The 70,228-nt window shown below is 53.1% G+C and overlaps 1 protein-coding gene across 1 annotated transcript; it reads left to right on the forward strand.

The window, feature by feature from the left end:
- The first annotated feature begins 41,574 nt into the window (after positions 1-41,574).
- LOC135577681 (cilia- and flagella-associated protein 52-like) lies at positions 41,575-58,342 on the forward strand. The gene is made up of 13 exons (XM_065047804.1): positions 41,575-41,693; positions 42,425-42,561; positions 43,084-43,212; positions 44,121-44,220; positions 44,676-44,792; positions 51,214-51,314; positions 52,264-52,434; positions 53,999-54,147; positions 54,814-54,959; positions 56,139-56,290; positions 56,914-57,016; positions 57,179-57,290; positions 57,953-58,342. The coding sequence occupies exons 1-13, from the start codon at positions 41,652-41,654 to the stop codon at positions 58,126-58,128; spliced, it is 1,635 nt and encodes a 544-aa protein (XP_064903876.1). The 5' UTR covers positions 41,575-41,651; the 3' UTR covers positions 58,129-58,342.
- Positions 58,343-70,228: the final 11,886 nt, after the last annotated feature.

Below are 70,228 nucleotides of genomic sequence, written 5' to 3' on the forward strand. Positions count from 1 at the left end.
CAACTTTCCAGCAGACTGTGCGGACGTTTGCCCTTCCCAGTGCTCTCAGGTTTCTCCTCCACTTGCTCTTTGGTCATTCAGTGGCCTCTCAGCTGTCTGGTTTCCGCTTTGAGCTTCAGGGAGTTACAAACTTGCCCCATTCTTCAGAGCTCTAATTGACATGGCAGTCAACATGTTCATTGTGTTTATTTCTAGCCTCTCCTATCTCTCTGTCTAAACCAGTTCTTGTGTGGGTGTCCCTTGTGGATGCTGGACCTCATCAGATCCAGCTTACACACACAGCTGAGGAAAGTGTTTTGCTGTTTATTAAACTGATGTAGGAAAAGTGATGCAATCTGTGGTGGCCAATGAGGGAACCGGCAGACTGGGGGTGGGGGTGAGGAGCCAGGTTGTCCATACAGTGTCCAGCCTCAAGGACTGTTCTCCTGCCTGTCCAGATGTCTTCAGTAGACCCTCGGGATCAATGTCCAGTGTAGAATGCTGCTGTCACTTCTTCTATACACTGAAAAATGATAGAAAACACCCTGGAAAGAAAAACCCTCCTTTATGAAATCTTCTTTGAAACCTTCATCAGCAAGTGTCCCATTGAAACCTCTCCAGTTAGTTCTGCAAGTCTGGAAGATTTGAATAATATTACGGAAAGAAACATCGCTCGTTAGGGCTTTCTCTGTTTTAATGAGTCCCGTGGCGTATTTGGTGCTGAGTCCGTGAACCTCAGATACCAAGGACAGACTGAAGAATCTGCTCAAGAAGTCCAAGTCAGAACAAACTCCAAAGTACCTTGAAGCATTAATGGGCCCCACTGAGGGCTGTTACTGACAAAGCCTCCCCAGGGACTCGTTAGAGCAGATAATTGGAGGCAGTGATTGCATCAGGCAAAGGCAAAGTGCAGCAGCTCTGATGCTGAGAAAGCCCTTGGTTTGTCTGATGAAGGACAATGGCCAAGCCTTGAGCCCCTGCCCCTGGGAAGGGAGATCCTGTCCCTCACAGGTGGCTCAGGTTCTTCCTGGGGATGTGGGGAGTGTGATGCCAAGTGAAGGACAATGGTGTCATACCTCCCTGTCTCCCTGGGGGGGTGCAAGGAGGCAAAGAAGCCCCATTGCCATGACGACTGTGTCTTTTCTTAGGCCTCATTGGCAGAGGCATCAGCCATAACCAAGGGGACAAAGACCTTGGCTCTTTCAGGGACATCCAGCCTCACCCTTGGTCATGTCCACCACAGTCCATCCTACACTGTCCCAGGCCTGTCATTGTTTCCCCACCTTGTTCTCAGCCCAGTGTGTCCCCACCTGTGCTGCTGTCTCTCCATCCGCACCAGCTGTTCCTGGAAACACAAAGCCATGGCTGATCCAGAGTCCCTCTGAATGACCACAGCACTGCGCTCAGAATGACATTTCTTTATCCTGAGCTCCACTCTGGACCTCCAGAGCTGCAGTTTCTGATGGTTTTCCTTTCTCATGCTGTTTCCCACTACCCAAAAAAAAAAAAAAAAAAAAAAAAGTGCCATGCTCTTGGAAAGTGATTTTCAAGATTTCTGAAGCTACTACTGCTCTTTCTTGTCATGGTTTTACCATAACCACCAACTAAGACCTTGAGACTTACTCACATCCTGCTCCCAGTCCCCAAGTGCGATGAGGGAGAGAATTGAAAGGGAAGGGAGAAACTTGTGGGTTTTTAGAAAAAAATAATAAGACAATAAATATAATAAAAATAATATGCTACTACTACTAATATGCTTATACTAAAATACACAAATATATGATAAAATATATGATACTCAGTGCAATGTCACATATAACTCCAGTTGTGCTGAACAGACAGCCCAAAAGAAGAGATCACCCTGGTCCTGAACAGCTGCTCCCAGCAGGAGAAAGTACAAGTGCCAAAGGCAGACCCAAAGGGAGACCCAAAGGCCAACTGAAAAACAGCAAAACATCGTAAAACTGAACTAACATTGAACTCCCGATACAATGGAACTTCTGAACAGAGCTAACCAGTGTAGCCAGAAAACCAAAACTAACTGGCTGGAAAAGGCATCTCCAGCTTTATACTGAGCATGACACTAATGGTAGGGAATAAAGGTGCTGTCCTGTCTGTGCCCTCTCCTGACAATTTGATCCTGCAGCTGGACTCCAAAGAAGTCCTTGGTTTCACTGACAATAGTCCAGGTTAATTAAATATCAATAGATAAATTAAATTAAGAAAATATACTCAGTGCAATGCCCCATGTAACTCCAGTCACACGGAGCAGCCAGTCCTGCAGAAGGGAGCACCTTGGTCCTGAACAGCCCATCCCAGCAAGAGAGAGCAAAAAGGCAACAGGCAGAAAGGCCCAAAGGCCAACGGCAAAATGGCAGAACGGCAAAAGGCCAAACGGACATCAAACTCCTGACAGAATGAAACTTCTGAATGGAACTGACCAAACCAGCTGGAAAACCCAAAGTAACGAATGTAACAAACCCTAAAAGCCGGCTCCAGCTTTAGACTGAGCATGGCGCTAATCATAGGGAATATTTCATTGATCAGCATGCATGTCAACCCAGGTGCTGTCCTGTCTGTGTCCCCTCCTGCCAATCTGCATCCACAGCTGGATGGCCAAAGGAGTCCTTGGTTTCCCTGACAACAGCCAAGATCTCAGTGAGTTCTGACATTCCTTTCATAGCAAATGGCAAACACTGTAAAGCTGCTAAAAGACAAAATGAACTCTATTCCAGGGAAGAAACAGCGTTATCTCATTATTCTCATAGTAAATCTAAACAAAATACTGTACTGGCTGTGAAGGAGAGAGGTTCAAAATGGATGAAGAAAATTAACTCAATTTCATTAAAACCAGCACGTTTCCTCAGGCTCCCCTTCACCAGGCTAAAGAAGTTTGGGTCTCTCAACATCTCCACACATGACCCAGACTTTCTCTGGCCACACGACAGCTCCTCCCGTTCCTCCAGAATGGGGAACCTCACACTGGGACACACGGCTCCAGATGTGACCACACCTGTGCTGAGTCACGATGGGCAATAACTGCCCTTGTCTGGGTGGCCACGCTCCTCCCAGTGCAGCCCAATGTGCTCATGGGCATGTTCCTGTTTAGCACCACTGAGAACTGGCTGAACATCCAGGCTCAGAGGGTTGTGAGCAGTGGCACAAAGCCCAGCAGAAGGTACCATGAGGAGCACTGAAGGACACCATATCCCACCCAACATCTTCTCCTACAGGTGTCTCTTGGGTCCCTGGAACCACCTCAGTGACAAGGGGGAGAGCACTGCCTGTATGGGTGAAGGAGCTGGGGTCTGGAATGAGGGTCCAGGGGCAGTTTCTCCTGGTTGTTCATGCAGTAACAAGCTGGGCTAGGGGGGGATGGTGTCCAATTTCCTGCATGCTGCCTTTTCTGGTGGAGATCTCAGAGGCTGCCAGCCCTTTAGAAGACCCAGGACAGGCCTTGCCCTTCTTCTGGTCACAACTGGACCCCACTTCTCCAGCTTGGTCCCAGCTCAAGAGCCTTGTCTAGGGGTGACTTTTGGGGTAAGGTTGACAAGAGTTTGTCTTAAGGACATGTGATGAGCACCAGGACTGAAGTACCAGAGCATAGGGACCGTCACTTTTCTCTCTCTGCTGCTCCTGGCCCCATCCTGTGCTCCCCACAGTGCCCCAACCTGGCACTGATGCTTTGCAGAGCAGGTTGGCTGCAGGACCATGGGGTGACTGCACACTGGTTGTGCTGCTCAGTGAGGGACACAGATGCAACTGGCTGGGCTGCTCTGTCACTGAGCTCTTTCCTGGGGCTCTAAAGCTCTGGAATGGGTCCAGAGCATTTCTTGGGACTCAGTGGGTTTTCCGCTCATTTCGGTTCAGCAATGCCTTCCTTGTCCTTCAGGTTCCCAGAAACTGGTGCACAAAGATGCCGGTTATCCCCTTCCCAGGGGCAGAGGTAGGCTGACCAGCCCTTAATTCTTCAAATCCTCCTTCAGGCCCTTCTTGAAGATGGGCTTGACATCTTCCTTCCCCATGGACCTCAGAATTTCTCTGATTTTGCTGTCACTTTTGAAAGTACAATCCAGAATCACGGGCAATGGTGATGTAGCAGACAGGAGCACTTGCAATGAGTCGTCCCAGCAGCTGAGATGAATCTCACTGGGCCACTGGGGATTGTTCCTGGAGTCACACACAGAAGTGCCAGAGGTCCATCAGAGCCAGTCTCAGGAATTCTTATGCACCCAGGGATGCTCAGAGACAGAGTCTTTCCCTTTTACACAGAAGCAGGAGTCACAGTGTCTGTCTGGCCTCCTGTTGCCACTCCCAAACGATGGGAGACACCTCAGCCCTGTGGTGGGTCATCCTGCTCTGCACCCATCTGAGATGTCCCACATCATGAGGAATGGACACAGGGACCTCAGTTCAAGGAAGAAGATCCCAGTGGGTAGTTTCCCATGGGCTGTTACTCCCATCGTGAAGTGACCTTGAGACACTGTCTGTCCCACAGACCTTCATGGAACCCCCAGGAATAGCTGATGTTGTTAGTGTTCACCTGGGTTCATCTCATCTCACATCCATGATGTGCGTGCTCACATCTCATCAGAACAATGCAGACATGGACTTCTGACCTACTCATTCCGTGTCCCTCCGTGGAGGGAAGAGCAACCTATGTGAGTGGGGGAGAGAGGCCAGAGCTAGAAATGGTGGTTGTGAGGGGCCAGTCCATGACGATGCCCTGGGGCAGCTTCCCTGGGGTGTCCAGTGCACAGGGGCACAGCCCAGCCCCTGCTCTGCTGGTCCTGCAGGTCTCTGGCAGGAGCCTGGCTGTGAGAGGACACTGCTGTGTGCCAGCCCTGCACACACACACTGTTCAGCTGTACTCTGGTGGTTTCATCTGTGACCATTTTCTTGCTCATATGTTTGAGAGAAGGTTAGGAAGAAGAGCCAAACCATCATGCACTGCCCATAGGAGATCACCTTTCTATCTGGAAAGGCTGTTGTGAGGCCAGCTCTGTCACAGCAGTGCCCATTGCCTGTCCCTGCCTGTGCTCACAGCACTGACACACAGCAGGACGGTGACCAAGCTGCCAGAGCACTCAGGCCTTGCACCAGCACCAGGGATGAGAAGGAGAGTGTGGGAGTGGAACCAGAACAGCTCTGGAAGAACAAGCACTGCTGCTCCCTTCCAGCTCTTCTCCCCTCCTCCCATGCACACAGGAACTGTCCCTGCAGCTCCAATCAGGCCTTTGTGAAAGGATCCCATGAAAAGTCACTACAGGGCTCTTTATTTTCTTTAAATACACAAAGAGCATGGCCAGTGATTATGAAAGAAAAGCAGAAAACCGATTTGAAAGGGGATGGCAGCATTATCACAATTTAAAAAACACCACCAAGAAAATATAGAGATGACAGGCTGGGCCTATAATTAGTTTCATTAAAATTCCGATATAGAAGCAGATGGGCAGTTTGTTGCTTCATAACAGACTAAGATCAGACTTTCCACAGGGCATCTTTGAGCTGCTGGTTATTGTGTTGTTTTTTTCTTTTCTGCAGATATTCTATCTTCAAAAACGTGTCAAGGGGAAAGACTCATTGGATCATAGAGTCAGTCAGGTTTGAAGAGAGCCCTGAACATCTGGTTTCACTCTCCTTCCCAAAGCAGGGTGACCAGGTGAGGTTGTTCAAGGTTCCACTCAGCTTTGAATCATCTCCATCACAGCACAGAAGGGAGAATAAAGACCTTCAGCAGTTTTGGCCCAAATGCTGGTCACTGGGGGATGACACGCTAACTGCACAGAGGACACTGCATCGCAGATGATATTTGGGCTTGATGTTTCAGTGAACTTCCCACCAAGCACCCACTTCTTCAGCCCAAACACCATCAATCGGGATATAAGGACACCACTGGAGACCATGTCCAAGGCCTGGCACAATTGCATACACACAACGTGCCTGTCTTTCCCCTGCCCATTTTGGTTCACAAGTCTCTTTCTTGTCCTTCAAGTGCCTGCAGATGGCTGCAGGAGGACTTGTCCCATCACCTTCCCAGGGACAGAGACAAGCTGAGCAGCCTGTGATTCTCCCCATTCTCCTTCCTGCCTTTCTTGAAGATGGGTTTGACGGATGGCAGGACGTCCTCGATTGCACTGTCATTTTGAAAACACAATCCAGAATCACAGGGCAACGGAGGTGAATCTCACTGGGTCAGTGGGGTTTGTTCCCAGAGTCACACACAGAAATGTCAGGGTTGTGCCAGGTGTCCATAACTGAGTTGGCTTTGTGGACTCTCATCTGAGGCAGAATCATAGAATCACAGAATACTCTGATAGGAAGAGAGCCTTGGGATCATTGAGTCCAACCATAGCCCAGCTCTTGCACTAAACCATGTCCCTGAGAACCTCGTCTAAACACCTTTAAACCCCTCCAGGGGTGGTGACTCCCCCACTGCCCTGGGCAGCCTGTTCCAATGCCTGACAACCCTTTCCGGGAAATACTTTTTTCCTAATATCCAATCTAAACCTCCCCTGGTGCAAATTGCGGCCAATTCCTCCTGTCCTATCACTTGCTACTTGGGAGAAGAGACCAAGACCTGCCATATTGCAACCTCCTGTCAGGCAGTTGTGGACAGTGAGAAGGTCTCCTCTCAACCTCCTGTTCTCCAGGCTGAACAGCCCCAGCTCCCTCAACCGCTCCTCATCACACTTGTGCTCCAGCAACTCAGCAGCTTTGTCACCTCCTCTGCACTCTCTCTAGTACCTCAATGTCCTTCTTGAGATGAGGGGCCCCAAACTGAACACAGGATTCAAGGTGCAGCTTCACCAGTGCCGAGCACAGTGGCACAATCACTTCTCTAGTCCTGCTGGCCACACTATTCCTGATACGAGCCAGGATGCTGGTGGAAACATTCTGGCTCATATTCAGCCAGCTATTGCTCAACACCCGCACATCCCTTAACACCCGGCAGCTTTACAGCCACTCCTCCCTGAGCCTCTAGTGCTGCCTGGGGTTGTACTGTGCTGTAGGACCCAGCACGTGGCTTTGTTAAACCTCAGACAATAGGCCTCAGCCCATGATCCAGCATGTGCAGATCCTTAGGCATGGCCATCCTCATGTCCCATGTCATGAGGAATGGACATGGGGACCTCAGTTCAAGGCAGCACATACTAGTGCTGCATTCAGGCCTTCATGGAACATGCAGGAATAGCTGATGGTATTTGTACTGAGTCGGGTTCATCTTATGTACATGATATGCATGCTCATATCTCATCCATACAGTGGAAACCTTGGCTTCTGACTTACTCATTCAGTGTCCTTGTGTTGAGGGATGAACAACCTCTCTCAGCTGGGGTGAAGGGCCAGTGCAGGAAAACGTGTTTTTGAGGGGCTGGTCTGTGGTGACTGTCCTGGGCCATTTTCCCCAGGTTGTCCCATGAACATGGGCACACACCAGCCCCTGCTCTGCTGGTGCTTCAGGGCTCTCCCAGGAGGCCTGGCTGGGAGAGGACACTGCTGTGTGCCAGCCCTGCACACTCACACACTTCAGCCGTTCACTGGTATTTTCTTCTCTGGGGCATTTGCCAGTTCAGCCCTCCCACCCCCTCCTGAATTGTGCCACCCCCCTGCCCTCTCCCCAGCCGAGCCCAGCAGAGCAGCCACACTGGAACTGGTACTGGTCCCACAGCAGTGGGGACCAGTGAGAATGAAGGACAGTGAGAATGTTCATCCAGCCAGCAAGCTGAGTGGGTCTCCAGCACAGGCAGCTTGCAGACCCAGGTCCAGACTGGCTCCCCAGGACAGCATGAGACATTTGGCCTAGGAGATCCTCAGGAAGGTCCTGCTGCCACAGTGCCAGGGCCACCTGCCCCAAGCTGCCACCTGCAGCAAAGGGTTTCTCTTTCCATGTCTTTCCTGCACACATACAGTGCCCCACTCTTTTCCTGGAACATCCCGTCTCCCCACAGAGCCCTTTCCCAAGAGACCTGAGCTATGCTGACCTGGCCAGCTGTTCCTGCCCCTCCTCCCACGCTCCATACAGCTCCGACCTGGCGGTGCTGCTCTGCAGAGCAAGTGGGCTGTGGTGCCCTGGGCCATGGGGTGAGTCCGCAGATTCACGTTGGTCAGGGTGGGAGGAAGATCCAGCTCAGGGTGGCTCCTGCTCACTCCCCCTCAGCACACAGACATGGCTCCTGCAGCCCCAGAGATCCCAGAGAGAGGATTCTGGGCAAGCAAGTCAGTGCGGGGTCCTTTATTTCACTTTATACACACGGAGAGTATGGGTCCTTATTTACACAAAGACTATGGCACACAAAAGACAGGTAGATACGGACACAGCCATAAGAAGACAAATAATTTTGCCTATGGATAGCATTACTACAGCCAAGAAAAACAAACACCAAAGAGAAAAAAAAAAAAAAAAAAGAAAAAAAAAAGAAAAAAAAGAAAAAAAAAGAAAAAACAAACCAAAACACAAAAGCTACAGAACTCAGGTTGAACTAGCAATGTAGCAATGCGTTATATTACAACTGACATGCAGAAGCAGGACGTCACTTCATTACAGCTTTTGAAAATCGAACAGTCATCACTTTCCTTATTGACTCCTTGAGTTCCCTGTTCCTCATGCTGTAGATGAGGGGGTTCACTGCTGGAGGCATCACTGAGTACAGAACAGACACCACCAGATCCAGGGATGGGGAGGAAATGGATGAGGGTTTCAGGTAGGCAAACAAGCCAGTGCTGATGAACAGGGAGACCACGGCCAGGTGAGGGAGGCAGGTGGAAAAGGCTTTGTGCCGTCCCTGCTCAGAGGGGATCCTCAGCACGGCCCTCAAGATCTGCACATAGGACACCACAATGAACACAAAACATCCCTCAAAAAAAAAAGCACTAAACATGAGAAACCAAGTTCCCTGAGGTAGGAGTGTGAGCAGGAGAGCTTGAGGATCTGGGGGATTTCACAGAAGAACTGGTCCACAGCATTGCCCTTGCACAGGGGCAGTGAAAATGTATTGGCCGTGTAGAGCAGAGCATTGAGAAACCCAATGGCCCAGGCAGCTGCTGCCATGTGGACACAAGCTCTGCTACCCAGGAGGGTCCCGTAGTGCAGGGGTTTGCAGATGGCAACGTAGCGGTCATAGGACATGATGGTGAGAAGGTAAAACTCTGCTGAAACTAAAAAGACAAACAGAAAGAGTTGTGTAGCACACCCTCCATAGGAAATGACCTTGGTGTCCCACAGAGAGTTGGCCATGGACTTGGGGACAATGGTGGAGATGGAGCCCAGGTCGAGGAGGGCGAGGTTGAGCAGGAAGAAGTACATGGGGGTGTGGAGGTGCTGGTCCCAGGCTATGGTGGTGATGATGAGGCCGTTGCCCAGGAGGGCAGCCAGGTAGATGCCCAGGAAGAGCCAGAAGTGCAAGAGCTGCAGCTCCCGTGTGTCTGTGAACGGCAGGAGGAGGAACTGGGTGATGGAGCTGCTGTTGGACATTGGCTGCCTGTGGGCATGAGGACCTGTGCAAGGAGGAAAAGGCAGCGACAAGTTAGAGGGACTTCTCTGAGGAAAGTAAACATGCTGTTTCTCAGTGAAAACCTTTTCCCTGATAGAAGGATATTTCAGCTCATTCTCTCTTTCTACCAGCTGAGAAAAACAGCTCATCACATTTTAAAATGCAGCTTGGGCATCTGGTTTCCATGGACGCAAGTCTGGGGCAAGAACCCCTGAGTTGGTATCAGAAAAAGAAGTGACCCAAACTCCCACCCCAGCCCCAGAGAGCAAGAGCACCAGGGACAGGTGGAGAAACAGGGAAGGACACTGCAGTGCTACCAGAAAATAAAGGAAGGACAGAAAGGCAGACGGGCATGCTGTGGAACCTTCTCCTGACCCGGCTGTGCTGCTGCCACTCACATAGTGACACTGGAGAGCAAGTACTTTTAGCACCTTTTTTGAGTACCACGTTCCAGGAACCCTTCACCTGGAGGTCCAGCTGCTGAGGTGGAGACTCGTGACCTGGACCCCACGGCTTTGGGGCAGAGGGTCTGCTGGGGAGGAGAGGAGACCAGGGGTTGCACTGGGAAATGTGTCTGCAACCGAGAGCATATGAGAGAGGTTCCTAAATCCCATCCCCAGCATTTCTGGTAGCAGTTAACTGTCCCTGCCCATGTCTGTGCTGCCTGCAGCTGTCTCTGTCCCTGGTCTGCTCCCTGTCAGTGTCACAGACCCAGTCCCAGCCGCTGTGTGCTCAGCTCTGTCCTGCTCACACCTCCTGGCACTGCCCAGGGGCAGCTCTGTGTGTGCAGGGGCTCAGGAGCAGCTCAGACAAGTCCTATTGAGAACTGGGGTCTCAGTGTCTTCTCCAAAGAGAGAAATAAATGTCCATCTCCCACTGCACACCCAGACGAGCAAGAGTGGAAAACTGAAAGCACAGACTCTTTCCCTTGCAGCTGTTCATGTGTTGAAGTTGTTTTTCAGAAGGATCCTCTGCCATGTCTGTGGGGGGATCTGGAGCTCTGAGCAGCCCTGACCCACACAGCCCCCTTCAACCCCACAAGCTCCCTGCCTGCCCTGCCGGGGGTCGCTCCTTCCACCCACAGCTGCTGCCATGGGATCTCCCGGGCAGGCTGAGCGCTGACCCTGGCAGGCGGCAGAGTCCCTGCCCGGCACAGCCCTGGGGTGCAGGGACCCTGCTCTGCAGGACAGCCCTGGGAACCCCTGGGTGCTCACCCGGCTTCACAGCTGTTCAACATGGCCTGACAAGAGCCTCGTCCTTACAGATCCCACAAGCTGTGCCTGTGCCGGTTTCAGGAGGTGCCTCCAGGAGCTACAGCTGCACTGCCCTGCACCCAGAGACTTACCATGGCGAGGGCTGCAAAGGTTTCTCCTCCAGGGAGCTCTCAGTCATCCTCCCAGTCCTGACCACCTTTAATCTCTCTCTGCCTTGCTCGTCTCCCAAGATCCCCAGGCAGAGCCCTCAGCCCTGCTGCGTGTGCAGAGGAGCTGCTCCTGGGCAGAGCTGTCTCTCTGCAGTGCTGCCGCTGCCATGAGCTCCCTGTGTCCCAGGAGCCCAGCCCAGCTCAGCAGCACAGCAGCAGCACAAGGCGCTTTAATGACCCCTCTGGTGGGTTTGGTGCTGAGTCCATGGACCTCAGACCCTGAGGGGAAGCTGAAGAAACTTCTCAAGAAGTCAAACTCAGATGTAAACTCCAAAGTTTCTTGTAGCGTTAATGGGTCACACTGAGGGACACAACTGAGAAACTGTTCCTAGGATCTGCTTAGAGCAGAAAACTGGAGGCAGAATGACAGGTCAGGAAAAGCAAGGTGAAGGTCTCTCTGATAACCAGTAAACCTGGATGTGTTTCATTAACCAAAGAACTAAGCCCTGACCCCCAGCCCTGGGAAGACACATCCTGTCCCTCCCACGTTGCCCAGGCCCTTCCTGGGACAGTGTGATGTGGGGCTGTGCATGGCCAAGGGCAGGACTATGGTCCCACACCTCCCAGGTTCCTGGCTGGGGACAAGGAGGCCATGAGGCCCCTGTGCTGCAAGGACAAGGTGTCTCCTCACAGGCATCAGAGGTGCAGACAACAGCCATAGCCAAGGGGAGAAGGAGCTCATGTCTGGTGGGGCTTTCAGCCTCTTTACATCCCATGATCATCTCCACGACAGCCTGTCCTGTGCTGTGGCATCCCCTGCACCTCTGTCCCTGCAGTCTGGAGACATCCCCCCTGATGCCCCACCTTGCTCTTGCCTGAGCATCTTCCTTCCTTTGCTGAGATCTCTCCATCCTCCCCAGCTGGTCCTTGAAGCACAAAGCCTTGGGCTGATGCAGACTCCCTCTGCTGACCTGCTCCCCCACAGCACTGCCCTTCCATCACATTCCTTTCTGCTCATGTCCACCCTGGACCTCCCCAGCTGCACTTTGGGTCATTATTTCATTCTCAAGCTCTTTCCCACTATGAAGAAACCTCCACCACCTCTGAAACCGCCCTTCAAGCACTCTCAGGCTACTCCTGCACTGCTGCATCCTCCCCAGCGCTGCTGGGCCAAAGCAGCCCAGGTCCCTCAGCACCCCACACCATGTGCACAAGGTGCTGAACCTGCCTTGGCACAGCCCTGCACTCTCCAGTTCCTCCCTGCTGCTCCAAACTGGGAAGCTGCACACTGGCACACACCCGTGTGTGTGGGTCACACCAGTGCTGAACCAAACGGGATGAGAACTGCAGGTGTCCGGGTCCCCACGCTCCTCCTCATGCAGCCCCGTGTGCAGCTGCCTTGTTCATGGTGAGCGTGCACCACGGGCTGGTGTGGGGACCTTGCAGTGCCCAGGCCCTTCTCCTCAGGGTCACTGCTCAGCGTGTCAGGTCCTGCTCTGTCCTGATGGATGGGGTTGTTCTCCTGCCCCGATACAGAACTGGTCACTTCCCTTTTTAAATCTTTAGACCTTTCTGATGGGTGAACACCAGATTTTCTCAAGGTCTGTGCTCTCCCTTGACTGAAGCTCCATTTGTTCAGCTCTTAATGTTTGCATGCAGATGGCTTATCCTGATAAGGGTGTCTCTCCCAAGATACCAGGATGTGGAGTTTAAGGGCACTACAAATACCACCTCCTGCAGAAACTGTGGGGCCTTGGGCGTCTGATGCTCATAATGCCAGATGTCTGGACTTTGAGGGGAAGTTTCCCTTCATATGAGAGACCAGCAGGAATGTGTGGAGCTCTGCCTGGGGGCAGACAATGTCAGCTGAAGGTTGAGGAGTCAGCATGAAAGGGCAGAACAACATGGGCAATGTTGTGGTGACTGGACATCAGGACTCACTGATGAGGAAGAGGAATGAGATGAGGCCTCCTTCAGACAAATGAAAGAAGCCTCATGTTTCCAGGCCATGTCCTCGTGGCAGACCTGAGATATCCCAATATCTGCAAGGTACCGGCCATCCAGGAGTGTTTGGAGCTCATTGGCAACATCTTCCTGTCATAGGTGACTGAGGAGTCAGTGGGGTGAGGTGCCCTGTGGGACTTCACACTTACAAACCAGAAAGAGTTGGTCAGGATGGAACAGTCAGGGATGGGAAAGTGGAGCTGAGGCTCCTGGGAGATGATCACAAGGCCAAGAGCAGGATTTCAGGAGAGCAAGCTTTGGCCTGCTGAGGGACCTGCTTGGGTCCTATGGGATATGACCTTGGTGTCTGCAGTCCTTTTCTCTCCCATTTCCTCCCTCCTCTCTCCCACCTGCTGTTGTGCAGCGTTTTTTACCCTTTCTCGAATACAATATCCCAGAGGTGCTGCCAGCATCACTGAGTGGCTCAGATTTGGAAAGGAGTGGGTCCATCTTGGAGCAGCTGAAATCGGCTCTGTCTGACATTGGTCAAACTCCTGTTGTCTTCCCAGAGAGGTGACAGCTGTAGCACACCCACACCTACCCCCAGTTCCAAGAGTTTGTCATGTAAGCCCAATAGAGAGTGACAATGTGTTCGGTGTTACAAACTACATGATCATGTAGAAGAAATGGACAAGATCTTCTGTCAGCAACTCAAGGAGGAAGTCACCAGTCAATGAGCAGGTTCCTATGGGGAACTGTAGTTGCTCTAACATTAACTGGCCTGGCAAAGTGGCAAGTGCCATCAGTCCAAAGGATCTTGGGCCAACTGCTTAACGTGTCTGCATTGTGGGCCAATGAGAGTGATGCTCAACTGGATCTGGAACTGGGAAACAAGGAATAGCTGGTGAGGGATGTGAACATCAGTGTCCACCTTGGCTGTTGTGACCAGGACACAGTGGGGTCCTAGGCACCAGAGGGGAGGGAGGAAGGCCAGCAGCAGAGCACAGGCTGGTGGGCTCCAGAGGACAAGACTTTGTCAAACTGGGGGTGCTGATTCAGGTGGTGCCATGGGAAGCAGCTCAGAAGGGTGAAGGAGCTCAGGAAATCTGATCAGCCTTTCAGGACAGGCTGCTCCAAGCACAAGAATGATCTATCTGAGAATCAGCGAAATGAAGCATTTATCTCGTGAGGGTGTTTGTCTGAAGCGATGGAGCTCCAGGGCACAAAGGCAGCACACAGAGGTGGAAGCAGTGGAAGCTGCAAAGAAGGAATTTATAAACCTTGTCCACGGATGTGGAGATGATGCCAAAGTTGCCCTGGACTTGGTACCTGCAGGGGAGGCTGAGGGCAGCAAGATGAGCTGACAGAGCTTCCTTACAGAAAAAGACCAGGGTAACATAGACCTGCTGCTGAACTTCGTAAGAGTAGAATCAGATAGGACTGAGGTTCTTCATGGCTTCTTTGCCTCCATCTTCACCAGCAAGGTCTCCTGGGACTTTGTTCCTGAAGGCAGCAGTCTGGAGAACACCCAGCAGTGGATGGGGCTCAAGTCAGGGGTGACCTGAGCAAACTCAGACACCCTTACAGAACAGGAGATGGGTCCCTTTACCAGCTCCCCAAACACAAGTATCACTGTGCTGTGGCACCTGAGATTCCCAGGAAAACCTACCGCTTGGTCCAGAGGAGTGTGACTCCTCCTGATGTGTCCTGGCCTGTCTCCTCACTCACATGGTGATTTAGGCACCCACTTTTCTGAAATATTCAGTCTTTATCAGGAGATGCAACACATCAATATGAACTGGAGGCTGCTGATGCCGCCTGTTCTGGAAAGGGAGGGAAGGGAGAGCAGGGAATGAAACAGAAGAAATTTGGCTTTATTGCTATTTATTATGGAAATGCTCTCTGTTTGGCTCTTCCTAAAATCTCTCTAATCATCCATACCAGACTTGAAGCCTTTAGGAAAATGATGCACACAGCCTTGGCTTGTAAGAGCATTTTAGCTGTTAATGAGCCCTCTGCTGCCATGATCCTGAACTGCAGATACTGAAAGAATGAACAAACCTCTAGTGAAGTGAAAGGCAGAAGCAAACCCCAAGTTTCTGAGGGTGTTTGGACCCCATGAAGGGCCATCACTGACACAGCTGTGAAGGAAACAACCAGTGCAGGTCCCTGTCCCTGGAGGCTGCTGAAGGAAAGACTTGGAGACACTGGTTCCAGGTGGTGAGGGCCATGTGGAGGTGGCTCTGGTGCAATGTCAGCCCTTGATGCTTGTTCATCACCAGAATGGCTGAGCCCTCACCCCTGGGACCTGGCAGAATTTTCTGAAATGTTTTTCAAGGCTTTTCCTGTGGTCAGTGTGAGTGTTTTGTGTTTTGGGGGTGGGTTTTATGCCAAGTGCTGTTGCTTTAACTGCAAGGCTCTGGTTTTCTGTGGAGTTGGAAATGCCTGTGAGCAAATCACAACTCATCCAGCTTCTTTCATACACCTGGCAATGGTCACCAATCACCACAATGTCCCAGTCCCAAACTTGCTTGAATCCCCTATTTGTATCCATACCCATCACTGCAGGAGGTTCATGCATCCACCAGGGTCATGGATGATTCCTGAGGACCATCCAAGTGTGGGCAGTGTAAGAGAGGAGCAGAGCAGGGTCAGCTCATGGGCCATGACTGAGCACAGCCACCCCAGCAGCAGCCGTTCCCCATCTCCCAGGCACAGCCATGCCCACAGCATGCAAATGGCACTGCCATACATGATTAGCCCAAGAGAGGCCTTTCTTCCTTCCGTATTCCCAGGAAAACCTTCCTCCTGTTCCTCCTCCACCTGCAGACATCAACTGCTTTCCATTTCTGGGCTCAGACATGGCTGGAAGGGTTCACTGAAGCCATCAGCCATCTCATTGCTTCTCCCTGACATGCCCTGACCTTCTCCCACACCTACAATGGCCAGTCACGGCTGCTCATGGGTCCTGCTCTTCAGAAGAGACCTTGAGCTTCTTGGTTCTTCCTGGTGTTATTATGAACTTCCTCGCTCTCTCCAGAGTTCATGGTGAGCTTTCTTGTCCATAACAGCCCCTTTATGACCATGTCTTACTAAATGGTTGTGTTTGTATGATCATTTGTGCAGAAAGGGCAGTCACAGGACAGCACCCAATATGTCAAATCTGATGCCGAGTGAAATGCCGTAAAGCCCTGATGAGTTCCCCCTGTGTCTGTGTCTCTCCTGGAAGGAGTCTGTCCCGAGAAGGGGATCCAGCTCCTGCCACTCTCTGCAGAGGCACATGAGCAGTGTCCATCACCTGGGGACACAAAGGGTGACGTTTGCCAGACCACCCTTCATCTGAGCCACTTAGATGTGTGCTTGTGGATGAGGTATGGAGCCTTATAGTGCAAATACCTATTTAATTGTCATTGCCAGAGGGGCGACCACAGATGCAGTGTACTATTTTACAAATATGTAAATATAAGCATATACGACTGACATTCCTAGACATATTACACAAACACTTGAAGGATTATTGATGCCTTTAACATGATTATCCTCAGAAGCCCCACCAGCTTTACATCTCAGGAAATGGGATCCAGAGTCCAAGGGCAGGATGGTTTGGGCTCTGTGCTGGGATCTGGAAACTGAAACGTGCTCCCATCTCCCAGCCCCCTGCCCTCCTCAGTGAGGGTGTGAGACATTCTGCCAGCGAGGGCTGAACTCACAGCCATGACCAGTATCTTATGTCCAACTGCAGCCAGTGGTGTCCTGCCAGCTCAGGATTGGAGCTTCCATTGCTGGAGGTGTTTTAAAGACATGGAGATGTGGCGCTTTGGACATGGTTTAGTGGTGGTCTTGACAGTGTTTGATTTACGATTGGACTCCATGTTCGTAAGGGTCTTTTCCAGCATAAATGATTCTCGGATTCTATGATTTGGGTTGAAACCATTTCAATTCCATCACCTCCAGGTTCCCTCAGAGGCGGCTGTTGTGTGGCACAACTGTCCTGGCTCTCCAGGCTGGTTGGGCACTGGGTTGGTGTCTGCATTGGCAGTTTTCCCCTTCCTGGGGTAAAAGGCTGTTGAGCAGAGACAGTTGTAGAGATTTGGGTCACAGGGGTTTGCAGCAATCCTGTCAAACTCTGAGCAGGATGAGCTTTGGAGCCCAGGAAAAATGGAGATGCTCTGAAGGATGTTTGTGAATGGTGGTGCTGTCGCTAGTAACAGTAACAGGGAACTCCTTATTCTCAATGATGATGATGATGAACTAAAGCTCTTTAGTTTCATTCCTAACAGTCATTCTTGCTTTTCCAAACATCTACTACACCTCAGTAGTTGTGCCTCGGAATAAGTTCTTAGAACAATGCTTTTTCTCTCAATTTTCTGGTCTGGGCAGGGGAAAGAAAGGCATGATGAGTACGTGGAGTTTTGCAAGGCCCCGGACATGGTCTCCTGTGGTGCCTTAGAGCAGATTGGTGAGATCTGGGATGCAGATGTTGATGTTGTGATGGGTGGGGAGTTGGCAGCATGACCAAACCCAAACATCATCAGTGGTACAAAGTCCTGTGTTCAGCCAGTTTCTTGTGGCATCCCTCAGTGATGAGTACTTGAGCCAACTCTGTCCAACGGCTTTATTCTGCCTCTTCAATATGTCATGGAGCACATTTTCAGCTCCTTTGTGGATGATGCAAAGCTGGGCAGAGGCCTAGAACAACCTCACCTGGTGGACCCTGCCTTGAGCAGGAGAGTGAGACAAGATGATGTTCAGGGCTCTCTTCAAACCTGAGTTGTTCTATGGTTCAATGAATCATTACCTTGGAGAGGTGTTTGAAAACAGAAGATGTAGCCCTTACAGTTAAAAGAATGAATCCTGCCTGCAATTGCAAACCTAAAACATGTAAATCCACTCAGTTTTGGTCAGTCTGCTGCTCTAACAAAGATAAAAGTGACATTTAAAACACCTAATCAGAACCTGCAAAGAATACTGTCCTTGCAGCGCAGACACTCTGGAGCCTGCACAATTAGCTGAGTCTTGTTTTAACATCTGTCTCAAGACGGTTACATAAAGTGTCCTTTAGCTGAACTTTGCTCCTTATGCGCTCATTATAATACTAAACCACACATCCCCAGGAGGGGAGCCCCAGGCTCAGCCTGGAACACTCTCTCTCAACAAGCATGTGTAGTGGTAAAATGATTATGTAACCAATATGCCAATGTGTAAGCACTTGGCTCTTTAGGACTGCCGGGAGGGTGTGAATGTAGGGATAAGATTTGTATATAATAGATGTTCCTTCTCTATCTGTTGTGCTGGTTTCATTCCAGCACCCAGACTTGCACAACTCTGGAATAAACAAGATCTCATCTTTGGGTGTGGGATTGGCTTTGCACTTCAGGTAGCGAATTCACCATGAGCAACCAGGAAGAAGGAAAACAATAAGAAATAAAAGAGGTGGGAGAGGACATAGAAAAGGTTTCAACATTTCACATTCCTGTCAAGAATGCTTCTCCTCTCAGATCTTTAGCAGGAAATAGATTTGATCAGTTTGATAAAACAAGCATAGTTTTATTTAGTCAGGTCGCGTCCCATAAGGGGGGGATGGATGGGTGTGGGATTATGATGTCAGTTGAGCCTCTGAAACTCATAATTGAGTGGAAAGACTTTGGCTGTGAAGGGGACAGTGGGGTCAGTTCTGTGTCTGGAGGTGACAGCCCAGCAGCAGGGACATGGCTGGGAAAGAACCTCTGCCCAAGGGCCCACAGGTCTTACCCAGGAAGAGAGACGGGTTGTCATGTCCATCCTACCAGAGAAGATGACGGGACATCGGCAGGGACATGGTCGTGTCTGTCAGAGAAGCTGAAAGGCCAGCAGCACTCATGGGATTTAGAAGACCATGGCGAGGTGACTTCTCTCTGGTGAGGTGAAAGACCACAAGAAGCCTAACGGGTTGGGTTCTCTGCTTGAAGGGCAGTTTATGAGATGGTTGAGTAGCAGAAAAAAAGCAAGAAAGAGGAAAAAAAGTCACAAAGTGACTTGGAAGATGGAGACTGGATATCAGGAGTAAGAAATGTCAGAGGAAGGGCAGTGCTGTGGGGCAAGAGGTGACCCAGAGGGAGCTGGATCAGCCCATGGTTTGTGTTCCAAAGAGCAGCCAGTGAAGGTGCAGACACAGCAGTGAAGGTGCAGAAATGCTGGGTGAGAGCAGGTGGGGAAGCGAGATGGGTGTCTGCAGCCTGCAGGGAAAGAGGGGCAGGGGTAGCACCGTGTGGAACAGCCTGTGGTGGAGATGGCAAAGGGCGCTGTAAGGCTGGAAGGGACCCACAGAACCCAGGTCTGTGTCCCCTTGGCCAGGGCAGTTGTCTCTGCCACTGAGGCCCAGGACAAGACATGTTGTCCTCATGGCACTGGGGCCTCGGTGCCTCCTTGCAGCCCCACGGGGAAGCTGGAAGTTGTTGTACCAGTGTTGTCCTTCCCTGGGTCTTGCACACCCACATCCCACGGTCCCAGGAAGAGCCCTGAGCCGTGTGTGAGGGACAGGATCCCCCTTCCCATTGCCTGGAGCTCAGGGCTTCTCCTTTCTGCTTCAGAAAGCAAACCAAGGGGTTTCTGAGCATCAGAGCCACCTGCACAGAGCCACCTCTCATAACAGCCTCCAATTATCTGCTCTAACGAGCCCCTGGGGAGGCTTTGTCAGTAACAGTCCTCAGTGGGGCCCATTAATGCTTCAAGGAACTCTGAAGTTTTGGTTTTGACTTTGGGTGCTCGAGGCCTTTTTCCAGTCTCTTCTCAGTACCTGTGATTCATGGACGCAGCCTCAAACACACAAATGGGCCTCTTAAAATGGCAAAAAGCCTGACAAGCCATGTCTCTTTCATCATTTTCCTCAAGTCCTGAACACTTGTACAGCGAATTAGAGAGGTTTCAGGAGGTAAGGTAAAGAAGACATTTTCAAGGAGCCCTTTGAAGAAGCGATAGAAGAATTCTCCCATGGACACTGATGCAGTGTCTCCTAAGGAGGCGTGAACAGGTTGGAAAAGCAGTCCCTTGAGGCCAGACATGGGATGGAAAACCTTGCTCCTCACCTGTCCAGCCTCCCTGTTTTGCTCATTTGGCCTCTGAGGTTTACATCACTTTTCTTTACATCAGGCTTCTCCACTCAAGTTTACACCTGATTGTCAGAGCTTCGTTGCAGGAATTCCTACCTACTTTCCTTAAAGAACTCAACGTAAACAGGCACAGAGGGCTTTTGGTTTTACTTCGGTGGTTTGACCCCCGGGTGTTCCACATCCAGTGGACCATCCCCTAGAGCCACCAGGGCACAGCGGTGGCCCCAGCCCACCCGGTGCTGCCGACCTCCGTCCCCGGCTACCGGCATGTCCAGGGGCAATGGGCACCGATCAGCGTTCCCAGCACGGCCACCGCCACAGGGGCATCTGGGGGCAGGAACATCCCCCGGAGCAGCCCCTCTGCTGCCCTCCTCAATGAAGCCCCTGAGAACCCCACCGATGGCTTCGACGTATCTGAGGAGATGCTCCTGCTAGAGGCCCATTGGCTGCTTGGTGTCACTCCAGCTACAGTGCGGGTCACCGAGGATGGCCCCAGAAGCAGCCCCACACCTGGGAACACGGGTGGCAGCAGTGCAGAGGGAAATGCAGTGGCCACCCCCCTGGCGACAGCCCTGGGCAGCGACGCTTCATCCGGCCCCTCTGCTGCCGAACCAGCCTCTGCAGACCTGGCAGCTGAACTGGCCATCCCGGAGGATGAGCTGCTCCAAGAGGCCCTGCAGCTACTCAGCTGCTCCCTGGGGGCGATGGAGTCCAGCCAGGATGGTCCAGGCAGCAGCCCTGTGCCTGGGGACCTGGGTAACAGCGGCACAGAGGGGAATGCGGTGGCCCCATCACCTCTGGAGCTGCCAATGGCCGTCGATGGGCAGCAGGCAGCGCTGAACATCCCGGGCACTTCAGCCACCATGGGGGCATCTCCGGGCAGCAACAGACCCCCGGTTAGATGTGATCTAGGTAGTGACTCTATAAGCAAATCCTATAGGAATAGTTCTGAAATAGATTTTTCTGGTCCTTTGGGCATTTCCTTAACATTATGCAATTCTTCTAATAAACTTCCCAGATTTCCATTTAAAATTATTAGAGATTAAATAGCTTCTATTTTGTACTGAAAGGATATTTGCAGAATATCCAACTCGGTGCAAGTGACATGTATCAAACTTGCCTTCCAGCTGTAAAAAGCCAAACGGTCCTCTGACCAAAACGACAAGGCGGCCGGTGCGGCGCGAGAGGAGCTGAAAGAGACTCTCATGAGAAAGAAGTTCTCAGCAACCAGCTCTGTGGCCTTCAGAAACAGGTAAAGGCACTAAATTTGCTTTAATAACTAATCCCAAGCAGTGTGGTGTTTGGATGGATTGACATTTCCGTCCCTTTGCATTCCCTGAATTTTGCGGACAGAAATCTTGACGTCCATTTGGGAGGGAGGTGGATTTTTGGACATTTTTATTGTACCCACATAGATGACAACTGTGTTTTTCACAGGCCAGTGCAGCAGAAGATCGCGTTCGCGAGCTGGAGGAAACGATGGCTGGCGAGCGGGAGAAGATCAGGAAGATGCTGGATGCAAAGGAGAGGGAGATGACAGACATGAGGGACCAGATACAGCAGCAACCGACCGAGTACCTGCTCCAACTGCTCGACGTTACGTTAGCACTCGGTGCTTACGGAAAACTCCTGAAAGGAGAAGAGAGGGACAGTAGAAGCTGCTGCTCAGCCTTCCAATGGGCACTTCGCCCTGCGTGGGGGACTCAGGACCTGGCAGATTTGCCAGAGCTCGATGCTCCTCTCTGGGAGCTCACAGCACTGCAGACACACTCCTTCTTCCTTGTTTCAGTGAAGAAGTTGACTTTCCTGCCAACCTCGTGCAGTAATGTTGGTGGAAAAAGGACAAGAGCGACGAGTCTTGAAGTCGATCGTGCAGCGTCTAAAAGGCTCGTGCGCCTTCTGGCCTGTTTCTGAGCCCCTGGTGTGGGCAGAGGTGCGTGCTCTGCCGGGGAGGAGCCCCTGCCCCGCGGCTGGTGCCTGGGGAGGCCCCGCAGCCGCAGCTGCGGGAGGTGCCGGGCGGCACCAGCCCCATTGTTGCGCGGCCCCGCACGGCCCCCCGTGTCACAAAGGGCGTCCCAGGGCCGGGTGCTCATAAGGGGCGTCCCCGGCAGCTCCTGCTGTGCTCTCGCACTGAGCTGGCGGCTGTGCTGGCGAGCGTGAGCGCGGGCTGAGCTTGACAGCGGAGCCACTCAGCTCCTTGCTGTATTCATTCAATACTCTTCTTCTGAAAATTACGACCTTTTTTTTCTCCCTCCCCTTCCTGACAATTCCAGTTTGTGGAAAAGGTAATGCTTTGTTTCCTTTGAGACAGGGGATGGTGTAGATAGAGAGAGGGTAGAAGTGTGGGTTGGCCTGTACCTTCCTCGCTGTCCACTGGGCTCTCCCGTTGGGGTTTGGGTAGATGCAGGCTGTCAGCGTAATTCCTGTTTCCTAGTTATCTTTTCTCTAGCACATCCAAAGAGGGCCAAGTCTAGGCACACCACTTGAGGGCTTTCCTTATCCACACAAGGAGATCTCCTTTAAAATCTAATTTTCTTGCAGGCACCAGTGTGAGAATGGCTCTGCCAGAAAGGGACCTGTATCCTCCGCAGAAGAGTTGCACGGCCTGGCAGCAAACACGCAGTGTGGGAGGAGGCCTCTACAACCTGGGCGACACCTGCTACCTCAATTCCATCCTGCAGTGTTTGACGTACACCCCTCCGCTGGCCAACTACTTGCTGTCTCGCCAGCACAGCCAGTCCTGTGAGTCCTTGCTACGCGTTCTTCTACACCTCTTGGGCAGCTCTAAATGATGAAGAAACCACGGCAACTCTGGGAAAACAGCTCTGAGGATGAGAAGTAGAGGATGGAGAAGGGAGAGCGGACGTTGTACCTGTAACCTGTGGGGTGGTTTGGTGTTTTTCTTCCTTGAAGATTTTCCATAGCCGTGTATATTTTAATTGGGCTGCTTCCTTCTTTCCCTCCCCTCTTAGGTGAGAAGAAAGGCTTCTGCATGATGTGTACGATGGAAGTGCACGTGGAGGAGGTCCTGTCTTGCTCAGGCAGTGCCGTCGCACCTGTGGCTGTTGTCAGCAACCTGCCACGTGAGTCATTTCAGATGGTTTCATTTGGAGGTATTTTTCATTGCTGAAGAACCCTGTGTGTAACTGTTTTTTCCGGGTTCAGGTTAAGGAGGAGAGCTTTTAGAAGGGTCAGTTTTCTTTCCTTTTTTGGGGAGACTAATGTGAAAACCTTCTTCTTTCTCAGGAATAGGAGATTTCCAGTTTGGCGCTCAGGAAGATGCGCATGAATTCTTCGGCTGTGCCGTGGATGCCATGCAGACAGCTTGTTTGAGCAGCAGCAGCGAGTAAGCATGAGCACATGACCATGGAAATGTTCTCTGGCCCTTTTGACTCCTTCCTTTAAATCGTCAGTGAAACCCGCTCTCTGGGGCTCTCCTAACAAGGAAAACTCTTGCAAGAGCGAGCTCTCTGCCTTCCACCTTCTGAGCCACGATTACCGTTTCTTTCCAGCTGGGACGCATCTCAAGGGGGCACAGTCATTGATCAGGTCTTTGGAGGACTTCTAAGATCCAGAGGTAATTTTTAAAAATATCCCTGTCCTTAGAACGGTCTGTGGCTCTTTCTCCCTTTGTGGAAAACTGCTTTTTGCAGGCAGCAGCATGTCCAGGCTGCACTGGTCAATTACATGGGCAGAGTTAGTGTCCGTCCCAACCTGAGAACCTTTTCTCTTTGCCTTCCAGTAACATGCTGGAGCTGCAAAGCTGTTTCAGACACCTACGAGGCATTCCGTGATATTCCTTTGGATATCAAGGTAAGATGTTTGGAAATGGTTGTGCAAAATGTTTTGAGGTCCCTGCAGGGGCCTCGTTTATCTCCAGTAAACTCCGTTGACTTCAAACTGCAGGTTGTTACCACGCAAGATGGTGGTGGATGGGAAGGGAACTGGACTTGTGTGCTCCCTCCGTAGAAGCCCTGTAAATGGTCTCCCTGCGCTGGGTGCCAGCTGGGCAAAGAGCAAGGATGCTGTCGACAGCCATGATGATGCTGTCCTACCGCCCTGCTTTGGACTCCTCAGTACGCACGTGATGCTGGCGAGTGGCTTTTGTGGCTTTTGCTGGTTTTCACCAGGCAGAGCACAGGACACTCTGGTGCTGCCCAGGAGTAGCTGTTTATCGGGTTAACGCTGGCACCACATGGGGAGCTATTTCTTGGGATTTTGAGTTTCCAGGAGTTCAGTGCTCTCCTTTCTTTCTCATCCAGACAGCCACATCTGTCACCGGAGCTCTGGAGGACTTCGTCAGACCCGAGCATCTGGGTGGCGAAAACAGCTATAAGTGTAGCAAGTAAGATCTTTACTAATGACATCTTCATAGTAGATACTGGGTTATGGATTTGCATGTTTGGAAGCAGTAGTTAGGTTTGGACGTCACTGAGAAACCCAGTCGTGACACAGCTTGGGTTTTTTTCTGTTTGTTTGGTTTTCTTCCCTGTACAACTAAACCTCCTGAATCATCCATGACTTGGAATAAAATGCATTTGTTTCTAAGATGGGTACATTTTTTTTCCCTTCTGCCTGAACTGGGCAAAACAAGCCTTAGCTCAACCCTAGATGGATGGGGGGTGGAGTATGGGCAAGACAGGTTGCAACCGTTGGGTCTGTGTTTTCAAGGTGTGAACAGCGGGTCAGTGCGTCCAAGAGGCTTACAATCCATCAGTCCTCCAACGTCCTGACCGTGTGCTTGAAGAGATTCGATCCTTTCTTTGGCAGAAAGATTAGCAAGGTATGTAAACAAGTGCACGGCCACGTTGTCTGCTTGGAAGGAGTCCTTTCCCGAAGGAGAATGCTTGTTCTGGGAGTTGTTCGTGTCTGCACACGATGGCTATGGAGTGCAGCCGTCTGAGAAAAAGAATTGCAACAGCTCTGCCTTGCTCTTGCCCTTGTGGCCAGAGGAAAGTTCCAGGGTGAAGATGAGCACCTGGGTGCTCATGAAGAGTTGGTTTGGCCGAGAACAGTTTTCTGCCACTTTGGTGATGACATGGCGACACCTTTTTCTGATGAACTGAGAAGATCCTTTGACAGGATTTTCTCAGGCTGCTTCCCAAAGACTCTCAGGATAACTTGGGAATCCTCTTGGTGTCTCCTTAGGTCGTGCGGTACCCAGAATATTTGGACCTTGGCAAATACACATCTGAAGCGGCTGGAGGACCACTCCTCTATTCCTTGTATGCCGTCCTGGTCCATGAAGGTCACAGCTGTCAGCAAGGACACTATTACTGCTTTGTAAAGGTAAAAGTGTGATTTGCATTTGTCTATTGTGCCCTTCAGTGATGTACTGCCTGTGTTTTTGTTTTCAAAAGCCTGCCGTTCATCTGAAGATAGAATTGCTTTGCTTTGCAGGCCAGCGATGGACGGTGGTACAAGATGGACGATGAGTCTGTGGTTCTGTGTGACATCCAGACAGTTCTTGGCCAGCGTGCATATTTACTCTTCTATGTCAGGTAAGAACAAGTGTGAAAGGGTGTTCAGAATACGCTCCCTCTCCTGTTTCTGATCTTGTCGTTGCTGTTCTTCTCCGGTGGGCTTTGCTTTCTGTCCTAAGAGAGAAAGACCGTCCAGCTGAGTTCTGTCTGCTCTGCAGATGGCCCCGTCATTTCTTCGTCTTCCTTGTTTGGCACTCATTTGTTGTGATTGTGTAAATTGCTATCTGTCTGCTCTCTGGGCCTGGCTAGCTGTGAAGAGAGGTGAAATGGGGGTTCAAGAGGGTAGAAAGATGAATTCCTGCTCTGGAAGGGGCAGATAGGACTGGCAGAGCACGATCTAATTTCCAGCTTCCAGTCCGGGTTCAGTCTTCTGCGTGTCATATCAAGTGCTGCCAGAAGATGTTAGGATGAGAGTGAAGCCACGTGGAGGCTGCGAGAACAACCCTAGACTAAGATCCCTGTTGTTTCTCCAGGCACCACGATTTGACCCCTGGAGCGGGTGCTGAACACCAAGAGACACAGAGTACTGGGTTGGCAAAGTCGGTTCCAGAGCTGAAGAGTCCATTTTCTGGAGGCTTCGTGGCACCGAGAAAGCCGGAAGGTGAAGCAAGTGCGCAGAGGATCCACCGGAATGGAAGCCCACGGGACTCCGCAGCGCCTCGCCCTCAGCGCTGCGGCAGGAAGAGAAGGCACTCTGCCACTGAGGAGGGGGAGAAGCTGGACGGGAGCCACCCGGACTGTCCGCCTCCCAAGCGCAGGCGCACCGGCCCTGTGGAAACGCAGAAGCGCGCTCCCCGTCAGCTGCGGCGTGGCAGTGGGATCCTGCGCCGCTCTTCCCACAGGGCCAGAAACAGCTCAGGGTATGGCAGAAGCTCCATTTGGGAACGGCTGTACAGCTCGAGCGGCCACCGAGCAGACTGGCACCCCAGGTCGCGAGGGGAGCAGCAGCCTGGGAAATACTCGCTCGAAAAACAAGGTGCGCTCCCCCCAGTGCCCGTTCACCCAGAGGCTGCGAACGAAAAACCACCGTGCAGAAAGAGAAAACAGACCTGTGCAGAGGAGGGTGACGGTGCGCCCGAAAGAAAGCGGCGAAGGATAGAAGTGAGACTTCTGGCGATCCAGCCTTTAAAGGGAAATGCCAGAACAGGAAGAAGATCAAGAAATCCAAAGTGAGCACTGGAGAGGAGACTGCAAAGGAGGCTGCGTTTGCAGCCTCACCTGGCAATGCTGCCAACCTCTCTGCCAGGTGTTCCAGGTGCACGGCTTATGGACAGAAGCGTTCAGTACTCGTGACTGAAATTACCATCGAAACTGGCCACTGACCATCAGAGGCCACAGACAAACATTCTCAAGAGGATGCTGACCGCTGAACTTGACATGTGTGTTTGCAACAATAAAATTGCTGTCATAGCCAAACCCAGTCCTAAGTGGCGCCACCTGATTTCCCTAGAGAGTTTGACGACTCAGGAAACAATGGAGGAGCTTGGTTTGGGTTTTGTTTGGTTGTTTATTTCTTTACATTTTTTAAATTTCAGCCTTCATCGAATGCAAGCAACCTTGTGAGATAGAAGGGCAGAAGCTTTCTACAGCTGCTGAGCATAATAAATTAGCATGTAGAGTTCTCAGTGAAAATATGCCAAAGCACAGAGCATCTCCAGGGCTGCTCGATTAGAGACTCAGGTGCTTGTGTTCTCCTGGCAAACATGGACATTAGTGCTGGGGAAAAAAAGACAACAGTGATGAGTCTTGAGGATGAACTTTGATCTTGAGTGTCTCTTCCAACCAAAATGATTCTGTGTTTCTGTTCTACAGTTCTCTTGTTGGCTGCTTGAGCTTTTTCACCCCCTGCTGTAATCAGGTCACACCAGGGTTGGACACGAGGAGCTGTGAAACCTGCGTTGCGGTGCTGGACGATTGTTGGTGGTGAGTACAGCGCTTGGGTCGCCAGAGCTGTCCCTTCATCCTCCTTCAGCAGCACTCAAGCAGTTTGGAGGAAGCCAGTCCTCAAGAACTCGCTGGGAAAGGCCAAGCCAGGAAAAAGGAAAGGTTGATTGCAGGAAAGTATGAAATATGTATGCAGGGAGCACTAAGTCAGAAAAGGCTTCCCACGGATGCGCGAGTGAGACGCCCTGGAGCTGTGCAGCACTGTGCGAGGAGGACACCCCATCCAATGCACCCAATTCCCGGCTAAACCTGAATAGCAGTAAACATCTATCAAATGCTCAGGCCTGTACAAGGATTGTTGTGGTCCCATTTCTTCTTTAGTCACTAAAAGGTGTCGGGTGGATGCTGCAGCACTGGGGGGAGATGCAGGGTCTGGTCAGATTGAAGCGGTTTTGGCCGGGGATCTGGTGCGTGCAGGGAGGTGGATTCACTGTGAAACGGCGGCTGGTTTGGGGGGTGAGACCAGAATCCACAGAGTGGGAGATGGGGCTGCAAGAAGCATCTTGTAATGATGCTTCCAGACTGATTGTGGAGGATGGGAGTAGGACACAGGGACGTGACCAGCAACGGGTCCTTCCTGCTGGGAGCCCTCGGGAGGGGGAAGGTGTAGCCTCAGCCTCTCCCTCTGCATCCTTTTTCGCTCTCCCTCTGCATTGTGCCCAGTCGTGCAGGGGTGGCTGGACCAGCCTGAGCCTCTTCCTTCAGATGCCAAGTCTCAGGGCCCAAACAAGGGGTTTTTTTCCCCCGGGGGGCTCAGCAGCACCTCCTGACCCTGAGCAAGAGGTGGTGGGTGAACCATCCCTGGAGACATCCCAGGCCAGGCTGGACGAGGCTCTGAGCAACCTGAGCTGGTGAAGATGTCCCTGGTCGTGGCAGGGGTGGCACTGGGGAGCTGGGAAGGTCTCAACCCAAACCATTCTATGATTTTCCACTTCACAGCAGCAGTTCACGGCTGTGCCAGGTGCCAGTAGCTCTGTCTCTGCCCCTCCACCTGCTCAGGGTCACCGCAGGCCAGCCCCACCGACCCACAGCTGGTCTGGAGGATCGTGTCCCAGGTGGAGTTCTACCTTTCCGATGAGAACCTGGCCAAGGATGCTTTCCTGCTGAAACACGTCCAGAAGAACAAGATGGGCTTTGTCAGAATCAAACTGCTGACGTCCTTCAAGAAGGCAGGTGGCTCCCGGTGCCAGCCAGCGGGGCTGCGAAGTGGTCTTCATGTGGAGGGTGTCCGTGTGTCTGGGTGTCCTCTGGCTGCTTCTGCTGGGGTGTATGGGGAGGTCCAGGTTGCCATTTCCAGAGCCCATTGGGAACGTTCTCCTGCAAACCCCAAAGATGATCATGTGGCATGGCGACGTTGCTTTGCTGTGGTTTCAGGTTGATGGGGTCGCAGCCTGCCCAGACAGCAGGCTTAGGGTGGTCCCTGCCTGAGACGCTCATGGGGACGTGGTGACCCCTATCTCTTCCACAGGTGAAATTCCTGACGCGTGACTGGAAGCTCACGCTCTACACCCTGCGGTTCTCAGAGCTGCTGGAAGCGAACGAGGAGGGCACCAAAGTGTGGCGGCATGTCCCCATCCCTGAGTCCCGGCTCAGCATCCCCCCCAGCAAACTGCTGCTGGCCTGGGAGCTGCTGCCCTGCGAGCAGGACGCGCTGTCGCTGCTGCAGAAGAACTTCCTGGAGACCATCACGAGGATGTTCAGCCCCTTTGGCACCACCGCCTCCATCCACATCCTGCTCCCGGGCCGCAAGCTTCCCTCGGATGCGTGCAAATACGCGTCGCGCTTCCCCGAGCTGCTGAGCCGGTGCTGCTCGCTGGTGGAGTACGAGAGCCTGGGGAGCTCCCACAGAGCCCTGGTGGAGCTCAGCCACCTGGGCGGCCAGAGCATCAGGGTGGTCCCGCTCAGCAGGAAGGGCTCCAAGAAGAAACCGGAGGTGGTGGAGGAGCTGGTGGATCATCCGGGTTTGAAAGCGCAGGCAACAGCCGCGACATTCCCCTACGACCTCGGGGGCTCCCTGCTCGGCAGCGCTCGGGAGCTGAACGGTGCCTCGGCGTTGCCATCGCTCCTCCTGAACAAGGAGCCCTCGGAACCCAGCTGGTCCAGCAGCGATTTCAGTCCCAGCGACTGGAGCGACACCTTCACCGGATCACTCCTCTCCAGCGACCACTTCCTTCCCTTTGACGCCAACGTGGGCACCGGCAGCTGCTCCAGCCCCGAGAGCCCCTGCGGTGCCTGAGGCAGCGGGGCACCCACCTGGGCCCCCTGGGCCGGCAGCTCCTCTCGGGATCCCAAACCCTGATCTGGGATCTCCCCAGCAACAACCGGTGTGTCTGAGCTCCTCGGGCTCTGCGACGGGGTCCTGCGCCTGCCCCACAGCCACAATGGCACTGGCGGCTTCTCCAGCAGCATCGGGAGGGGAAAGCTCGTCCTACAGCGCTGAGGCTTCTCTACATTTGGGTTTGGGGATTCTTTTTTTCTCCTGTTCTCTGTGCCCCCCCAGAGCTGTGGTGGGTGCTGCAGCTGCTCCAGGGAACCGAGTTTTGGGCCAGGATGAAGCTCGGGGTGCTGAGCGGCAGCGGGGGCTGCACCGTCACCAGCGTCCGGGATGGGGACTCAATGCACCTGCTGCCGCCCGGACCCGTGGAGCTGGGGTCGCCGGGTGCTCCATGGCCCCCAGGTTGTGGAGCTGGGGTGGGAAATGAGCAATAAAGGGAGATGAGATTTCCAGGCAATTTCTGGCCAGTGTAGTGATTGTTTGGTTGGTTGCAGGACCAGGGAGTGGAAAAACAGCTGCCCAAGGTACAGCCAGATTAGGGCAGGAGGGTCCCTGCCCTGCAGTGCCTCCCTTGCCATTCTGGGGGTGATTTGGGGTTATTTTGTTGCAGCAGGGAGGCGAAGCCTGGTCTGTGGTTCCCAGTGCCCCTTCACCCCACCCCACACAGGCATAGAGCAGATCCAGAAAAACAGCATTTAATGGAAAACAAAAAAGAAAAAAGGTCCCATGAAAGCCACTCCAGCCCCCCTCCCACCTAATGCAGCATCCCGTCCTCCCAAACCCCTCCAGTGCCCCCCCCAATGCGGCATCGCGTCCTCCCAAACTCCTCCAACCCCCACCCCCCGGCGAACCCCATCCCCCACTCAGGGTCTAATCGCCCCCTGCCACCCCTGCCCTGCGCTTGCTGGGGGGCTCAGGCTCGGGGCTGTGCCCCCGTTCGTGGCTCCGTTTGCGGCCCCGCTGCTCTGCTGGGGCAGCCTGGGGCTGCGGTAGCTCCATCGCTGTGCTGCGCTTGCTGGGGGGCTCGGGGCTGTGCCCCTGTTTGTGCCTGCGTTTGTGCCCCTGCTCTTCAGGCTTGGGGACGCTGCTGAGATGTTTCTTGCCCTGAGCATCTTGTAGATTGGTCTTCTTGGGGACCACAAGGTGGCTTGTGGGGTCCCCAGCGGCTTTGTTGTTGGGGGCAGCCGAGCAGCTGGGGCGGACATGGCTGCCTGGAGGTGTCCCTGCAGCGGTGGCCTTGCTGGAGATGCTCAGTCGTGCGAATTTTTCCTCCAGGCTCTGGTAGCCAGATGGGATGGGAGTTGGCAGCACTGGAGTGGCTGCGGCCACCACTGTGCCCTGGTAGTTATAGGGCACAGTCCATTGAATGCGGAACACCCTGGGGTCGAAGCAGCACCCACATGGTGCCGTCAGAAGCCCTGTGAGGGGGAGAGGGAGTTGTCATGGGCTGGTCCCCATCACCAATGTCCCCTGGGTCTGCTGGTGGCTGGGACATCCCCGTGGGGTGAGCCTCTGTGCAGGGAACGGGGCTGCAAAGTGGGAGGAGACTTGGTTCTGGGAGGGGAAACGGGAGAGATGGCCCTGGGTGCTGGGGAGATGCTCAGAAACCGGGATTTTCTGGGCACACATGACCCAGGGCAGGGCCGCTTGGCCGCGCTGGCTGAACCCCTGTGCCGGGGACAGGGGTGGTGGGTGCTGGGAGTGCCCGGGGTCGGCGAAGGGACCGAAGGTGCCGGAGCAGACGGGGTGCCAGGGGTGCCGTACCTGCTGGTGGGGCCTGGGGGGGCACCCAGGCTGCAGGGAAGGGCTGCTGCTGCACGGTCGGTGGGCGCAGCGGGGCTGAGCCTGCAAGAGAGACGGGAGCAATGGCCAGAGCTCACCTCCCCACTTGCCCCCATGAGCATCCCGGGCTGAAGGGGTCGGGGTGGGTTCCTACCTGGAGGAAAGAAGTTTTGGGGGAGCACGAATGGCTGTAGCAGCCGCAGGACCGGGCGGACCCAGGAGCCATTCACTGGGAACATCATGGTCGCTCTGACCGTTGGTAACTAAGGACTCTTTGGGGTGTCCCAGGAAGGAATGTTGGGGCTCCCAGTGTTCCGCCCCAGCCCAAGAGCCTCCCCAGCTCCTCCTGGGCAGGGAAAGGGTTTAGGGGGTTGGGCGGGTGGTGGGAACAAATGCTTTTTGCTTTAAATGTTATTTTTCAGGGGGAAAAGGAACAAGTCGATGCAGCCGAGCTCTGTGTAGGGACCAAGCTGCACCTTGTGCCACACAGTGAACACGTTTGTGATCATTGCCTGTGTTTCTGTGCGCTGGAGTGATGCAGAGACAGGAAAAGGGGACGCGAGGGGGTGTCACACAGCACGTGTTCCCCAGACCTCACTCCAGCAGTCCCCTGATCAGCAAAGCCGAGCAGCCCTGGATCCCCCTCGGAGCGGCTGAGCTTTGCCAGGCAGGTGACACTTCGGAGGAGATGAAACCCACCACTGGGTGCTCCCCAAAAAATGGGCTGGATGCTGCACATCTGCCCCCAGGTTGAGGTTGGATCTGGGGAACAATTTCTTCACAGTATCACAGTATGTTAGGGATGGGAAGGGACCTCAAAAGATCATCCAGTCCAATCCCCCTGCTGGAGCAGGAACGCCCAGGTGAGGTTGCACAGGAACATGTCCAGATGGGTTTTGAATGTCTGCAGAGAAGGAGACTCCACAAACTACCTGGGCAGCCTGGGCCAGTGTCTGTCACCCTCACTGAGAAGAAGTTTTTTCTCAAATTTAAGTGGAACCTCTTGTGTTCCAGCTTGATCCCATTACCCCTTGCCCTATCGTTGTTTGCCACTGAGAAGAGCCTGGCTCCATCTTCATGGCACTCACCCTTTATATATTCATAAACATTAATAAGGTCGCCCCTCAGTCTCCTCCAAACTAAAGAGCCCCAGCTCCCTCAGCCTTTCTTCATAAGGGAGATGCTCCACTCCCGTAATCATCTTCGTTGCCCTACGCTGGACCCTCTCCAGCAGTTCCCTGTCCTTCTGGAACTGAGGGAACACAACTGGACACAATATTCCAGATGGGGTCTCAGCAGGGCAGAGTAGAGGGGAAGAAGGACCTCTCTTGATCTACTAACCACCCCCCTTGTAATACACCCCAGGATGCCATTGGCCTTCCTGGCCACAAGGGCCCAGTGCTGGCTCATGGTCATCCTGTTGTCCACCAGGACCCCCAGGTCCCTTTCCCCTACACTGCTCTCTAATATGTAATTTCCCAACCTACACTGGAACCTGGAGTTGTTCCTGCCCAGATGCAGGACTCTACACTTGTCCTTGTTAAATTTTATCAGGTTATTCCCCGCCCAACTCTCCAGCCTGTCCAGGTCTCTGGATGGCAGCACAGCCTTCTGGCGTGTCAGCCACTCCTCCCAGCTTGGTGTCATCAGCAAACTTGCTGATAGTACACTCTATTCCCTCGTCTAAATCGTTAATGAATATATTGAATAATATTGGCCCCAGTACTGACCCCTGAGGCACTCCACTAGATACTGGCCTCCAACTAGACTCCGCACCATTGACTACCACTCTCTGGCTTCTCTCCTTAAGCCAGTTTGCAACCCACCTCACTACTCTATTGTCTAGACCACACCTCCTCAACTTAGCTGTGAGGATGCTGTGGGAGACTGTGTCAAAGGCTTTACTGAAGTCAAGGTAGACCACATCCACCGCTCTGCCATCATCCATCCACCTTGTTACATTCTCATAAAAGGCTATGAGGTTGGTCAAGCATGACTTACTCTTGGTAAAGCCATGCTGGCTGTTCCGTTACTTTCCCAGGGACAGAGGTGAGGCTGACCGGTCTATAATTACCCGGGTCCTCCTTCTTGCCCTTTTTGAAGACTGCAGTGACATTTGTTTTCCTCCAATCCTCGGGCACCTCCCCCGTTTCCCAAGACTTGGCAAAGATGATGGAGAGCGGTCCAGCAATGACTTCAGCCAGCTCCCTCAGCACCCACGGGTGCATCCCATCCGGACCCATGGATTTATGGATGTCCAGACTATTTAATTGCTCCCTATCCCAGTCCTCATTGACTAAAGCAAACTCCTCCATTGACCTGGCTTCATCTGGGGCCTCAGGGGTACAGGGCTCCCCACGACAGCCTCCGGCAGAGTAGACTGAGACAAAGAAGCATTCAGTAATTCTGCCTTCTCTGTATCTTCTGCCACCAGGGCACCCACCCCGTTCATCAGTGGGCCTACATTGCCTCTGCTATTAGTTTTATCTGCTATGTATTTGAAACAGTTCTTTTTGCTGTCCTTGACCCCTCTCGCCAGCTGTAATTCTAAGGAGCCCTTGGCTATCCTAGCTGCCTTCCTACATCCTCTAACAGCAGCCTTATATTCCTCCCAAGTGGCCAGCCCCTGCTTCCACGACCTGTAAACTCTCCTCTTCTGTTGAGCATACCCAACAGGTCCCTGTTCAACCACGCAGGCCTCCTGGCTCCCTTCCTTGACTTCCTACGTGTGGGGATGCTCTGATCCTGAGCGTGGAAGAAGCAATCTCTGAATGCAATCCAGCTATCTTGGGCCCCTTTTCCTTCAAGCAGTCTTGCCCATGGGATTTCCCCCAGCAATTGCTTGAAAAGGCCAAAGTTAGCCCTGCTAAAGTCCAGGGTTGCAATTGTACTTGCTCTTCTGTTCCTGCCACACAAGATGCTGAACTCCACCAACTCGTGGTCACTGCAGCCCAGGCAGCCCTCAACCTTTACTGCTTCGACCAGCCCCTCCTTGCTAGTGAGGATGAGATCCAGCAGTGCACCTCTCCTAGTCGGCTCCTCCACCATCTGCATGAGGCAGTTCTCACCAATGCACTGGAGGAACCTCCTGGACTGTGGCTGGCTGGCTGAATGGTCCTTCCAGCAAACATCAGGGAAGTTAAAATCCCCCACAACAACCAGGGCCTGTGACTGTGAGGCCACTCTCAACTGCCCATAGAAGGCCTCATCAACTTCCTCAGCCTGAACTGGTGGCCTGTAACAGACGCCCACAACAGTGTCACCCCTGCCAGCCTGCCCCTTGATCCTGACCCATACACTCTCAACTCGCTCCTCATCCACTCCTGGGCAGAATTTAGTACACTGTAGCTGCTCTCTCACATAGAGAGCAACTCCACCACCACGCCTGGCTGGCCTGTCTTTCCTGAAAAGGGCATAGCCATCCATGACCACATTCCAGTCATGTGAACTGTCCCACCATGTTTCTGTAATTGCCACCATACCATAATCTCCCGACCGAACACAGGATTCTAACTCCTCCTGCTTATTCCCCATGCTGCACGCATTGGTGTGCAGGCATTTCAGGGAGCGAGCAGAGCACACCAGTTCATCCCTGGGGGCATAGGAGGCCACCCGGTCCTCATCAGTTTTAGAATGCTGCCCCACTGGGACAAGCCCAGCTACAACCCCATCCCCCTTCGAGCCAATCACCTCCTTCTAAAGAAGTGCTGTTTTGTATTAAGCTTTCTGACTTTTTTTCTAATTTTTGGTGCCTGTTTTCTTCCACCTCTCTCAAAATCACTGAGTCGTATATGAACTAGTGGCACATCATGCTGGTGGATGGTGGGGACACGTTGGCCTTCCACTTAGGGCGGTGTAGATGTTGAGACTTTGGGATTTTCTTCTTTTCCCGTGCTGACATAGGACATGAAAAGAATGCCTACTTTTTCCAAGGATTTGTCTGCTCCCTAGGCCGAAACCAAACTGCATGGAGGGGGGAAGAAGTGTGCTAGGGGAGCAAAAGGAGATGAGAGCTTGCAAGGACCTTGTTAGGGTCCACTCAGTGATGGACTCATGATGGTTCATTTACGTTCTTCTCGAAGCACAAAACTAAGGCATCTGAAATGCCAAGGGCTTAGAATGCAATCAAACAGTGTTACTTTATTAATTTGCCTGTAAAGCGGCACACGATAGCGAGAGAGTAAGAAAACGGGAAAGGAAAAACAAACAGGGAAAGAAGAAGGAAAAGATGGGAATGAGGACTGGTTTACCAGCAGGTGAGCTCCAAAGGTCCCTCTGGTGTCCAGTCCCGTGGAGTCCTGCCGGTCCTCCATGGTGGTTTGGGATCCTCTGGTGGGGAGATCTCAATGACGTCCCGTCAGGAACCATCTTTATATTTCTTCACCCCCCTCGCTCCCATTGTTTCAGGCCAATCTCCGCCTTTGTTTCTCAATCCGGGCTTAACTGCGCAGGCTCGAAAAGTCGTCGCCTCTCTTGCCAGCGCTTGTCTGCGCCTGCGTGGCCTCATTCAGGGGTATCTCTCTGGTCCATCGGGTGGCCTCAGGACCCTTGGCGAGCTTCTGGGCATGCTCTCTTTTGTTGTCCTTTGTTCGAGGGAGCGGGTGGGGGACAAGGTGTGACTGAGGCTGCAGGTAAGAATCCATCTTCTGGACGGCAGCGAGTGTCCCTGGATCAGAGAGACCGGTCTAACAATCCCTTTTAGGGGGTGGGGGCTGGCTTGGCTGAAGCAGCAGGCAAACTCCACACAGCAGCCATTGTTAGCAGTAGCCTTCCAGGCTGGAGACACCTGTGCACCACAATGCTTCTCCTCAGGCCTCTCTCTCTAAGTCACTGTCAGTCTGTTCTTGGTGGCGATGTTCAGGCAGATTCTGGTTTTGGACCGACTCTTACAGAGCTGGAGCAGATTCTGAGAGTTTGCTGTTCCAGAAAGGTTTGGCTGGTGCAGCAGCTGAGAGGTGATGGCCAGCTAGGATGGGTCCCCAGAGGGATGCTTTGGGACCGGTGGTACGTGCATCTCCCTAACCAGGCAGTAGAATGCGCTTTGGGCCCGGTAGAAGGAAGGTGGCAGAGGCAATGCATTGGAGAGCTGGCAGGCTAACACTGGGAGTTGGATGAGGCCACCTCCTTTAGCAAGTGAGTCACTGAACAGCTCACAAGCACTGTAATAGCGCACCTTGAGAGAACCCTGGTTGTCACTAAAGGGGGAAACGGTAGATTCTATTGCTGAAAACGGACTGTGTGGTTTTGTGAATGTGGCTTCAGCCTATTTCTTCAAAGGAGGCGCATACCTACTTAAGAAAACTCATGACGATCATGTTGAAAACTGTCCTGGTGTTGTGAACCGCCCCCCCTCGTTTTGGGCTGAAGCAGAGCGGGGGAGCAATGGAAGGAACTGGCCCGAGTCATGTGACCACGAACTGACCAATAGGGGTATTCCATCCCAACCCACTCACGATTTCCTGCATATAAAAGCAGAGCACGTGGACTGACTTGCTCTCTTTTCGCATCGGCTGCTCGGCGCATTGGTTGTTTTTCATCGGACTGCTTTCCTTCGTTCTGCTGTTCCTGCAAGCTGAAGTCTCCTGCTGTTTCCGTCAACTGTGGATCCTGCTGGACTTCAGAACTGGTTTTCCAATATTTGTTTCTGTGTTATTTTTGCCCTGTGTTCGTTTTCCTAGTCTTAGTGAACGTTTTCAAGTTTCCCAATTCTCTTTTCCTTTACTTTTCTCTTTTCCTGTCCTCCCCACATCCTAGTGAGAAGGAGGGAAAGGAGAGCGGGGGGGTTGCTGAAAGGGGATAAAGGGTGAAGGGAAACCATCTGCCACGGTTTGGATTGTCTCCCCACGATCAAACCACGACAGATAATTGGTGCAGAATGCGGGCAAATTCGGGACTTGAGACATTTTTAGTGTTTTGGCACTGGTAAGGGCAGGGTCGGCCCCGCGCGCTCCTGCGCCCTGCCGTTTCTCCGCCGCCATCAGCCTTTGGCTCGGCGGGCACTGGCGGGCTCCGCGTTGCGCAGCGCGGGCACGAGGTGTCGCTGTCCGCCGTGTCGTGGATTGAGCGCGGCTCGGCGCCACGTGGCCACGCGGCAGGCTCAGCGTGGGGTGGCACGGGGAGAAAACGGGAGGGTTTTAAAACTGATCAACAGTACCTTTGAATTCTCCTGGCACAGTGCCAACTCCTAGGCTTATGAGACTCGCAGGTCTGGGTGTTTAGAGTATTGAATAGTGGTATTAACGTAGAGGTGAATTACTTTGATTTGAAAAATGCTGTGGTATATTTTCTGTAAGTTATTTGATACATTGTGCACAAGTATTCCTTGTTTTCTCTGGATGTTTCTTGTCAATAGAGTTTTACGTTAGATAACAACAAAGAACTGGACCATGCTTATAACGGTACTCTGTGGTTTGGCAGTGGTTTATGTGATGGTAGTGCAACCAATAATGAGTTTCCGTTCCTTTCTGCTGTACCTTGAGAGACCGCCAGGAGAGCTGAATTCCAGTTATGTGTTTGCTAAATGGGCTAGTGAATCTTGGGAAAGTATTGTTATAAATGAAGACGAGTTTTTGAGCCAATCAATCAATTTTATTGAACCAGCCAATTTACAACAAGCGGTAATTAGGCAAAACAGCGCTGGGTGACTGGGGGAACTCGGTTCCGCCAACGGGCACACCCTCCACTCTTCGTGGGTGCTTATATAAGTTATACACGCGTTCATGCATTGGTTGATGCTGTTTGCGGGCATCCAGCAGCTCTCGGATTGGTGGAAGATGTCGCCGTGGAAGAAGTTGCTGTGGAAGATGTTGCCTTTTGAGAAACCGGACACTGCTGGTTTTCTGGCTTTGAGAAGCTGAGTCACTGGGGGGGGCTTGTCCTGTCTGACCTTGCTGCCTCATGCAGGCATTCAGGCCTTGGTTTAACTGCCACTACAAAGTTCTACAAAACATAATCAAACTTGCACAAGCACAGTTACTGCTTACAACAGTATGCATAATATAACTGAGTTCTACTCGATTTGTTCAACAATAACAATTTTGACCATTACTTATTACAATTCCCCCCTTTCCTTTTACCCGTTTATTTGTTGATCAAATCGAGTTACCGCTTCTCGGGCTACTAAGGTTATTTCGGCTTCTTCATCAGTACCATGTTTCTGTAGCAGCATAAGGTGTACCCGCTCTACACGGTTTTTAACTAGTCCAATAAGTCGATTTACGACACAGGGTCCAAAGGTTAGGGTAAGTAATAATAGTATTAAGGGTCCAGCTACTGTGGATAGCAATGTAGTTAACCACGGGAATTGCCTAACCCAAGATTCATACCATCCTTGGGCAGCTTCCCTTTCCTTTCTTCGCTGTTCCAGTCTCTCCCTTAATTTTGCCATCGAGTCTCGGACTACCCCGTGTGATCTGCATAAAAACAACACTCTTCCTTCAAGGCTGCGCATAGTCCACCTTGCTGTAAGAAAAGGAGATCCATCCCTCTCCTGTTTTGCCACACCACTTCAGATAGCGAGGTTAGAGATCTCTCTAAGGCGGTTATGGAGTTTTCAATTCTCTCTAGGTCCTCATCTGTCGCAGTCTTCAAGGAATTGAATCCTTGATTTTGTTGAACAAGTGAAGCTATCCCTGTTCCTGCTCCGGCTGCCCCTAACCCTAGCAACGTGGCTATAGTAATGGCTGTAATGGGTTCCCGTTTGGTACGATGGAGTCCTGTATCCCAAATATCATACATTACATTTTCTTGATGATACAATATCCTTGGGATGATGGTAACTAACATGCAATACTCTCGGGAACTGTTGAACACCTTTAAAGACACACATGGAGTAAGTCCCGTCCTAGAACATATCCATTTTGTTCCATTCGGGGGAATAATATATCCTGTGGTTTCGTTAAGGCTCGGTACGATATTCCCACAAAGTGGTCTCTTGGAATTTGGTACTTTCCCTATACAAGTCCCTGTCCCAGTTCCATGTTGCATAGTTATCCCTCTTTTCTGCTTTTCCCAAGGACATTGAATAGGCACAGACTCCTTGTTTATGGTATACCGACGATTATCCCCTATAGCTTCATAAAAGGGTGGATTAACATTATAACACAAGCAGCAACCAGTGGTTAAGTTGGGTTGAGTATAGTTTAGGGTTTGATAAGTAGCCCGGATAATTTCCCATAGGGGATTCAAAGATTGCGAGGCTTCAGTATTCAGAGATTTCAAGGCTTCAGTGACAGTTTCCTCTTTTACTATTATATTCTCCTTCTCTACTGTCCTTGTCTCCTTACCCAGAGGGGAAGGGGATTTTACTACTGGATTGGGACCTATCGCTCGAGGGGTCGGTTTAACTTCTTCCTTCTTTATGAAGAACATGCCTCCCCTATCATCACCCGGTTCATAATACCGCATTCCCCAGGTTTTCCCAACAAGCCATCCACTATGTTCAGGGTTTGTTATGTTAAGGAATATATATTCATACTCGCCATCACTGTCCCGCTCGTTTCGGTTGCGAGGATTCTCCAACGATTCTTTTTGCTAAATCATACACTCCCAGGGTCATATATTTATTAGCGAACTGATCTACCAGGGCCTGTACTCCCCAATGGGTTTGCCTATGAAATTCTCTTAAAACTCGCCAAGCTGCTCCTTTCGGGAGCATTTCCCTCTCATCAGGTAGCCACCACTTCCCCTCTTGTTCGACTATTCCCATTTGCCCCAATTTCTCCTTTTCCTGATTTGTAAATCTCATAGCATACCTAGTTTGTACAGAGTCCTGTTCAACTGCTTTTATTATCAGTAACGCAGCTTTCTTAGCTTCCTCATCTGCTAAATTATTCCCTCTTATTCGCGTGGAGGTTCCCTTCCGATGGCCCTTTACGTAAACTACCGCGATTTGTTTGGGCCCTCTTAATGCCTCCAAAGTTTGCTGTATTAAGGTCTCATGTATTAATCCTTTACCCTGAGAATTCATTAGTCCCCTCTCTTCCCAAATTTTTCCAAACGTGTGAACCACCCCAAATGCATATTTAGAATCTGTAAATATTGTTCCTCTCTTATCTTTTAACAACTGTAACACCCTCAATACTGCGAACAGCTCACAAGCCTGCGCCGAACATCCTGAGTTAAGGGGACCCGACTCCTTAGTTGTCCAGCTATTTCCATCTGTTGTGGCGTATCCTGATTTCCTCTTTCCGTCCACTACCCGCGATGATCCATCTCCAAACAGTTTCTCTCCACATAGCAACTCCTCTTCTTCTAAATCCTCTCTTATTTTGACTTGATATTCTATTACCCTGATACAATCATGGGAAAGAGATTCGCTCGGTTCCCCATACAAAAATTGGGCTGGATTCTGCAAGTTAGTGGTTTCAAGCTCTAACTTAGGAGAGTGCAATAGGATCCCTTCATATTTCAATAACCTAGCATCCGTAGTCCATTTGTCAGCTTTCTGCTGCAATACCCCTCGTATATTATGAGGTGTGTATACCTTTAATTCCCCTCCCATAGTTATTTTTCCAGCTTCTTCAACTAGGAGAGCAGTAGCAACTATGGCCTGTAAACAGGTAGGCCAACCGCGACTAACTGGATCTAATAACTTGGAATAATATCCTACGGGTTTCTTTTTACCTGCCCATTCTTGCGTTAGGACCCCAAAGGCCGTTCCACCCTCCGAGTTAACAAATAAGTAAAAAGGTCTTCGGGCGTCCACCAGACTCAGTACTGGGGCATTTACTAAATCAGCTTTTAAGTTTTCTAATTGTTGATCATCTTCTGTACTCCATTTCATCAGACCTGTTATTTATGGCACCATCCAGGCAATCCAGGCATTGGCTTAACTACTACTACAAGGTTCTACAAAACATAATCAAACTTGCACAAGCACAGTTACTGCTTACAACAATATGCATAATATAATTGAATCCTACTCGATTTGTTCAACATTAACAATTTTGGCCATCACTTATGACAAGGGTGACCGTGCTGTTCGACACGGGGTTGTTCTGCTGAACAGCTCTGGGGAGAACTGGAAGGTTCTTTTCCTTCCCCCCCACTCGCCTTGTGAGGTAAACCGTGGGGAGCCAGTGGTTTCTGCAGCCCCTGAACTGTTGGCAGCCAGCGGATCTTTCACCCGTTTCTCTTGCAGGACATGTTCCCTGTGGCCTCATCTGCCACCCCGACAGGGAGCACATCCTGTACCCCCTGGGCTGTACGGTGGTGATTCAGCACCTGGACACTAAGAAACAGAGTTTCTTGCACGGCCACGCCGATAACGTGTCCTGCGTTGTCGTGTCCAGGGATGGGATGTACGTCGCTTCAGGACAAGTCACCTGCATTGGATTCAAGGTGGGTAATGCTCTGATTTTAACCGCTTAGTATTGACCAGAGAAATTGGAGTTGGCTTGCCAGTGGTGGGAACACCTTTCGTTTATTTTTTCTTTGGTTGGAAAATAAATATCTGCAATGGGAAGATGTTGAAGGGAATGGGAAATTGTAGTTACTCCATTGCTGGATGTGCCTTTATGTTTTTGTAAAACATGAAGCAGTCTCCCTAGGATTGAGGGATTTTTAGTTCCAGTCCTTTTTATCCAAAGTGTTGTGGGCGTGTGGCAGCCAAAATCTCATTAGACATTAATTAATAAATGCTGGTTTATTTCAAGTGAGACCTGAGTTCCAGAGCTGCTTAGGACTTTCAAAAGCCCTTGACAGGTACCTACCTGCATTTTCAGACCTCTGAAGTTCTTTTCGTTTTATTTTTGCCTATTTGAAAGACCTCAAGACACTTGGAAGGGATCAGGTTTTAGTGCTTTCAGTATTTTAAAACCTAAGTCAAATACTCAGTGTCTCAGGGTAAATGTAGGTGCTGAAATGAAGCAGAGCTACTCAAGTGCTCAGCTGGAATAATGCTTCTTACAGCACCCAGTCTGAAGCCTCTTTGTGTCAGGGGTGCCCAGGGCTGCAGAGAAGCTTGGGCTGGGCTCCTTCGAACAACTTTCCTGCCAGAGAACGTTGTTCTCCCTGATCCTGCGAGTTACAGCTCATGCTCTGCCATCCCCCCCTTCTGCTTTGCCCCGCAGGCAGACGTCATCCTCTGGGATTTCCCAAAGCAGGAGTTACTTGCTCGGCTCTCGCTGCACGAGGGCAAAGTCGAGGGACTCTCGTTCTCGCCCAGAGGCATTTATCTTGTGTCCCTGGGAGGCCAGGACGACGGCAGGTAAGGATTTCCGCTTCTTGGCACAAGATTTTTGACAAGAATCAGATTCTATGGGCGGCCTGAGACGTTTTTCCAGGGAGGGTGGTGAGAGCCTGTCCCGGGTTGGCCAGAGAGGTGGTGGCTGAACCATCCCTGGAGACATCCCAGGCCAGGCTGGACGGGGCTCTGAGCACCCTGAGCTGCTGAAGATGTCCCTGCTCATGGCAGGGGGGCACTGGGGAGCTGGGAAGGTCCCTCCAAGCCAAGCTGTTCTGTGATTCTGTATGATTTGAGTCGTGCTCCGCAGAAGGAATCTGATAAATCCGCGTAGCCTTGCTTCAGGAGCAGGGGATGTAAACTGCAATTCCACACTTTGGTGACAAGTTTTTTCTTGGGTAGAATCTCTACAAAGTTACTTCTGTTGTGTGTCCTGGTAGGAACAGACTGCAGGACAATAGGCTTTGTCTTGCTTTTGTTTTTTAGTAATTGACTTCCAAGCAATGTCAAAAAGCGAAGCTGTTTCAAGGCTTTCTTCTCCTGCAGGGTGATGGTGTGGGACGTCAGTAAGAGAGAGGCTGTGTGCGGGAGCCCGGCCTCGCCGCGCAGCGCCGGCAATGCCAACGTCGTCATGTGCTCCAGCTGCAGGGACGAGATGTTTGTCACTGCTGGAAAGTAAGGGTTTGTGGAGAGGAACGAGCAGAGCGAGAGAACCCCTGGCCCTATTTCCTTTGACAAAGAGTCTTTATTGAACTGCAAGGAAACTCAAGCAACTGTGTGCTTGTGTTGTTTCTTTTTACTCTGAATGGACTCATGAATACCCGTCAGGTTGTAGCTTTAAGGCATTTCTGCTTGTTCTCCATGGAACAATATGTTTTCAGAGCAGCACACAGGGGCCCACGTGCGTCACTTCTGCTCCTGATAGCAGGATTTTGTACTCAGCATTCCCCGTGCAGTGTTTAACATATTTAGTTGCCAGTGTTTACACAAGAAAAGCAGTCAATGAGTGCCCCTGAACAATGGCTAATTAATGTCGAAACAATGATGTCTTGCCGGTCGTTGGATGATCTCCTGTCCTCACCAGATGTGATGTACAGTTGGTCACTGGCTTGTAACAAAAGTTGTACAAAACGTCGCGTTTTGCAAGGATTTGCGGCAGCGCCCATATTTCCAGGCTGACGTTTAAACGCGTTGAGGGCCTGCACCTCCCTGTACATCAGGGACGGCTTTGGATGCTCTTGGCTGCACTCGCACTTATGAGTGCTCGCCTTTGCAATTTTAGCACTTTGGTAAATGTAAGGGTGACTCTGCTTAAAGATATGACATCGTCTCTGACATCGTCAATTAAATTGCACTAGAAAAGAGTTGAAAGTGTCCTCACATATGTTTTTGCTGAAGCCTTAAGATTTTTGATTTACCCGGAAAAAGTTTCCATAAGAGACTTCTCTGATATTGTTCTTTTTCTCCGTATTGAAAGATCAGAATAATGGAGCCTTGTGAAGGCTTTTTACTTCTTGTAGTACTGAAAAACCTTGGAGGTTTCTGCATCTGTGGATTTGATCCCACTCTATTTGTTCTTATAGTTTCACCATTCGAGTGTGGGAACTCGACACAGCAACTAAAACAATCCATCCATCTGAATGCTACGCGTGGCAACTGAGAGGAATCACCGTGTGTGTTCAGGTACGTTTCAGCCAAGATGACTTTGCTAAACTAAGAAACTCTGTACAGACTAGAGAAAAACCACGAGTTTCTCTAACAATGCTGGAAATGTTGGTCCCAAGCGCGTGACGGCAGTGAAGTTCCTCAGCATTGGCCATGGCAGCTGATCTCCCACGGCCTCTGGGAAAGAGTGTTCTGGATGCTCCTCAAGAGAAGCAGCACGTCTTACGGTCACGGGCTCCGGCACCCGTATTTTTATGCTTCCAAATATGATCTAGATTTGGTTAGAAAGTGTCTGGCGTTCAGCAGTGTTCTGGATCTGTGCGTGTGATGGAACAGAAACACTGGCTGGGTTCCCCCAGGTGAACTCTTGGCAATCCACTGAACTAAAGCTGTTGATGCAGCCCAGTGTCAGGCGTGGGACTCGGGTCTCAGTATCCAGACCGTGATCTCTTTTTCTTTATGCTTTCTTATAGATGACAGACGATGATGGTGATTTTCATCTTGGCACGACGAGTGGAGATGTCCTGACAGTGAACACAAGCAGCAAGGTGCTGACTGCCTGTGGGCCCCAGAAGAAGAAGTTGAGCATGGTGAGTAGCAGCTCTGTGACTCCAATTCTGTCCTTGTCCTGCTCTTTGTCAGTGACTGAAGGTAGAGCAACCTGCGGGAGAACCATCACACAGCGGATTCTCAGACTAACGCTTTTCCTGCGCTGTCAGTTCCTTGTGTCTCGGTCTTGATGCTGAAGGCTGAGCCCATTGTCCCGCCTTCGTTGAGCTTCATTTGGCTCAGAATTTGGGTTTTACTTGAATCTCGTGTGTCATCCCACAAACTCTTGTACAGTTAATCTGGTAAACGTCATAGAAAGTGAAAAGCAGTAATAAAAATGGAGTAGTTCCTGACTTTTTTGCTTCTTTGAAGAAGATACGAGCTGGAGTGAGACAGAGGACGTTCCTGGGAAGGCTGGTGGAAGCGCTTGTTTGAGAGGCTTTCCCGCACTTACTGCTGTAAGGTCCTATAGTCAGATCTCACAAATGTGTTAAACTGTCTGGACTGAACTTTTCTTTTTGTGTTTGTTCCCCATCCCATTCCCCCACTTCCCTTCGTCTTTTTGCTGTTCTGATTCTGCCACTGATGAGGCAGAGATCTTATGAAAAAGGCAGTATAAATCATGTAATTCAAGAGTTTATTGTAATGCGTATGCACAATTTGGACAAAACAAGGTTGCACAGGGTACATTGATTCTATTGCTTTTTAACTTCTGAGTTCTTGACTTCATAACCCCAAGGGTTTTTTAACTGAGCTTTTTGTTGTCTCTAATTGGGACTCGTGGGTCTGAGCATCCTCAAACAGGAGTTATCTCCTGAATAAGGAGCTTCTGACCTGTGGTCGTACAAGAATTCTGCATGCAGGCAGCTGTAATGATAAAACAATCGGCACCAGCTACAACACTTGTTGATTTCTCGTTATTTGGTGCTAGAAAAGGCTTCTTGTAGCGTCTCGGTCTATCCCTTGCCTAAGCTGGGATGTGTTTTGCGACTGCGTCAGCAGCACGCCCAGCAGCGAGCAGCAGGGGCAGCGCTGCCGCGGGAGGGCCGGCTGTGCTGGTGGGGATGCCGCGGGGCCGCTGTCCTGCGGGGCAGCAGATCTGCTCTGAGAGCAGCACAAGCCCACAGGGGCTGTAAGAGCAGTTCAGCAGTCAGCCCCAAAGAAAACGCTCCTCTGGGCTTGTTTCTCTCAACCTCCTGAACTTTGCTTGGACAGGTGCATCCAAACCATGTACGTGCCCCTTCCAGATGAAATATTTATTGCGTTACAAATGCAGGCCCATGTCTCCGGGATAACTTGGACCCACTGAATCCTTTGAAATACAGTTCAATGTTGATCTGTTCCAGAAGGGTGGAGAAGTTATTACTTGTTTTTCCCACTTATATTGTAGGAATGCAAGTAGTTTTTCTCTGTGTCCCTCTTAAAGGACAGGAATGGATGTGTTTTGTTTTCCTGCTGGCAATGGTAAGTTCGCTGCAGGTGTGTCCCCGTGTGGGGACACCCGCACTGGCCGCGGTTGAGCCCCTTGTCCGGCTGCCCCCCTGCAGGGCTTTGCGTCCACGCAGGACCCGTGGCTGCTCTGTGCTGTCTCTTAGGCCAAGGTCTTGGTGACTGTCACCTCCCCTTCCAATGCCTGCGTGCTTTGAGTCCTTCTCCATCTCGCAGCACGTGCACCTCGCCCAGAGCCCCTGGTTGAAGCCACCCGAGGGCCTGAACTCCCGTGTCCTCAGGGCTGAGGGAAAGGTGCCAAATGCACTTGAAACAAAACTTCACCAAAAATACACTTCTGAGAGCACTGCTAAAGAAGCCGTCAGGCAGGGTCACGAGCAGGATGCTGTGCCGTTTGGGGGTCCAAAAGAAAAAGCCAAGGCTCAAAGCCAGAGCACAGTCCAGTGCGTACTGTGAGGGGTTTTATCGTAAGGCAGATCCATAGGAACGGCAGTTTGTGGCAGAGACCTTTGGAGCATCATGAGCTTCAGCTGACATGGCTTCTGAGAGTGAAAAGCTGAGGGCAAACAGGCCCCTTGACTGTGCAAGAGGCTGACAAGGTGTTGAGGAGAAGGGAAGATCCAGAAGTGGGTCTCATCACAGCCGCCTGCCAGCCTTGTGGACGAGCCCTGAGTTGGTAGGCGCTAATCTGGCTTCAGCTTGGGTTTGTGACTGTCATGTGGTGGCAGCTTCTTAGGATGTGGCACTGGTCGTTGGGGGAGCCGGGAGAGAAAAGGAGACATTCATGTTGGATGGAAAAAGCGAGGAGTCCTCCCGGTCTCCTCCTTTCCCCTCCCGCTTCAAACAGGCGTTCCTGTTCACAGGCTTTTCGGTCAGACGCGCTCAGCCCCGTCACCCCTTCTCCTCTTGCTCTCTCCCTCGCTCTTCCCAATGCGCTTCCCTTGTGCCCGAGGAGGGGAATTCACCAGGGCAAACCCGTGTTGCTGCCGTCACTGGGAAGGCGCTGGGATGTTTTTCTCTGCAGTTACTGTCAGTGCCTCGGCCACAGATCCCCTCTCATACTTTCCAGCTCTCTTTCCCAGCTCCGTGCTGTGATTCCCTTTCCGCCCACCCCCTGCACATCTCTGCACACAAATCATGCCTTGTCACTGGACTGTCAACAAGTGCTCGCTGGACACACGTAGGATCTCGTGTTTTATGGCAGAAATTTCCAGTTGTAGCCTCACCTCCAGTGCCGAAAGAGGTATTTTGCAGATGTTTTTTCGAGTCAAAACCACAGCGTTTATCAAAACAAAACTATTTGCATCCTTGTTTCCACACAATTTAGTCCATCCCGTTGCTAACCAAGACAGCTTGTGTGTCTTTCTTGGAAATGTACCTTGCATTAGCACTTGTACCAAAACTTCTCCCCTCCGGAGCCACGCATTGCAATGCTGTCTGTGTTTGAGAACAAACCTCTGCAACCCATGTTCACCAGTTGCACCGGGGAATTACGATCCGGTGGCAAAGCATGAAACTGCAAACCTGGAGTCCACAGCCACCCCACGCCGAGCACATCTGTAAAGGGTTTAGATACTGCGGGGTGAGGAGGCGATTCTATTGAAAACAAGGTGGGGCACCCTTAAAGGAACTTTGCCTTTAGATACATAAGAACGTGTTTATTGTATAGACACGATCTGAAGATTTCTTGGTTTCTGTTTTGAAGAGGAGTGGCAAAATAGTTTGTTATGATGAAGCAACTTGTTTTCCATCTACCTGGAATGAAGTTTAAGTGCCTGTCTCTAAGGTGTATAAAGACTGGAATAAACAGCAGCATTAATTTTGCTCCCTGCCGCGGGCCTGAGGAGCTGTAAGGCACCCGTTGGAATGTGAAGAGGGATGTACAATTGCAAACGCATGTTCAGAAGTAGTTGGAGTGATTTGCATTGTAAAAAGAAATAAATATTGACAGGAGATGCGCTGGAAGAGTTCACAGAGCGCTCAAGAACTTTGCAAGAGATCCGAGTGGGACAAAGAGCAGGAATCCCTGCAGGAAGGGACCGGGCAGGCTGCAGTTCTGATGGGGTTTTTATTTATAGTCGTACTTGAAAGCGCTGGTTTCTTTGGGTGAGCAGTCAATAATGAATGGAGATATTTTTAACCTCCTACGTTAGACTCTGCATTTCACCTACAAGAGCACTGGCAGCTGTAATCAGATAAACTCCGTAGTCATAGGTTGCGTTTGTAATGCTGCCACCTGCCATAACGCTGAACCCAAAGGGCGTCTGAGGTGGAAGATTTTACAGGCAAAACCGCAGACCAGGAGCTCAGCAGCCAGGTGATGGGCCCGTGATAACAGGGGACTCGCCAAACGCTGCCAGCGCCTCGGAGGAAGTTTCCAGAAGCATTGCTCAGAAACCGCTCTGCTTGTGGATCGTCTTTCTAATGCAAAAGAATCCCTTTGTTCTTGTGCGTTTGCTGAGAATATTTGCACGAAACCCGGCGCCGCTGCCGCTGTGAGAATGTGGCAGAAGATCCTCTCCGCAGGTCGTGTTTGTCACCCATCAGGAGACTGCGGATGTGCTGCTGCTGGAGCCGGCGAACGGGGAGCTCAGTGCTGGTGAATCACAGAGCGGGAGAGCGTGTGTCAGGTTCTTTTCTGCAGCCCATGGTTATTTGATCCTCAAGTTAAATCGTCTTTAAGCCGATGCGTAGGTAGGTGTGAGGCTGCCTGCATTGCCAGCGCTGGAATGCACAGTAACGCTTATGGTGATTTGGGGTTTTTTCCTTTAAAACGTATAAGCAAGCCTTTAAAAACAACCGATTGCTTCTATTTGCGTGGATAATCGAAGCAAAGTAATTTTCCCAGATTCATCAGACCTCGCCTGTGGCTTTTTCCGTGTCCTTTCTGGGTCTAAACAGCTCAGATGTCCATTTTGTTTTCTCTTCTTTCTTCACTTCTTCTCTCTCCTTCCTTAGACCTTCAGTCCTTTCCGCGAACAAAACCAACACTTTGTGGCTTTGGTTTTTCTAAACCCTCTGAAGGTGTTAAATGCTGAACATTTCCCGGGCTTAGGCCAGATTAATGCTTGAGAAGCACAGGAAGGCTGGGGGTGCTGCTTAGATGTCAGACTTTGAATCCTAAAGCAGCGACATCTGTGTGTGTTCCCCAGTCACAAGTCAAGCCCACGACAGGGGTTTCTTCCTGGGGAATAAATACAGAATTACTCTGAGTCGCCTCTTGGTCGCTCTTTGAGAATTGACTTCTTGGTGCTTTCACAACACTAAATGCTGCAGCTGGGCATTGTTTTTCCCCAAAGAGCCACCACCAAACAGAAATTGTTGTTTTCCCATAATGGCTCGGGCTTAAAGGAGAAACAATCTGAACGTTGCGAACCTGCTGGTGGGATCCCAAGGGCTGGCAATGGTGCTTATGAACCTGGGAGCGGCAAATGCTGCTGGAGTCTGGACTGTGACTTACGGTGTCAGTCCAACAGCTCCTGCCCGTCCCTGCGGGTCTGTCTGGGCGGAACAGCCGCCGGCCACAGGTTCTGCAGGCGCCTCGGGGACGGGAACTTCGTTTTCAGTTCCAGTTTGGTGGCACAAAGCTCCTTTATTTCATGGTTTTGTCCTTTCCATTTCACTCATGCAGAAGTTCGCCCAAGCTCGTAGGGATATTTTCCCAAGTTAGAATATCAGGAGAGTCCAGCGTAGGGCAACAAAGATGATGAAGGGAGTGGAGCACCTCCCTTATGAAGAAAGACTGAGGGAGCTGGGTCTCTCTAGTTTGGAGAAGAGGAGGCTAAGGGGGGACCTTATTAATGTCTATAAATATATAAAAGGTGAGTGCCGTGAGGACAGAGCCAGGCTCTTCTCAGTGGCAAACAATGACAGGACAAGGGGTAATGGGACCAAGCTGGAACACAAGAGGTTCCACTTCAATTTGAGAAGAAACTTCTTCTCAGTGAGGGTGCCAGAGCACTGAACAGGCTGCCCAGGGGGGTGTGGAGTCTCCTTCTCTGCAGACATTCAAAACCCGCCTGGACATGTCCCTGTGCGACCTCACCTGGGCGTTCCTGCTCCATGGGGGGATTGGACTGGATGATCTTCTGAGGTCCCTTCCCATCCCAAACATACTGTGATACTGTGATACTGTGATTTAACCCCACAGAAGTCATTTCACTCCTCTGGCAGCCTATCTTGGAGTCTCTTGGTGATTTTCAAGAATTAATCTGTTGTACATGGAACAGTAATATTACTTCACAGGTGGCAGAACTGAAGCAGATCTGACTCTTCTTACACTTGTATTTTGCGGAAGGCTGAGGACTGTTTTCATTTGTTTGGGTGTTTTTTGTTGATGTTGTTGTCATGCATTTTTTTCCTGTAGCCTGGTACTTTATCCACCGAACAGCATTTCTCCTTTTCCAGTGGCTGGCCTCCCGTTGATCTGCTCTGCTCAGTAACAGCAGAAACCCGTGTTGACCATGGGCTGACTCATTTCCAAAGCTTTCCTGTGACAAACGTATTTGATTACTAATAGGTGGGAGATGGGATTGCATCTTTCAGGCAGAGAGAGAGGCCTGAGACGCAGAGGATCATCCTAAAAAGAGCTGTAGGAGGGACCATTGAAGCTGAGTTGTATCCTCTGTTGTTTTCGTGGCTGTTGGATGAAGGACACGCGGAAGGAAAAGCGCGAGTGCCGCTCCACGATGTGGGTATCGCTTGCTGCGATGAGGTCAGGCTCTGTACGTGGTCCCAGCTGCTCTGAAGAATCCAAGATAATGCTGTTTGCTCGCTCCTCGTACTGTATTAGTTCATATAGACCTGCAATTCATAACTCTTTTCTCCCTTCTCCCTCTAGAGAGCCACTCTTTAGCCCAGGTCAGTGACAAAATGCTGACAAAGCCATATTGGAGTGAGATAAGCGCCGCCGTCGGGAGCCCGGTAGAGACTCCGTTGTGCTGTTCAGCGTGGCTGCAGCAGCAAGGAGCCTCTGCTCCCATCCGATTGCGTTTTCATCCTGTTTTCTCCTAGGGAGTCACAGCTTTGCTTTTGCCGAAGACAGGAGGTTTAATAGTCGGCACCGGAGAAGGGACTGTAGCTCTCTGTACAGGCTCAGACTGCCAAGTACAGAAGTGAGTTTGTAGATGGAAGAATCAGGAGGGGAGAGGTGACAATTCCTCCAAAAGGGTCACGGTATGAGAACCAATCATTTCTATGGAAAGGCATAATCCAAGTCAGTCTCAGTTTTTCAGTCCTGCAGACACAATACACGGTCTGGTTCCAGCGTCATGAGGTTGGAGCAAACTGAAAATGACTGCGTGCGTTTGCAGGGAAGTGCCCTCTGATCCTTCCTTGGAAATGACTGTTGTTTCCTTTGGAGCAGTAGGAGTCAGATCCTAAATTGATGCCAAGCCAGACAGATTTGTTGAAGTCAATAGAATGATGCTTATTTACGCCGGGTGAGAAAGAGTAGTAGTTGCCATCTCCAAAAGGGTTTGTTGGGGGTCATGGGATTGTAAAGCAGGGCTCTGCTAATTTGATAGGCACGTGTCTGGAAGTGCTGCAGTATTTGCAAGGCTTTTTTCTGCATACCAGATAGAAAGCTGCAGGCGTCATTTCCCCATACGTGATTTGAAAATGGGGCTCACACCTACTCATTTGGCATTGCTTGAATATCCCCTTCAAGTGTACAGTTCTGCAAGCTTAGCTTTGTACGACTGAAACTATTCCCAGAAGGTCTAAACTGTCTGGAAATATCCTTGAAAGTGGGATATTGAAGTGCACTTGAGCAAGAATATCAACAAAGCTGTTGTTACCTTAGGCCCTGGTGCAGGAAATCAAGTCTCCAAAGCGCTGCCTGTGCCAGCCCTGGCAGAGCAGCAGGTGGGACGGGCAAGATCATGGGAAGTAGGAAACGTGACTGGGAATGGAATGTTAGTCCTGCCCACGCTCTTGCGTCTTGATATCACAGCCTAGTGCGGAGCTTTTTGGGGAAACAGCGAAAGTCGAATTCTTGAGAAGCTGGAAAATGAAAGTTCCTCGAGGTCAATGTATGGCCAAACCTTTGCTTTCTTTGCACAGGAGAATGCGAGTTGAAGGTGCTGTCACTTCCCTGACGTGTAGAGGTCGGGACGACCAGTTCTTTCTAGGGACAAATAAAGGCCAGATGTACCGCAGTGCCTACGCTACATTTAAAGAGGAGCTGGTCGCCGTCTGTCACACCGAAGCCGTCAACGACATTGTTTTTCCTGAGTGATTGTAACGGGCTGGGCTGTATTTGGCTGGTGCAGAAGCTTGAGGAGCTGCCGCTGAGGTCAGGGTGCCTGTGTGCGCAGCTTTTACCACAGGAACCCAGAGCCTGGTACCATCTGTTGGGATGATTGATACGGGCGATGCTGTCACCTGCCCAAAAAATGCCGGGGTGACGGTGAGCAGCTGCTTCAAAGCAGAAGGCAGCAGTTCAGTTGGAGCACTGGAAAAACCACTGATCTGCAGAAAGGATGATAAGTAAAAAGACCTGAATTATTGATGTTTGGGCACCGGCAGGGATGGCAGCCTCCCCCTTTTGTCCCAGGGTCGCTCTGCATTTGTCTTGTGAACGCACAGCAAATGTTCCCTTCCTGGGTAGTAGCATCGTGACTCTTTCTTTTGTTTTTTTAAATCCACAGTGGATCATCTCTCCAGATGGAAAATGGGATTTTGATCCAAATGAACATTTTTGGCGTATTTTTATTGCTTCGCTTCTCGGCCCAGCACAAAGGATCAGATGTCACCGAGGTGCAGGGAGTGCAGGGTGCAGGAAGCGCTCCTCCCTGCCTGCCGCCAGCCTCAAACCCACATCTTCTCATCTAATGAGAAAATCAGGTGGAGCTTTAGGGTGATGTGCTGCTGATACCGCTGATTGACACGCCTGTGTCACAGCCATTAGTGCTGACTGTAAGGACTACAGGACTACATCCTTGCGTAGATGTTTGAACTTCTTATCTGTTGCCTGCTCTTGAACAAAGCCTATTGCTGATGGGGAAATACGGGCTTAATTTCCCTGCTCTGGCTTATTTCAGAATCCTTCACTTGCTGATGTTATCCTGGTTGATAAAGCACCCGTGCAAGCTGGGCTTGAAAGAGGCCACACTTGTGTTGTGCCGGTTTTCTCTGTCCTGGTTCATCTTTCTGGGCATTGATGGTGCTGTTGAACAAAAGCTCGCGGTACCTTTCTAGATGTCACTTTCTGTTGCATCCCTAGGACGAGTGGCTTAGAGCTTATTTCAAAGCCCTGTGTCCCATGGCTTTTGAAATGCTGCAGGTCTTGTTTTATTCCAACATTTATAACAAGTGTATTATGAACAGACTTTGCCATCATTTCTGTCGCCTTCAGCGCTGTTGAATGGGAATCATCCAGTAAGCAAGATAACAAATGACATCTTTACAATGTGAGGCTGCTGTTAGTGGCTGATGTTAAACCTGGGCAGTCAGCACTTTTACACCCACTTTTGTGTCTATTCTATAGAACACATGAAGTTGTTTAGAGATTGAATATGGGGAATAAACGTCACAGCTTCAGCAGAAAGAGTTCTTTTAGTTTAACTTTAACTGTTCCTTAAAATGAATCTTTGAAGAGAACCCAAACCAGGGGAATTTCATGTGAGAAAGGTGATCCTCCAAAAAAGGCCTTTGTCTTAGCCATGGGGATCCCTGTGGGGCAGATCCCAGCTGCAGGTTAGCAAAGCCGAGCTTTGGAGGCCGATTTGAGCTGTGACAAAGCAAGGAACGTTTCTGTGTGCCCCTCCTCGTTCCCTCTCCTCTCTGAACTCTCCAGGGGACATTCGGACTTGTTCGTTACCTGCTCCACAAACGACATTCGAGTGCGGTACACGCCGGAACGTCTGGAGCGGCTGCGAATCACCGTCCCCAACGTCACCCGCCACGCGGTCGAGGTGACGAGGGACGGCATGGTCATCGTTTCAGGTAATGGTCAGTCCAGAGCCGTGGTTGCTCAACTTAATAAACATCAGTATGTTAAAACGAAGAGAAGATTAAATTGGGAAAGCGTTTAAATGGAGTTCGTGGCGACACCCAAAGGCCTCTTTGCTTGCAGCTGGTCCGATGGACTTTGCTGGCAGCCCCGCTGTCCTGGTGCTGCAGTTGCGATGAGGGTAGAAGGCAAGGGCTGGAGACCTTGCTTTGGATCAGTGAATTCCGGCAATCCAGAATGCGGTTCAGTCTTATTTAAATTACCTAATTCTAAAATATCAACCTTGTTGTGTGCAGCAGCTTCACCTGTGATGTATGTAGAGCACATTTGCACAAAGCCGCCGTCCATCGCCATGTGCAAGTTGCTGACACAGGGACTCCTGCAGTCCTAGAGCAGCCGTGCAGCCTCCCCATGGTTACCAAACCACTTTGTCCACAGCCAGAATCCAAAAGCAATTACATTTCAACAGTGTGTTTGGGACCGTAGCTCTGCGGGCTCATCTGCAGTACAGTGGTTTTCACGGGTATGCTGGTGATCTAACAGCGTGGGCCTTATGTGGGAACTTCTTTATAAAAAGGGGTTGGTTTGGAAAGGAAAGAGCGACAACAGTGTGAGGAAAGTCTGTGCGCCCAGGCAGTCTCTTTCTTTCTGTTCATCAGCTTGGAATGACGGGAAAATCCGCGCCTTCGTGCCCGCTACGGGAGAGCCAATGTACGAGATCGACAACGCCCATAACCTGGGAGTGACGGCAATTGCTGCGACCAGCGACTGCAAACAGATCATTAGCGGAGGAGGTGACGGGCAGGTAATTTGTGCTTCAAAACCTGGAGCAGCTTCGTGCGCTCCTCACAGGGCCTGCGAATTGCCTGGAAGTGCTCAGTCAGAACGGGAGCTGTTCTGAGCTGCCGCTTGAGCCAAGGACTGAGTTCAAAGATATCAGCTTTTGAGATGTGCTGTTGTTCTCAGAGGGCATCATGTAAAACAGTGCCCCGATTTCTTCTGGCATGGCAGTTTTGGAAATCCTTCTAATGCAGAATATGCTCTTAATCCTTTTTGTTCATTTGTCTCTCCCCTCTATTTGGCTGTATTTGTGCAGCTGAGACAGAATTACAACTAAAGGTTGGTGAAGCAGAAAGGAGAACCGCAGGGGCGCACTTGCAGTACTCGTTGGGAACACAAAAAAGCTGCTCTGCGATGCCAATGGTTCTGTCAGAATCAGTCCTCAGGAAGCTGTGACTTCAGGGTTGCTGAAGGGATCGGGATGCTCTGAGCTTTGAGCAAGTGGCAACTGGACATCCAGATCCCTTCGGGAACTCGGCATCAGCCTCGAAAGCGTGGAAGGTCAGCTCTTCTCTGCCTTTGATGCCCGTGTCGAAATGTCTAAATTTTCCCTGGGATTTGGCCTTAGTGGAATGTCGAGGTGAACAGACATTGCAATGTTTGGCACTAGTGGGACAGGACGTGCAAGGTGTGAAGGATCAAGGCCTCAAAGCAGAAAGATTTTGGCTGTTACCAGCACAGGGAAAAGAGGTGCTTTCAGGCACGTGTTTCACATTGAAGCTTTAAAGAGCTGTCTTGTATTTCCTTCCTGGCATTCTCTGTAGGACAAATAGCGGGTAGCTCCTTTCTATTCCATTGCAGCAGCTTTGTGCTTTGATCTTGAAAGCACCACCGGCAATAGATCGTGGCCTGGGTGGTTTTTCCTGATCAAGAGCTGTGTAAAATGAAGCATGGGAGAGCGGGCACTTGGCAAAACCAAGGCCTGGGGTTGATGGCCACGAATTCCTGAAGCAAGTGGATTACACTGTGGAGAACTCCGTTGAGCTTCACAGGTCAGCTGCACCAATAACCCACAGGCCAACGGAGACGGTTGGGACTGAGCTGCTGTACGTGTTGGCAGAGAAAGGCAGAGTTCAGGAAAGCTCCTCCTGAGCTCCGGCAGGACCAGCTGGTACCAGAGCAGATGTGTGTTGCTGATTTTCAGGTGAGGATCTGGAATATTGGTGAGAAAACCCAGAAGCTGAGGGAAGTTCTGAAGGAGCACAGAGGTGCCGTGTCCTGCATCAAGACTAATAAGAACGACAAAGAGGGTGTCACAGCCAGCCTGGACGGAACGTGCGTCATCTGGGATCTTGAGCAAGGCGACAGATTAGTATTGCGAAGGCACTTGGAGTGCTGGTAATATCTGTAGGGTCACTGTGCCCGGTTTGGGACACCACAGAGCGAGGAGGAGGGGAAAAAGAGCATTAAGAGATAAAAACTTCTAGAAAGAACAATCGGGTCAGGGAATGTAGAACCTCCAATTCGAGAAGCTTTTCAGAAAAGCTCAGACAAACCTTTGTCTGCGGTTGTTTTCCTGTGTGGGATCCTGCTTGGCCAAGGTGGAGCGGGTGAGTTCCCAAGTTTGCCACTAGCTCTGTTTTCCAGAACTTTGTGACTCGTGTCGAGCTCTTGCGGATCTGCAGACTTTCTGCACTGGGGTAAGGCCGAGGACACCTTGGCATAGGGAACAGCACCTGGAAAGCATTCTGGGTTTAAACATTTCATTTTGTACGACAGCAGATCAAGAGTCCTACAGGGCAGCTGTGATGGAAACAGAACTGATAGCCTCACGGGCTTCATGGAACCCTGAACTCAGAGCAGTACCTGAGAATATCCAAGGAGAGAGATCTGATGTACAGCACAGGCAGAGACATTCCAGGCAGGCAAAGTTTGGGTTTTGACGCTGTTGCTCTGTCTCATTTTGGGGTGTTTTGCAGGCGTTACGTGAGAAAACAAACGATCCTAGACAACACATTGTTCAAATGCGTGTGTTACCATCGCGGAGAGTACCAGATCATCACCAGTGGAACAGACAGAAAGGTGAGCAAAGCTGCAGGAACTCTGCAGTGCACAACACACGGTCTGGCGCTGGTTCTGGGGTGAAACTCCTGTCCCTGCACAGCAGGTTGTGTCCCAGGGCGGTGCTGAAACCCGTGTGCTGCTCACGGCCAGCTGAGCGCCCCGCTCTGCTCTGCTCTCTAGATTATGTACTGGGAAGTGCTCGATGGCTCCGCAATCAGAGAAGTGCAAGGCTCTCTGTCGAGCTCCATCAACGGGATGGACATCACATCGGACGGGGCGTCCTTTGTCACAGGTGAGTGCGTGGTTGGAGCTGGAGAAAGGAGGTCGTCTTAAGACCAGGAAAAGCAAGGCAGTGAACCAAGGATCTCAGTACAGTGCGAAAAAGCTGAAAAAAGGGGTCAGCTAAAGGGGAAAAGAACATGAATCACCGAAGAAAAATACTGTGGTTCAGGCTGTAGTTCAGACTGGGAAGATGCTGCTGTAGCTCACTGGGATCTGCTGGTGAAGGTCCTGAGCCCTTCACTGGACACTGACCCCAGCAGAACAGAAGCAGTTCTTGCCATAATGCCCAAGAAAACATATCCTGCTCTTCCTAGGAACACCAAAGCGTTCCCCTGCCTGGGAGCGGGGAACAAAAAGCAGCAGAACTCGGTGTATCACAGTATCACAGTATGTTTGGGATGGGAAGGGACCTCAGAAGATCATCCAGTCCAGTCCCCCCATGGAGCAGGAACGCCCAGGTGAGGTCGCACAGGAACATGTCCAGGCGGGTTTTGAATGTCTCCAGGGAAGTAGACTCCACACCCCCCTGGGCAGCCTGTTCAGTGCTCTGGCACCCTCACTGAGAAGAAGTTTCTTCTCAAATTTAAGTGGAACCTCTTGTGTTCCAGCTTGGTCCCATTACCCCTTGTCCTGTCATTGTAATCGTTTGTTCTTCCTCTGTGCCTGACGCAGGTGGTGACGACCATCTGGTGAAGCTGTGGGACTATAAGGAGGGCACGGTGACTCACGTGGGAGTGGGCCACAGCGGCAACATCACCCGCCTCAAGATCTGCCCCGCGAACAAGTACATGGTGAGCGTGAGCGCGGACGGTGCCGTCCTCATCTGGAAACAGCCCAGCTCGGGCTGACAGCCGGTGCCGGAGCTGCTGGGCTGCTGCTTCCCTGGCCGGCCCTGGAAATGCTCTTTTCTTACCACTCAGTTTGTTGTCAATCGTTTGTTCTCTTAGAGTAAACAGTATATTTCTACTCCCTGGTATGCATTTACCAGGTCCTTAGATACCCTTTCTAGCTCAATTTTTTTCAGGGGAGCGAAGAATTTGCTGTTTGTTTTGGATTCATCACTTCCGAAAATCACCTTGGCAGTTGTTGTAACAGTTTGCGTTGTTCCTGCCGCCTTTCCTGCCAGTCTCAGCATCATCTGCCTTGTACGTCTACTCATTTGTGGGCTCTCTCTTGCTTTCACATGGTCTCTCTCTTCTCTGCACTCTCCTGTCTCTTATTTAATGAATAACTTGTTGTTTCAATTCAGTCTGCTGTGTTTAGTGCAGACAGCAGTGCAGGCAGCGGTGCAGACAGGCGTGGAGACAGTGGTGCAGGCAGCGCACAGGCAGCGCACAGGCAGCGCACGGGCAGCGGAACAGGCAGCGGAACAGGCAGCGCACAGGCAGCGCACAGGCAGCGCACAGGCAGCGCACAGGCAGCGCACAGGCAGAGCTGGACCGTGCCCAGTCTCCCAGCCCCACCGGTTCTCCCCAGCTCAGCCCCGGGTACAACCCGCGGCAGTGGGACGGGGTGTCTGAAAGCACATTTCCCCTCGGCCGCACGGGTGTTCCAGCCTGTGCCAAGGGACGGGAGCGGCTCCAATACAGAAAACATTGTCCGATGGCAAAGCCCAGACAGTGGGGACCACGTTTTCCCTTTGTTTTTATTGTTATTGTGATTGGCAGCATGACAATGGATTTCTGCCGGGCCTGGAACAGCTCAGCTCAGACCTGCTCAGGCTTTTTTCTTGAGCTTATCCTGACACCCAAGTGCCTCCCTGGGGCAGAGACTCTTGCCCAGGCAGAGGAGACGTTTCCAACACTGTCCTGTCACCGTGTCTCCCTGATCAAACCAAAACTCTCCGTGTCTTTAATATCCACCCCAGCTGTCTGGTGCCCGAGGCACCGGGACAGTTCGTGCCATAACAAAACGGAATTTTCCAGAATAGCGAGCAAGCGTTTTCCCCCCCTGCTTGCATTGGACGTTTTCATTTTCCCCACCCCAAATTTGCTCCCGAGTCTGCAGCATGCTGCAGCGCCGATGGATGTTGGATTCAGCCTGAACAGGAAGGCATCGCGTTCAGAACGGTTTGAAGGGGGAAGGTTGCACACACGATACTGTTGAAAGGCAGATCAGCATAGCGAGCATTCCTGGCGCCCGCTGCAACCTGCAAACGCTTTGGATTGGAATGGACTGGCGGTACCTGTCAGAAAGGAATCGCTGCCTGCGCCCCGGCGCTTGGGAAGATGCTGCTCAAGAAGAACCCCAGCAGGGTTTTAGGTCCTTGGCTGATGGGAGCTGGTTTTCTTCCCCGCATCAGCGTGGCAGGGCGTTCAGAGGCTCTCGCTGCTGTTACCTGCTGCACTTTGTGGCACATTGCTGGGGACCCGGCAGAGCCACTGGCGTTATCTAACACTTCCTAATTCAGGCAGGTTTGGAGTTTTGGGACGTGCCTGTTTCACTGTCGCATTTTAGACTATTTCCCTTTCCTGTGTCCATCGGGTCTTGCTTTCTACCAACCTCCTTCCAACAAATGCTGGTTTCTGATCTCTCAGTCTGGCTCCTGCATCTTTCACTGTCCGGCTCCCCTCGCTTTTTCTTCAGGCTTTTCCTGCTTTCATTGACAAACTGCTTTGGATTTCTGGTTCCACTCAATCCAGCATTAAGCCCCGCTCAGGTTCCGCTGGCGGCCACCAGCCTGGCATCCCCGGGGAGGTCACTGTGTCCCTGCCACCAACACCCTGCCCCATGGGAGGAGGGATTGTGACATCCAGCAGCACCACCTGGCCCTTCCTCCACCACTTTGCCCCATCTCTTCGGAACCCACATCACCTCCAGCTGCATCCAGGGCCAGGCTTGCAGCACATCCCCATGGCCAGGGTGTCTGTGGGGCAGGGAAGGCGCTGCAGAGCCTGCCTGGCACAGCTGTCCCTTCCGGGGGGAAAGGCAGATGCAGGGATGGAAGAGAGTCCGCAGCACCCACAGCCAAGCTCAGATCCCCTGGGAGCCCCCCCAACATCATCATCAGCCTCTGCAGCTCCCCGGGGAGAGAAGAGCCACACGCCGCAATGGGGCCTCTGCAACACCCCCTGCCCTGCAGCGAGGTGACACTCAGTGGCACCCGTGCCTGGCACAGGGACCTCCTTCCCACTCCATCCCTTGCCAGCCCCTTGGCCCTGGTTAAGGACAGCTCTGCCCGAGATGTGCCCAGGCTCCCGGGCACAGGGCAGCGCTGGGGCTGTTATCTCAGCAGTGCTGGCAGCTGTCAAAGCAACCCGGGCCAGGGTTCACCTCCAGGTTGTTGGCACAGACAGGTGGGTCCCAGCCTCACACGGCTGGACTTGGTTGGGGCTGCGCGTCTCTCAGAGCTGTGTGAAGAACCACACGTTGCCACCGGGTTGCCGTCCAGGGGAGTTGCTGCAGAAACAGCCGGTGCCACATGCGTGGTGCTGTGGGACGGATCCAGCTGGACCATGGGATTGATCCGGTTGAAAAGTGCTTGTCAGAACCAGAGTGGGTTTCCCCTGCTGGCGGCGCTGCAGGTGGGGAGGAGGAGCTGACCCAGTGGCCTCAGCCATCCTGTGTCCCCCCGGGCACATAGGGAAGGCTCAGGGGCTGATCCCTGCGGCGGGGGGAAGGTGACACTGTCCCTCCCCAGCCAAGCTCTGCCGGACCCCAAACGAGCACCCACACGTGGCGCCAGCTGGTGTGGGGTGGGCAGGAGGCAGCCAAAGCCTCCGGGCTGTGCCAGCGCTGGGGTGGCCACCCTTGTTCTGTGGCTCTTTGTGGAGGGAGCTTCGTTAGGTCTCAAAACCTCAGTGTGGAGGGTGCAGAGGTGGCCACTGTGCCACTGTCCCAGCTACGAGCACCCCGAGGTGGCAGGATCAGGGCACCCCACAGCGATGCTGTGACACCCTGGGGTGATGCTGGGGACATCAGGCTGGGGTACCCGCGGTGATGCTGGGGACACCGGGGCAGCCCCCGCTCCCGCTCCCTCGTCCTCCTCGTCCTCGTCCTCCTCCTCCCGTCCCTCTCCCCGCTCGCAGCCCCAGCCCGGGCGGGGGAGGAGCCGGCCGCGCACAAAACCGCCCGGCCGGCCCCTCCGGCCCCGCAGCGGCACCGGCACCGGCGGCGGGGGGTGCCCAGCGCCCGCCCGGGGCCATGAGCGCGCAGGGGCTGCGGAACCACGGGAACACCTGCTGCATGAACGCGGTGGTGCAGTGCCTCAGCGGCACCTCCAGCACCCACCGGCACCTCCAGCACCCACCGGCACCTCCCCCACCCACCGGCACCTCCCGCACCCACCAGCACCTCCCGCACCTACCGGCACCTCCCGCACCTACCGGCATCTCCCGCACCCACCGGCACCTCCCGCACCCACCGCACCCCCTGCCCCGCACATCCCACCTGCACCCTGTGCCCCCCACACTCACTGGGACCCCCTGCTGCTCCCAGCACCCCCAGCTCCCAGCACCCTCTCCTGTGCCACGTCCTCCCCATGGGCCTTGCTCTGCCCTGCCAAATGCCCCCAGCCCCGCTGTCCCTCCAGCCCCACTGCCGTCACCCACCTCCTGCCTTCAGCTGAGCTCTGACCTCCCTTGGGTGGGCGAACTCACTGTCCCGGCCACCCTCAGGGAGCCCAAGAGTGAGCGCCGTGCTGGTCTTGGTGGCGCCACCAGGGGATGGTGCCACCAGGGGATGGTGCCACCAGGGGATGGTGCCACCAGGGGATGGTGCCACCAGGGGGTGGTGCCACCAGGGGATGGCGCCACCAGGGGATGGTGCCATGGGAGCCCAACCCAGTGGCCTCAGGCCCTGTGGCTGAGTGCATGTCACATCCCTGCAGGGCACAGGCCAGTGTGCTGCGGACCTGCATCCATTTTAGGGACAAGGACAGGACAGCACTTTGATCCTGGCGTGGCAGCCCCCTGTGCTCAGGGACACACGCCTGTGGGGTGACATTTCCCCAGGGACTTGCTGCTGCAATTAAACTGCTGCTGCCATGAAACTTTGCAGAGCGCTCAGAGGAGCTGCTGAGGGGCTGGACCTGCCCTGGTCAGGGTTTCTGGCGCTGCTGGGGGAGCTCATTGCCTTTAATTTCCCTGTAGCAAAGTCCCCAGCTCTTGCAGCACTGCGCACAGGATTTCCATGCCCTCTGCTCCCAAACACGCAGGTTTCTTGGGCACAGAGAGGCAAACAAACCCGACCAAACAGAAAAAAACACCCCAAACTTGCAGCCTTTGCTTTGAATTTCCTCCCTTCAGGTGGTTTTCTGCATCTGCCATGAACTGCCACCTGATTTTAGTTTTATTTAACCTGTCTAAACAAGATGTTAAAAATCAGAAGCGAGTGCGTGGCTCATGTTGTTTGAAGGCCATCGGGGGTGGCCTTGCTCCCTCTGCTGCCAGGAGAGCGGGGCTGGGACAGGCGAGGTGGTGGCCAGAGGGGTCTTGGCTCTGGGGGGTCCCGGGGGTGCTGGAGCTCTGAGCCCTGCCCTGACGTGCTGGTTTGTGCTTTCTCTGTTGGCTCTGAGCAGCTGCTGCCAGCCCAGGCTTGGAGACAGGTCCTTGGGGAGCCCAAGCTCTGCCTTTTGGGGAGCTCCATGGGGAGATGGGGGCAGAATGCTCTGGGGAACCCTGTCAGCAGCTGGGGACGCCCTGAGGGGCTGGGGGGAAGGAGGAGAGGAGACAAGGAGGGGGCAGCCTCGGGGAGGGGGAGCTGGCAGGGCTTTGGGTGGAGGGGCAGAGCTTGGCAGGGCAGGCAGCACCCCAGCACTGTGTGGCAGAATGCAAACCCCCCTCCCTCCTTCAGTACGGCACATCTCCCCCTTTTCTCTGCTACTTGAGGCTAACAGCTTCTTTTGTTTGGCCCGGAGCACCCTGGCTCCTGGGCCATTGGGAGAGGGGAGTGCCGAGCCGCTGGGCGCCAGCGGCCAGGGTAAGGCTTCAGGGGCACCCGCAGCCAGTGTGGGGGGTGCAGAGAAGCTTCTAGAGTGCCTACAGTCAGATCTGATCAGATAAAAACGGGACGCTCGTCGAGACCCGGCCCCATTTTGTGAGGGGGTCTCTCGGAGTACGAGCTCAGCCACTGCCGCCAGGAGAGCCCCCTCCCTGGGATGGAGACTCCGCTTGCCTCGCCGCTGTTAGAGTTGAATTGAGTTTTGTGGGCTGGGCTGTGTTTCTGATTCTGTAGACCATATCCAGGATTCCTACCTTATCGTAAAAGCTCTGCAAGTTGTATACGAGCTCATATTGTAGAGAACTGAAAATTAGTCCTGTTAGTTCTCAGTAAGTTCTTATCTTATCTTGAAAGTGCTGAGAAGGTACATTTGCTATCATCCAAGAATTTGTATAATTTTATACGAAGTGCGCATGTGCTGTGACGAAAAGTGGAAAGTACACTAGTGATGAAGAGTACTTACTTCATCCTGAAGACCCCCTGAACGACCACCAGAGGACACTGCGCATGCTTAGAGTAGTTCCAAGGTGTTGCAACTGATATTGTGAAATAATTGTGTAACCTAATGAATATGCAATATACACGTTGTAACTTCAATGAATATGTATGTAACCAAATTGTATAGAATGGTGAAGTTTGAATCAGTGGTCGGAACCAGCTTTGGGTGCGAGCCCCTGGTTTCCCAGCGCTGAAATAAAGCACCGCATATAACTACGCCCGTGGTTCTGTGTCCTGAATGCTGACACCGCCACGGGTGTAAGTAAAACTTCTCGCAGGATTGCGAGTATATTTATACTTTCCGTGCACATATGCACGTATAACTTTCCGCGCTCCATTTGAGCGCGTATAAATTGACCCTCACCGAATCGCGGGTGTATTTTCCTCCCGTGCACATATGCACGAGTAACTTTCCGTGCGCGTTTGCACGCGTACTTTATCTCTTTAAAATAATCCCGCACCGTGTTAGGCAAGTGTGTACTTCTCCGGGACTCAGGGCCAGCTCCGGCATTTGTTTTGAGTGAAGCCCCGTGTGTGCACGCTGTGCACCGCCTGATTGGTTGTATCAGTTGCTGCCCCTCAAATAATTTTCCTCAGCTGATATCCGAACCTTTATTTAAGTCACTTTGGAGTGCTAAAACCCTGTTCCTCGCCGGTTTAATGAAAGTTGTTTTGGACTCTGTTGTCCCTTAAATGAACCTGCGAGGACTCTCCGTGACACACTGCCCTTGGGGGGCTGGTGGGAACCCCCTGGCACGTGGCTCCATCAGGGACATGTCTGGTCCACTCCCCGGTCTCAGCTGCTCCGCTTCAGTTGGAGAGTGCAGAGTGCCAGCTCTGCTGGGCTGAGCATCCCCGGTTTTGGGATGCAGGAGGTTTGCTCAGGGGCTTTCCTCCTGCCTGTGCAGGCAGGGCAGGCAGGGCTGGCAGCTCCCCTGCCCACGGGCCACACTTTTGCTTGGCTGTATGAACAGCCCTTGTCTCTTGTAGGGCCTTGGGTGGCTGGGCTGGCACCGCCGGCATCGCCTGGCTGGGGAAACTGAGCGCCCATCAACTCGAGCTGCCCGGTGCTTTCCTGCGACTGCAAAGCGCTGCGACACGGCGGCTGTGGGCACCCCGGGGCGGGGCACGAAGCTGCTGCGTCCCCCCAGTTCTGGATCCCCCGACCCAGAGCAAAGCGCTCCCCTCCTCCGGCTGCCGACAGCCAGCCCGGCTTCTTGCACAGCCCCCTGGCTCCCCCCTCACCCCGTCCCCCCAGTTAGTGCCAGGGGGTGCTTCTGAAGCCCATGGACACCTCAGCCCCAGCCGGGGTGCAGGATGGGCCTCTGCTGGCTCTGCCCTGGTGCCCACTGGTTTGCTCCCCGTGCTCCCTCTGGGGACCCTGGACACCACTGGATCCACCTGGGCACCCCAAAGCGCCTTTTTAGCACTTATTTTTCTCCTGGAAAAGCAAACACAGGGGGCTTTCTGCCATCCTGCCCCAGGGACCCCCACTCAGACCACACCGGCGCTTGGTTGCCCATCGCCATTTATTGCAGCTGCTGCCTGCTCAGCGCCCGGGGCGGTGGGACCGGGGCCGGGACCCCCGTCCTGCCCGGCTGTCAGGGGGTTGTTTCGCTGCGGGGGGGCTGGATGGGCGGCAGCAGCTTCGGTGCCTGGGTGAGGCGTCCGGGAGATGAGGCTGGTCGGCGCTTCAGCACGGCTAACAGCAGCGGGGAGGCGGTGCCTGGGGGCGAGGGGCAGGGTCAGCCACAGACACCCACCAACAGGGTCCTGCCCCCACCCTGAAGCACACAGGCTGTTGTCCCACACTGCCCAGCACCACCCCCCATGTCCCCCCAGCTCCCTCCAGCTCCACCACAGGGACCGGCTGCCCCAGCAGCCAGTGCTGCCCCCACAGCCCAGCCCAGAGCCCAGACCCCCGTCCAACCCTGCCCAGCTGTGGGCACAGACCCGTCCCCCCAGACAGCGGGGTGTCCTCTGCCCCCCGGTGCCCTGACAGGGCCATACTTTTCTGGCTCCTCGAGGTCGAGGTCTCTGGGGTGGCCGTTGGTGTTGTGGGCAGCTGAGAGCCCCCCATCATGGAGAGCTGCTCGTCCTGCCGCTTCCCATCAGTGCCGTCCTGGCCCGACAGCTGCATCGCGTCCTTCTGGGAAGGGGAGAGCGTGTGACCCAACCACGGGGCCCCGTTCCGCATCCCCCAGCAACCCTCCCCCAGCCAGCTCTCCCCGGGGAAACTGAGGCACAGATCCCCCCGCAGGCTCAGCATCCCCCTCCCCACCTCTGTCATCCCTACCTTGTTGGGGCGGCGGGCGCTGGATGGGGACGGCCGTGGGGTGCTGGGCGGTTGGGGCTGGAAGCGCGGGGGCGTGACGGTGTGTGGGCCCCCGCAGCTCCGCGGAACAGTGGGGTATCTGCACTCGCCCGTCCGCTCCCTGTGGGACAGGACATGGGGGTGCTCAGTGCCCGGCAGGTGGCACCCCATGTGTCACTCGACGCCAGGGAGGGGTCGGGGGGTGCTCCCTGTTCGGGGGGCAGTTACTCACGGTCCAGGCGCCAGCATGTTGAGGGGCCGGTCACAGGACAGGCAATGGAAACCAGGCAGCAGCTGCCTGGAGGGGGGAGAAAAGGGCTGGGGAGCTCCTGGGGGGCACAGCCCCACCTGCACACCAGCCACAAAAAGCCTCTGCACCCGCCCCCCAAGACTGGTTGAGGAGGGCTCCTCCCACACGTGCCCCTCATTGTGCCGCCTCTATCGCTGCGAAGCTGCAGCTGGCAGGAGCACAAGGCACAGCCACTTGCTCAGCATCCCCAGGGGCGCTGCCCACATGGCTCCCACGCCAGGTACCACACCGGCACGAGCCGGGACAGCCAGCAGGAACAGGGCCAGCACTGCCAAAGCCGCCACTGTCCCCATCGCACTCACTTCCTAATCCCAGCGGCATTGTCACGCTCTGCCTGCAGCGCCTGCTCCTGGAGCTGCCCGCTGAGGCTCTTCCACCGCTCCTCCTGCTGCTTCCGGAACGCCCCCAGCTCCCGGCGGTCCAGCTGTGGACGGGTGACACCCTCAGCCAGCTACCCCAGGATGGGACATGGCGGTCCCCGGGGGCACAGCCGGGAGGGGGGACCCTCGCAAGGATGCTGCCTTAGGCTGCCAGGCCCCAAGGTGCCAGTGCTGCGTGGAGGGGACGAGCCCTCACCTTGCAGTCCATCTGTCTCTGCAGCTCTTTCTGGAACTGGAGCCAGCCGTTCTCCTGGCCCGTCACCCGGCTCGTCACCTCCTCCATCATCTTGGTCAGCCGCTCCACGCACGCCTCAAGCTGGCTGCGACTGACTTTGTCAGCCAGCGCGGCTTTGTCTGCTTTCTAGCAACAGGGAAAGGCAGGAGAGCGGTGGGGACAGGATGCAGAGACAACAGGAGAGGGGAAGTGGCTACGTGGTCCTGTTCACCCCATCACCCCCGTGGCGTTGGTCCCACCAGCCGAAGGGACTCGGGGCCACAGAGGGACCTGGCAAGGGACCTGCAGCCAGGCTAGAAATCCTCCCTCCCCCTGGCTGGTTCTGCCAGCCGGCACCCAAGGGACAAGGGGTGTTTGTCACCCTGCCCGGGACACCCTTGACTGGCACCGGGGCCCCTTGAGCCCGTACCTCATCGATTCCCAGCACCAGCAGCTCCTCCTTGTCTGCTTGCTTCTTCTCCAGCCTCCCCAGGGCCTGGGACAGAGCCTTCCAAGGCAGACAGCAGCCCGTGATGCCACGGCAGGGTCGGAGCTGCCCCCGGCCAGCCGAGCACCCCCTGCCTCCCCACCCCATCAGAAACCTCCAGGAAAGGCATGGGGAAGCTGTGCAGGGCTGCGAGCAGGGTGGCAGGGGGACAGACCCCTTGGGGTCCCAGCCTGGGCTCTGCCTGCGCGTTACAGCCACCCACCTTGACGTCATTCTGCTCCTGCTGGCGATCCTGCTGCAGGTTTGCAAGGTCCGAGCTCAACTTCTCGTAGCCTTTTTGGAGCTGCACGATGCTGTTCTGGAGGCACTTGAGCTGCTCGTCCTGCTGCAGGGACTAAGAGGACAAGGTGGTGCTGAGCAAGGGGGTGGCTGCCCCACGGGGGCAGACCCAGGGTATTTTGGCTGATGGCCACGGGCCCTCAGTGCAAGCAGGACATTTGCTCCAAGGCTTTAATTCCCTTCCGTGCTGCTGACTCCGACAAGCCAATTAGGGGGGCAGCGAGGGGCTCCCCCACGTTAGAGCAAAGCAGAAATGCCTGGGGGGTCCTGGCAGCTCAAGCCCCCTACACCGCATCTCCTTACCTGTCTCCTCCACTTTGGATAACTGTCCACCTTGCCGCCCGCCTTCTGGGCCAGGGACTCCACCTGCTCCTCGAGCTTCTCGCAGCGCTGGAGGAGCTTCCCCAGCAGCACCCTGGTGTCCGGGCTGCAGAAGTGGCACCCTGCGTGCTCGTGTCCCCCGCTCTGCACCGTCGCCCTCGGCTCGTCCGACTGCTGGCAGGGGAGGAGGAATCAGCTCTGAGCCGGGCTGGATGCCGCCCACAAGCCCAGGTGCCGTGGAGGCTCCATGGCCCCATCCAGCCAGGGGACGTGGCCGGGACCCCGCCAGGACTCCCCCCGAGCCAGCGGGGGCTGGGAGCGCTGCCCCCGGGCCTCACCTCTGCCTGCAGCTGCTGCGCTGTCTCCATCACCAACTTATTCACGTACTTGGCCGCAAACTGCTCCAGCTCGGCCTGGGTCGGCTCCGGCTGCTTCCCCAGCTCCTTCCGCTCTGCCTTGACCTTCTGTCCCTTGGGCCTGGCCAGCGAGATGGGGGCAGGGGCAGGCTTAGCCTTCGTGGGGGTGTCCCTCGGCCCCCAAACTGGGATGCTCCCAGACCCCAGGATCCCTCGCAGCCCTGCGGGGTAGGAAACCCTCTCCCATCCTTTTACCGTGGCTGTCGGGTCATCTGGCCGCTGCCGGCTGCTTTTCTGCCGGCTCCAGCCCCCCTCGTCTTTCTGGGAGCATCCTCCACCTTGCTGATCTGGGAACGGCAGTGGGGGCGGTGAGGGCACAGCCCCCTGTGTCATTCCGGCACGGGCACCCTTCGGCTGCCCCCTCCCTGCCCAAACTGGCATCCCCGCAGCCCCTCGGGGACTGCTGCCGGCTCACCTTCTCCTCCTCCCCGTGCAGGGCCCTGGCCATGTCTTGTAGGAAGGACACCTGGCACCTGAGGTCGGCCAGGATGCTGGTGATGCTCTCCCGGCCTAGAGGGACATGGTGCAAGGGGATGTGCTGTCGGTGAGGGGGTCTCTGAGCATGACGAGCCCCTGACCCAGGGTGACCCCACGCCAAACAACCCCCGCCAGTCCTCCCGTGCTCTCACCTCCCTTCGGGAAGAGCCGGCGCAAGTTCTCAAGATCCGCATGTTCTGCTTTGGTAGATTTAAGCTGCTCCACCTGCTCCTTCAGACCAGTGCAGAGGTGGCCGAGCTGCCCAACCTGCGAGAGAACCTCCCGCATCTCCGACTCGTAGCTGGAGGTGCTGGTGGAGCCCCAGGGCTTGGCCGGCTCTTGGGCATCCCCTGGGATGGTGGCTTGGGAGCTGGAGGACCCAGGCTGCACCCCAGGGGTGCTGGTGTGGGTCCCAGGGGATCCTGGCTGCACCCCCGAGGTGCTGGCCTGGGCATCAGGGGCCCCTGGCTGTGTCCCCAGGCAGGTCCTGGCCTGGGTGCCCCGTGATCCTGGTTCCAGCCCGGAGGTGCTGGCCTGGGTGCCCCGGGATCCTGCCTGCATCCCCGGGGTGGTGGCGCCGGCACCAATAGACCTCGTGTGATCAGAGGGAGCGCCTGACAACTTCACAGGGGTCGCTGGTTCCCCCTGTGTCCCTGCTCGCATCCCCGGGGAGCCAGACCCTGCAGTCCCCTTGCCGGTCTCCATCCCAGGCCGTGTCCCACGTCCCTTCGGCCCCAGTGCTGAGCTCTTCCTGGCCTGGCTGTCCATGGCCACCTGGGTGGGCTCAGCAGGGGCAGACTGGCCCCCACCGCCCTCCTGGGAAGAAGAGGCAAAGGGCAGCACGTTTACTGGCAGCTGGGCAGCCGTGAGGACAGACCCCAGAACCCCCCGCCATGTCCCCAGTCCCTGTCCCCAAACCACCATCTCACAGGGCCAAACTCGTGTTGAACATGAGAGCCCAAATGCAAAGGGATCACGGGGTCAGCCCAGCCATGGAGCTGGGGGGATGGGACACCCAGGGATGGGACCCGCAGCATCACTGCCCAGCACCCCAGCCCACAGGCTGTGCCCCGAGGCAGGAGGGCTGGTGTCCCCGAGGGAGCGGGGGACGCAGCCGCCTCCTGTCCCTGCGCAGCCCGGCAGCGTCCTGGGGCTTCCCCTGGAGCTGGGCGAGGAGAGGGACACCCGTTCAGATGTGGGAGCGGGATTTAAAGAGTATCCCCAAATGAACTGGGGCAGGAGACAGAGGGACGCTGGGCAGGGCTGTGCCTGGGGGCCGTGGCTGAATTGC

This window comes from Columba livia, unplaced genomic scaffold, assembly GCF_036013475.1.
Source record: "Columba livia isolate bColLiv1 breed racing homer unplaced genomic scaffold, bColLiv1.pat.W.v2 Scaffold_133, whole genome shotgun sequence".
NCBI lineage: Eukaryota > Metazoa > Chordata > Aves > Columbiformes > Columbidae > Columba > Columba livia.

Bases quoted from the DNA above. Each gene is read 5' to 3' on its own strand.
- LOC135577681 (XM_065047804.1), top strand. From the start codon at position 41,652: ATGTACGTCGCTTCAGGACAAGTCACCTGCATTGGATTCAAG. The intron at 41,694-42,424 runs GTGGGTAATGCT...TTTGCCCCGCAG, and splicing joins TCACCTGCATTGGATTCAAG to GCAGACGTCATCCTCTGGGA. The intron at 42,562-43,083 runs GTAAGGATTTCC...CTTCTCCTGCAG, and splicing joins GGAGGCCAGGACGACGGCAG to GGTGATGGTGTGGGACGTCA.